Genomic DNA, 72089 nt, shown 5'->3' with positions numbered 1-72089 from the left:
TTCAACTGTCACCTAGTGTTGCCAATGTTCATTGAAATTACATATTTTAATTTTCTAGAATTTGAATAAATAATTTAATTGATAAAATTATATTCTCATCATTTTAGAATTATTTTGAATTCATTATAGTTAGCTGATTTTCTTCAATTAGACTTAATTATATAAAAATACTATAAATCATAAAAAAAATCAGTGAAATTTAAAATTCAGTTATTTAATATTTCATCCATGAGGTTTCTACAGTAATGTTTTACTTGTAAGCAAAGTTATTAATACTATTGCATAAATCAGAAGCCTTAAATAATATAAATTAGCCCTTATTACTATTATGTATTATGTTGTAAATTAAATCATGAACATAAAATTAAATGATATTTCTGAAATGTAGGGAGTGGATATGAAGACTTGCTCATTCTAGGATACCATAGTATTTTGAAAATCCCTTCCATTTTACAATAATAATAAGTATATTATTAATATCTTAAGACAAGATGATATATAGCATCTTGGAGTTAATTTCAATCAGTAATATCAGATATGTTACTATAAATGTGATACTTTTGTTGGTTTTACCATATCATGTATGCTTCCTTAGTGTTTTGAAAATGCCTTCCGTTTTACAATACTAATAGTAATATGTATGCATTATTATGTTCTTAATGTCGAAAGAGATGTGGAGATTAAAGGGCTATGCGACATAAACTCATAACATAAATATTATAGAGCTTGAAATAATGATTTTAGGTAGTATCAGTTTGAAGGTTATTATTGCTTCATATTCCTGGTATTATCTACTATTTAGAAAAAAAAACTCGACATCTATTTATATGTTTATTATCTCACATATATTTTCATATGGATCTCTTTCATGATCTTTCAAATTTCTATAGAATGAAAATTTTTTCATACAATTTTTGCTTTTAATTCTCATATAATTGTCATCAGAAGTTTCATATATGCACTTTGATCTCCCCCATAAATTTTCTCCTCATTTCCGATATCTTAATGAATAATCTGTAACAATTAATGTTTTTAGGGGACATATATTTTATTTTAATATATCATTTGATCGATAGTTCATAAATTTTCAGTTATATATTCCTTTTTCTTGGCAGCTAACCTTTCATAGTTAAGAGCCTATTGGATGACTTTGGTGCCTGCATTTTCTCCAATTGTATGGGACGCTTAATGTTTGTCTCAGCATTGCTTATATGTAAAATAAAAAAATTGTGATACTAAAGTTTAATGTTATTGAGTTTTTGTGAATATTATTTTTTATAAATTTTTCCATTAAAATATCTCAAGATCTGGAGATCACAAAATAGATTACTCAGCCTTTTTTTGATGAGTTTTCATCCGTATCACGAAATAAACTAGTGCCACCTATTTATCTTAATATTTTTTAAGTGCTTCATGAATACCCTATGAATAAGAATGTTTAAAGTTTGCCTTTATAAATGAGCAGTCACCTAAGTATAATATCATTATTTTCTGGTCATTATTTCTCACATATTTTGGAATTCATAGGTGTTCTCAATCAGCGACGCCTCGAAGGTGTTCTCAATCGGCGAAGCTTCCATTGCCTTTTGGCTGAGGTGTTCTCAATCGGCAAAGCCTCCTTGGAATGAGCTGAGGAGTTCTCAATCGGCGAAGCCTCCTTGGACTTAGCTGAGGAGTTCTCAATTGGCAAAGCCTCCAAGTACTAAGCTTAGGATTTCTCAATCGTCGAAGCCTCACAGCCAATCCTTGCTCTCTCATTATAATTTAAATTTTTCTAATATAATATATTTAAACTTATTACCAGTAACTCTAACTCATGTACACCATTTTTAGAAAAATGGCTAATTTGTTACGAATTTCTTAGTAAAATAGCTGATTTAGACTGTCGTTAATTATTCACATAGCACATTAGTAGTAATGAATATTAATTATACTAATGAATTTGAATGGGATATCAAATGTGAGATTCGCTTAGAAGCTAGATAACTAGATAAATAAATACCATTATAAATGTGACAACTTAATTGTTAATTCTATAAACGTTTAAATTTTATAAAATACGTGTATTTATTCCTTTTATAATGTATATATTTCACATAAATATATTCATTTATATCAAAATTAAATAATATTTAGGGTAACGTTTGAGGTAATGGGTAATTGTTTGAGATCAAGATGATTTCAAATGAAAACTATAAATAGGAAATGCAATACAAGAAGAAACATTCCTCTATGGCAATATTGTAAGAAGAGATCAGAGAAAAACACAATGTATTAGAATAATGGTGAAATCACATTTCTTTGGATATAAAACCCGCCCATAGAGGAATTTTAAGAAGGCTCATTTTTTAGGCATGCTCTCCCTTAGTGTTTGCCCGTCCTGATACCGGTACCGCATGACGGTATCAGAACGGATGTTGTATCGTATACCGAAAAGGGAATTTCTGGTATCCATTTTTGTGGTATCAGATATCGGTTGCTAAAGTGATGATATCCAATATCGATATCCGTCTTGAGGTCGTCATCCGCCTACGTCTCAAGGAGGAGGATGATGACATCAATATTCGATGTTGGATATCGAACTCCAATATCCAACATCGAAAACCTCTCTTTCGTGTATTTCTTGTATTTTTTATTCAAAATTTTGAATCGAAAATACACGAAAATGAGCTAGAGACTCAGAGAGGGTTTGACGCCTTGTCAGAAGGTGGATGGCGGATGGCTGCATTGGTAGACAGCGGCATCAACAGACGACGGCGAAGGCAGAATCGGCGGACGCGGGTAAGTTCTTCTTCGCCCTTCAATTTTTTTCTTCTTCTGCTGCTATTTCTCATATTCTGCATGACTGCTTCATCCACCAATTCTCATTTCTCAATTCTCATCTAAGCCATTCTTCATCCGCCAATTCTAAATTATCATATGAGATCTTCATCTGCCAATTCTCAATTCTTCTTCCGCTATTTCTCATATCTCCTTCCTGTTCATGCAATTTTTGGAATTTCCATTCTGGTTACATGTATTCAAAGAATTTTGTTTCAAATTGGAGTATCTGTATTCAGTAGCTTCAATTTATTTTTATCTTCCTCAATTTTAGTCTCTTAATGTCTCTTTTTTTCTCTCAATCTAACTCTCTCTCATTCTCACTCACTTTGTGATTCTTTCTCTCTTTCTTTCTCTTATTCTCCCTCTCTTCTCTCATTCTCTCTCACTCTCTGGTTCTTTCTCTCTTTTTATCTATAATTCTCTCTATTTCACATTCTCTCTCACTCTATGGTTCTTTCTGTCATTCACCCTCTCTCTCAATCTGTCACTCTCCCTTTCTCTCATTCCATTTCAGTGGCATTCTTTCTCTCATTCTCTCTCACTCTCTGATTCTTTATCTCTTTTTATCTCTAATTCTCTCTTTCTCTCATTCTCTCTAACTCTATGATTCATTCTCTCATTCACCCTCTCCCTGTCACTCTCCCTTTCTCTCATTCCATTTCAGTGGCATTCTTTCTCATTCTCCCTATCTTCTCTCATTCTTGACTAGATGTGCTATTAAGAATGTAGGAAACAAAAATTCACTTAAGAATGTCGGGATATTTCTCTATTCTTCCCGAATCCCATCTGCTCATTCATTCTAAGTTCCTCTATTCACTTCTGATCATTGCATAACCTTTCTTCTTGGACGTTAATCCAGGAACTTGATCCGATGTCGATGCTTTTTCTAGATTTCTCTATTTATTTATAGTGCCCAGTTTCTTTATCCCGTTATCTTCATTGTATCTCTTACTTTCTTTAGAGTTATAAGCGTAGTTCAGCATCTTGCGTTGATGTATTAAACAATCATTGCTTATCAAATTATGCCTCCAGAACCATGAACCCACGTGGAGGTAGTGCCCTACCCCAAGACAGATCTGGGTTAGGAGATAACTACCTTGAATATACGAACGCGGGAACATCTTGTGCCGTACAGAGTCACCCTCATTCGAACCATTCAGTCATCATTGGTTACTTTGAACACATTGGTGATGGATACTATGCATGCTTACTGTGTTGAGAGAAGAACCCCCACAATAAGAGAAAAGTGATAAAGCGGCACGCCGACAAGAGCACCAATGTATTTTGGAGACATTTCAAAGCTTGTCATCCTGCTCGTCAGGCAAAGCTCAAGGGCATGGTGTTGGAAGACCCTGATCAATAGCGTATATCAGAGAAAATGCAAACCAAATAGTAGGGAGAGCCAAGCTGATGATGGCCGATTAGAGGGCATACGCTAGACGAGATGAAGAATTTCATTGCACGGTTTATATGTTTGGCTGATTCACCGTAGATCATTGTTCAGAATGTCGCATTCAAAGAGATGTGGTGTTACGCGACACAACTCGAGTTGGATCCCCCTAGTGCAAAGGTCATGAAGCAGTGGACCATCCAAATGCATGGACACATGAAACAAGATGTGAAGAAGCAATGGGAGAACATGGACCGAGTGTCCCGTACTGTAGACGCATGGACTACGGAGAACAGTACTGGACTTCTAGGCATCACCGTTCATTGGGTGGACGATAAATGGGTGTACCAAGAGTGGGTACTTGCCATCCAAGAGACCGTCAACAGGCACAATGGGGACAACATGGTGTCCATCATTCTCCAGGTCCTAGAAGAATTCTGTCTACGGTCAAATTTCATCATTCAACATCAAACTTATCTTATTAATTAAATAAGTAATTTTACACGTGACCAGTATTTATGCAGGTTTACGCTGTGACTATTGACAATGCCTCGACAAATAATAAGATGTTTTCATTGATGGCGAAAAAGATAAAGAGCATCAACCCGATGTTTAGCGCCAGAAGGCACGCCCCATGCGTTGCACACATTCTGAACATTGTCGTGCAAGCGGCAATAAAAAGCTTCGGCATTCCTTCAGCCTACATTTTAGAGCTCGAAGAAGGTGACATGACCAGGACAACAGACCAGTACGATAGCGACAAGGACAACGATCTTGGAGATATATTCTCAACATCTGATGACAATGACGGAGCATGTTCACTGTTATGTTTGGGTGATGCAATTGCGAAGGTGCAGACACTAGTGCGTAGTATTCGGAGCTCTACGCAACGGAGAGAGGAGTATGCAAAGGCATGTGAAGACGACCCCAAAGTTGAGGACTCTAACATGGTAGTCTTGTACTTTCCGACCCGATGGATCACTTAAGCTATGTTATCCACCACCATGAAGAAACATGATGTCATTGATGAAGTGTTGAAGACTTTTGGCCAGAAGGGGAAGGTGACAAAGATGTCGAAGGACGAGTGGGAGTTGGTGAAATATTTTTGTCGCATCCTTGGATGGTTCGCCATATCCACCGATCATGTTTGCAAGGTAGTGATGTTGGCCATATGTGATGTATTATTTCTCATAGACACCTTCAAAGAATACATGGAGGAAGTAGTCCAGCAAATCGAAGAGGGCACTTTACTCACATGAGTACGACGGTTGCATGAAGGAGATCGTTCCAACATGGCGCAAGCATGTAAGACGATGCAACGCAAGCTAGCACAATATGCAGAAATATTGTGGGTGAATGAGGCAATCACAGGCATGACATTGATGGATCCATTCCACAAAGGGTCAATGCTCTGTCAGGGTGTCAAAGAAGCAACCATCGCATATGTATGGGTCCTTGTTACCGTGTGACTTCCCGAGGCATGGAGCGAGTGGGCACGCTGAATATGGGCACTCAAAAGGTAAAGAGTTGGACTCTTGGCTATAGAACATTATGCGAAAAGTCCAATCGGCACCTGCGTCAATGAGATCTGCATGGGATGAGTTCAACCATTACCTAATAGAGGTCGTGCCTAATGAGGGAGTGTTCACCCCACTATCTTGGTGGTCCAACACAAGAGCGAAACACTTCCCCACTATCTTGGTGGTCCTACTAAGCGCATGTTCTCGATGGGCAATGCTATGATCACGTACAAGAGATCACGTTTGTCGTCGAGAAGCATTGAAACACTCATCACTGTGAAGTGTTGGCTGCGTGTGGACAACAAGCGATGGTACACTGATGTGGAGATGGATTCAGATGGCAAGGATGGACAAGACGGGGTAGTCACATGTGCTCGAGGTGCACATCACCTACATTGACTACATTTTATGCATATTTTACGTAATCATCATTTTTTATTTGTTATCTTTCGCTATGCAGGTGATGACCAACTAAGCACAAACCTTTGATAGAGCTGTAGGGAAATTCTCAGGTGAAGGGTGTGTTTTGACAATTACATATTACAGAAGGCATCTTTTTAAAAAAACTTTGCAACAATTTCCTATTTATTACAATTTCCTATTTATTTCTTGATTTTTGTTAAAAATTTACATTAAACCAAATTAGTAAATTACATATTTCAAATTTGCACTTAAATAAATAATATAAATACTAGGTATATAAACCATGTTAAACCACCAAATAGTGGGGGTCAATTTTGTTAAAAATTTTGCAACATTCTCCTAAATTTTTTTTGAATTTTCCAACATTATAAACTTACACTTGCCCAATTAGTAATTTACATATTTCAAATTTACACTTAATTCAATAATATAAATATTAGGTATATAAACCATATCAGAGCACCAAATAGTGGGGGATAATTTTGTTTAAAAATCTGTAACATTTTCCTAAAAAAATGTTGAATTTTCCAACATTAAAAATTTACACCTACCAAAATAGTAAAATACATATTTCAACTTTGCACTTAATTCACAAATATAAATATTAGCTGTATAAACCATGTTAAAAAACCAAAAAATGGGGGTCAATTTTGTTTCAAAATTTTGAAACATTTTTCAAAAAAATTCTTTTGAATTTTCCAACATTATAAATTTACACTTACCCAATAAGTATACATATTTCACATTTGCACTTAATTCAATACTATAAATATTAAGTATATAAACCAATAGACCATTTTAAAGAACCAAGTATGCTTCTAGTTTCTTTTCAAATTTTGAGATAAATATTTTACATATTCCTTAGTCGGTTAGTCCCCATAAAAACTATAGGTTATATGTTGCTTGATTAAGGATCAAATTAATTGTTTATGTGGGCTTAATATATGAACTTTTGTTTTCGAAAAGTTCACTTATACAAATTTCGACAATATAAAGTCATAGGGGCATTTCTCTAATAATTGCCACAAGTAGCATTCATTGAAAAGTGCAAGTCATAAGAAGGATTTACATTAAAGACGGCTAGAGCAACTTTAAACCTTAAAATATTTTTAAAATCTAACATATGGGATTGCGACGGATTCGGAAAAAAATATCCAGAAATCAGTTACCGATATCCGGATAACGATAACCGATATCGGGCATTCGATATTCGTCGCGTCCCTATATCTACGGTATCTGTCACCGATATCCGTCTACCCTTCAGAGACAGATATCGATCGATATTCGATATCCGGCATCGTGCCGCTTTTCTTTCCAATATCGGATATCGGTTGTCTGATATTGGATATTAGACGGATATCGGTTGCGCTAAACCTACTCTCCCTTCAATGAGGTCCATGACTCTTACACACAATTATTTTTTATTTTTATATTTTTATTATATATTGAATTAAAATTCTGCAAACACATATTATTAAATAAGTAAAATGAAAATTAATGACTTTACTGTTGAAATGTGTGATTGGCCTACAAGCCAATCACACATTCAACGTCTCATTCCATATTCATTGATACAATATATTCATTATAATTTACATTTGATGCTTATTATTGAATTCTCTGAATACAATGATTAATAGTTTTTAAAACTGTGTTCTAAACATTCATATTTCAAAGATAATTTAGAGGGAAATCAAAATATTCATATCATAGGTGTTGTCTTGTTATACTCATATGATGAATATGGCTGATCTTTTGGCCATTATAGTAAAGCAGTTAAGGAATATAGTGGGCGCTCTTTAGGGAAAGAGTTCATTAAATTAATATGTGTGAACTTATGAATGATATTATACCTAGATTTAATCAGGTTGTTTCATGTTACAGTAGTGTAAATGGTTCTAGGACCTAAGACACCAAAGATGCATTGTAGATGGACAGGTATTCTTTTAATGTGACCAGATGCATCAATAAGTCCACAAAGGTGATTGTGTGTGCTAGGTGAGATTATTTGCCCTTGGTATTTGAGGAGATTGACTCAAGGAAGATGTCATAGTTAAATCCCTTCTAAGGTAGTGGAAATAACATAGAAGGTGTTCTCTGATAATCTCACCACACATCACTATTAACCGTGATGAGTGACTTGGGTTTGACGATTGATCGTACCCTAAATCATTCAAGAGTCTTATCTAGATGAGGGATTATATATACATGGGAGCCAATGATGGTCAAGGCTCTACGAGAGAGTTAACATACTCATTTATGTATTCTAGGGCACGGCCTTGCTTGACACCCCACAAACTAGCAACTTAACCAAATTATTAGGTTCAGTTGTCCTTAACTAATCAATGCATATGTGATATATCTAACTAATAATCTCCTCCCAATATCTAGAATGATACATGTCCCATTAAATTTATTAATTAGAGTGATTCATGGCCATAAAGGGTTTTCAAACGTTGGTGGATATACTCTAAGTTTTGTAACATTAATTAATTATTCGTGACAATACACATAGAAGGGGCGCCCTCATTTGATACCCATGCAAGTAAGTTTGAGTGACCCCCTATTTATTCTCTGCCTCTTCCTAGAGTGTTGCTTCTTGTGGAGATTGGATGGAGATGAAATCAGATTTCTGCACTCCCATTTTGCGATAAGAAGAGGAGATCCAACCTGTTAAGTATCTCATGGATATGTCTAGTGGCTGACATCTAACGCCTTGAAGATAATCACTCGTGAAACTAAGAAAGCATGGATCCGATCCATGCCAAGGTGAGGTTTTAGTTTTTGTATGTTCTTGGTTTTCAACTCCTTCTTTGATTGGATATTCTGCTTCATAATCAATTTTTAATCATGTTGATCAAGGCCCAAAATTCCCAGAATTAGATTAAAAATATAGTAAGTAATATGAAATTCAAATGAGTTATTGTTTATAGAAGTTACTCAAAAATAAACAGCAAATATTTTTTTCACAAATCATGATAAAATACATTTCTCTTGAATATACTTACAACCCATGTGATTAAATAAAATTTGGAGAATAGAACTTCCCTAAATATATCTATTTTACAAAAAATACTTGTATCACATTTTATGGTTGAGCGATTCTATGGCTATTATAAAGATGAGGTGAGGCAAATCAGCTCAACGTACTATTGGGTTGTTTCCCTGCTTGGCCTTTTATTGTCACCTGGAATCCAGTTCTTACCTTTTTAAAGTGGAATATTACAAGTCCAATAGAAGCTACTTTCTGATAACTTTCACAAAGGATAGTACCCCTCTTATTTCTTCAGGGATAGTAGAAGCTTATATAAGCTTATTTGACTTGTACACAGTGTTGGAATTATTTTGAATCACAGGGGAATTTAAAGAATAGTTTGATTCATGTGAGGATTAATCCAATGGATATCACCTGTATAGGGAAAACAATGACATCATCATGGAACAACAAAATTCATTCTTCACTTCTGCACAGTGTACATAAGGGGTTTGTTGAAACCTAAATTCTTAGACATCTTGTGTCTGGAGTATCCTAGATATTTGCTAGGCCAAAGAATTAAGTAATTGATATCAATAAAATGGTCTGATACAATCTGCTCCTGGGTCTATGAACGTCTCCCTGGGCACTCTGCTTCCTTCTCCCTCTCTATATTCTCGAACTTTCCTTATTACCGGGAAATCTGTGTTCTTCTCAAACAAGCTCTAGAAGTTTATTATTGTTGAAAATTATAAAAGGGAGTCGTATCACCTTGGTGTTAGAGCCAGCACCTCTACACCATGGAAGCTCGTCTTCACCAGCTCGAGCTCTAGTTCACGTGGCTTCTCCAAATACTGGAAGTTTAAGGCGCGACACCCCAACAAGCACCGGAGACGATACCATCACCCGCTGTGGCGACCTTCCATCTGCTAACGCAGGAGCCTCCGCATGTGAATCCCTCCCCTCCATTTGACTGGCAGTTCGCAGAATCCGTTCCTTAAGGACAAGTCTCATAGGACCCGTAACAACATTAATGGGCCGCTAATGGAAAGAGTGGTGGGCCCACACCAAATGTCCAGACGAGAGCGGGCCACGCCACAATACTTATTGAAAAAAACCTTCGAATCGAGCTATCTGGGCCTTCCAACACAGCTTTAATGGAGCTGCAACCCGCCAATCCAAAACTGCCATTTCAGACCACTCAATTACAGCTGGCTCAATCGGCTGAATCACGCTCGGCTCAGCTCGAGTAAGGCATGCCTAGGGATCCAGCCTGACAACAACATTATTTGAGGAGCGGGAGCTGGACGACACTTCACTCCACCCCCGCTACCCCCCCACGAGACTCGCCATACATGAAAGCAGGGCAACCAGACTGGACGGTCAAGCAGGTGCAACCATGCTGCCGTGCGAGCCCAACTGACACCATCGTGATAAACTCTCGGGTGAACCCTCCTATCCCAACGATGCAAACTTCTGCCATCACCAACCGCCTCCTCATCGACTTCCAGCAGTGGTGCCACACCATGTTTAGGACATACACGATCTTACGGATTCAAAGGAAGAGGAAGACTGGAACTATCGTGACCATTCCCGTCAGAAACGGACCTTTCGCCAACCACAAACCCCAACTAGAAATTCCGGGCGCCGTCGTTCGACAGACATTAGGACATTTTACGAAGGTGACCCGGTGCGCTAGTTGAGGCATGTGGAGCACTATTTCCGAGCGTACGCGGCCCAAGAGGCAGAGCGACTCCATATCGTGTCATCATACATGGAAGGCAAGGAGTCCGCCTGGTTTTGTTTCAAAGATGACCGAACCGAGTTCAATAGCTGGGATGACTTGAAAAGGCAGCTGAATTACTGGTTCGGATTACAACAAAGAGAAACCTGCCACCAATTGTTCAAGCTACCACATACAGGATCAATGGATGAAGTCATCTCCGCGTTTGTGGACCTCATGGGATACCTACCATAAGTATCAGAGGAGACTGCAATGCACACCTTATATGCAGCTTTGCATCCTGCACTTCAAATCAAAATCAGCCGACGAGAACCCCACTCCACGTAAGACCTGATTGACTGCGCCTTCAAGGCGGAGAATATGTTGTCACTACTCTAACCAGTGATGGCAAAATGAAGCACATCGGGGCCACGCTCAATCTCAGAACCCCCTTGGAATTGGCATGCCACCACTCTGTATGGAACATCGGAGACCGGGACAGTCAACTGACCTCATCGCCAATTCCGGCTCACTACCAAAGAATTTGCCAACAGAAAGGCTCAAGGCTTGTGTTTTCAATACAACGAAAAGTTCACACCAAGCCACGTCTGCCACAAAACTCTCAACTTCTCTATCATCATGAGCGCCGAAGATTCTACAGGATTATTAGTGGATGAAGATGACGATTCCAAGGTCGAACAGCCTCCTCCCAAGACACTTACCATGGAGATCAGGCGACTCCGACTGCAAGCAGTCACCAAAATGTCGTCGCCACACTCCCTTCAACTGCGGGGTACCCTCCAGGGTCAAGACGTCACCATCCTCATTGATTGAGGCACCTCGGACAACTTCATCAATGACACTCTTGCATACAGACTGGACTTGACGAGGTGACAACTTTGCCTTACTGAATCTGTTATTTCGATAGCCACGGTCTTAATGGGACTGCTGTCTAAATTCAGATTCAAGATTACTCGACTATAATTGATTGCTTCCCAGTGCCAAGATTACTTGATGCCATCTTGGAATTCTCGTGGCTGCGAGCCCTTGGTTGGACAACTACCCAGTGGGACCTATTGCTGCTGTGATTCCAAGTTGATAGAATATGGCAAATGCTGCGTGGAGATCTCAGCATGACCCAACTGTCAGCTGCACCTACAGATTTACGACTTACGAAGGCTCCCACCTGCGGAGCAGTTAGGTGCAAATTTTCTCTGACATTGTTGTCCCTTATGCAGCATGCAGGTGCCACAGACTTCTCAGAGCATTTTCGAATAGCCTTCCCTTCAGTCTTCCAACCTATCCTCACTCTACCGGCCCAACGTTCCTGCGATCATCAGATGACATTGCGGTCTGGATAAGGGCTGATCCACTATCGGCTGTATCAGTACTCCCATCTACAGAAGAATAAAGTCGAAAAGTTGGTGGAAGAACAACTTTTCATCGGCATTACTCAACCATGTCACACCCCGTATTCCAATCCTGCCCTGTTGGGAAATAAAAAGACAGGAGGTCGGCAATTTTGCGTGGACTACCGCACTCTCAACAATGTGATAGTGCCCAACCGTTTCCCAATTTCTGTCATTGATAAACTCTTGGAGGAACTCCACGGCACTAGAGTCTTCTCTAAGCTTGACCTCAAGTCTGGTTATCATCAAACCCGGATGCGATCAGAAGATATTGAGAAGATGACATTCCTCATGCACCTGGGTCATTAGGAATACTTGGTAATGCCATTCTGTCTTTGCAACGCCCCAGCCACCTTCCAGGCACTCATTAACACTATATGCCAACCATACATGCGCAAATTCGTTTTGGTCTCCTTCAATGACATACTCATTTACAGCCACTCGGAGATTGAGCATGAAGAACACTTGAAGAGGGTGTTACAAGTACTAGCTAACCACCAACTTTGTATCAATCTCAAAAAGTGCTTCTTCGGCTAATCGAAGCTCGAATACTTGAGGCAGCCACTGACGTAGGGAAAATGGAAGCGGTGCAAGCTTGGTTGACACCCTTAACCATCCGACAGCTACGAGGGTTTTTGGGTCTCGTAGGCTTTTGCTACCATTTCATTGCCGGTTATGTAGCGTTGGCTTGGCCCCTCACGTAACTACTCAATAAAGGCAACTTCAAGTGGTCGGATGACGCCCAACAAGCATTTGATAACCTGAAACGCGCCTTGTCCTCGGCATTGGTCCTTGCCCTCCCTGATTTCGGCCAGCTGTTCACGGCGGACACCGACGCCTGTGGGGTAGGCGTGGGTGCCGTGTTACTCCAACACAAACACCCAATTGCCTTCTTCAGCCAATCACTTCCTGTGACAACGAGAGCATGCTCCGCTTATGAACGGGAATTGATGGTCGTCGTCCTCGCCATGAAGAAATGGAGGCACTACCTAATGTTCCAGGCATTCATCATTCACACCGACCAGCGTAGCCTCAAGTATCTATTGGAGCAACGAGAAGTACAAAGGGATTACCACCACCTTCTCACCAAACTCGTAGGGTATCAGTTCTCCATCTAGTATAAGGCTGGCAGCTCTAACCAGGTAGTCGAGGCTCTCTCGCGCCAAGTAGCAGTCAAAGACCTCCACCTTGACGTGGTATCAGTATCCACATGGGGAGACGTGGCACAGGTCTGAAGCAAAGTGGCAATCGACCCAAAGCTCCCGAAAGTGGTCCAACAGTTGTGCCGAGCACCGGCAAGTCACGACCACTTCTCATTGGCCAACAACACATTATTACACAAAGGTTGCCTCGTAATTCTGACCGATTCTGAATTTATTCCTCCTATCTTGGCAGAAATTCATGACGGTGTACTCGAAGGCCACTAGGGTTTCCTAAAGATGTACAAGCGAGTAGCTCAGCAGTTCACCTCGAGCGGTATGCAGAGAGACATTAAGAAGCACATCAGCGCATGCTCTCAATGTCAATGGTTCAAATCATCCACTCTCTCTCCTGCCGGCCTCCTCCAACCTCTACTGATACTGCATCAGATCTGGGATGACATCTCCATAGATTTTATTGAAGGATTGCGCAAGTTAGGAAGCATGGACAGCATATTAGTAGTCGTCGATCGTCTCAGCAAATATAGCCACTTTATCAGGATGTGCCACCCTTTCTCGGCCCTAACTGTGGCTGACAAGTTTGAACTGTGGTCGACAACTGCATGGATTTCCCTGCACGATTATCTAGGATCGCGGTAGTCTCTTTTTGAGTACTTTCTAGAAGGAACTTCACACCCTACAAGGCACTCGACTGAAACACAGTTCAGCATACCACCCCGAGTCTGATGGGCAGAAAGAGGTTGTCAATCGATCACTCAAATCTTACCTCTGTTGTTTCGCATGCGACCAACTTAAGAAATGGAGCATGTGGCTTCATTGGGCAGAGCTTAGTTACAACATCTCCTACCACAACTCCATTAAAATGACTCTTTTTCAGGCGTTTTATGGCAGATAACCACCCGAGCTCACGTGCTACGGCAGCCTCGCAACTCTCGTGGACGACCTCGACTGCCTGTGGCAAGAACGCGACCAGATGTTAACTCTATTGCGCCATCACCTGGTGCACTCGCAAACCGTTATGAAAGCTACAGCGGATCACCACCGCCGCCCCGTTGAGTTCAACGAGGGAGACATGGTCTAGTAGAAAGCTGAAGCCATACCGCATGCAGTCACTAGCCCTCACTCTGCATGAGAAACTGGCAGTCAATTTTTTTGGGCCTTACAAGGTCACACAAAAGATCAGACCAGTGGCCTACCGCCTTGATTTACCAACTAGAGCCAAGATTCTGATCTGATCCACCAGCGCGCCTCTGTTCGGAGGAAGGAACGTCAACGGCCCAGCCTGGTAACATCGGCCCAGCCCACGTTCGATCCCATTTAAGGCTTCACTCATGAGAACAAAAGGGGACAAGAAGAAACTAACTGTGAGCACTTCCTCCCTACTCCCCTCCTAGCCTCTCCTCCTCTCCCTCTCCCTATCCCTCTCTGTGACATCCTCTCGTTCTCGCAAGTGGATGACACCAGTCTGCTCGCAGAACGCTCTCCTTAACCGGCAATCCTTCGCTTTCTCTCCCCTTACTATTCCCGTCTTCTCTTACATGGGGAACCCCCTCTTTCACCTTTTCTACTCTCCTTTGGACAACGATATCGAATTTGGATCAATTGCATTTCAATTTTGGAACATTGTAAAAGTTACGATCTCCGTTCGGGATCTTAACAGATTCCCCCAGTCTTCCATGTATAACAAATGAAACCAGCCGTGGGACCAACACAATCCATTCAACCCTGGCCTACGGGACTGACGCAAGAACATTAGTGGACAGTTCAACCCGCCAGGATCACAGCCTTTTGACCATCTGCCCAAGGCCTACAGGACCTCACGTATTGGGAAGGTCTTCTCGACTTTGAAGCAACCTGGGAATGGCCGACAAGCTGCACCACCAGTTTCCCGATTTCCAACTTGAGGACAAGCTGGTCGCATTGGGAGGGAGTCCTGATACAATCCGCTCCCGGGTCTATGAACGTCGCCCTCGGCCCATACATCAAGACGGTGATCCGACCCATAAGAGCCCAATACCGCAGCATTAAGAGGGCACCTTCGAGGACGACAGAGGCACCTTTGATCATCGTAAGTTCCTATGAACCATCCCTCTCATTAGCTTATCTCCCTTCTCTCTCGGCGTGCCCACTCCGTCGAGCACTCCGCTTCCTTCTCCCTCTCTATCTTCCCGAACTCTCCTCTCCTTACTACTGGAAAATAGATGTTCTTCTCAAACAAGCTCTAGAAGTTTATTATTGTTGATGTTTCTACAAGGGAGTCGTATCATGGTCTTAGACAGAAAGAACTTGATTGTATCACATATTTTGCTTGGCTTGATTTCAATGATTCTTTTTTTTTTGTTGGTCTTCAACCACTGGCCATTGGATGAATACATACAGTTTTATAACCCACAAATTCAATGTAAACCAAAATGAGGAAATTAAGAAAACAGTTACCTTTTTCAAAGAATGATCATGTAGAAAGAGAATCATATTTCTGGTGTATGATACATCAAAATGTAAAAACTCCAAAAAAAAAATTCAGGACCAACATTAATAAGAAAGGAGGAAGGCGGTGATGATATGGATTGTGAGATTAATTTGGTAATAATGTGCTGTCCAGTACTAGTCAAAACAGACCAGATCTCTATATATTTTAAGTAATAACCATTTCCAATTTTATCATCTACTTTCCATGAAATGTTTAAGTTGTATCACAAGTTTTGGATTTTTCAATCAGCAAGGATATTTTGGATGGCCATTTTCTCACATTTTTCCCTTTCTTTTATTTTTCAAATTTCAACTAGACTGAATGAGTGCCTGGTTCTTCGATCCCAAGCATGCGTGCTGGTCAACCTTTAGATTAAATGAATGCTTGATGATTCTCTTGGAAACCTCCACAAAACACACAGATGTCCTATTATTCTGATAAATGAATTCAAAATTCATATTACAGCAAAGACACTTCAGTAATGTGCAGCTTATAACTGATATAATTTATTGTAAGAGTAATGCTTAAAATTTCATTGAATAATGCTAAGCTTTAAGTAATATGATTTCTTGTAAGACCAATGGCAAAAACTTCAAGATACAATGTTAAAAATACAATGTATTATTTTTAGCTTGATTGCACTCCCTGATATAAAGAAGAAACCATAAAAATGTAAAATTACTGACATTAATTATTACAATGTTATATCATCACTAATTATAACGATTTATAGTGTCCATAAAGTTTAGAATATTAAAACTCTTTCGTTAAATAACATATAATATGTGTTTGATTTTAATGGCACGTCGAAGATACTTCAAAACATTTTTTAAAAAAATGGAGAATTGTTTGAGTTCTTAAGTTGTCTTCTTGACAAATCCAATTAACTACTAGCGTACTAGGTTTCTTAAGTTGAAAATGTTACTTTTAGTTGTTGGAAAATGTCTGTGTTAGTAAATATAGTTAAAGATTTGTCACTCTATTGTTATGTATTTAATAAATAGAGCCCAGATTTGAAATTCTTCAGCTATCCCTCCCACAAAGTATTGCAAAAATCCCCCCATGATCTTTCTTGCAAACCTCACCTATTCAATGTAAACATCAAACCTACATGAAAACTATAGGACAAGAAAAAATCTAACATTGGATAACGAAAAAGATTTAAGTTCTTAGTATCAGTTATTCTTAGAATACAATTCATGTATTAAAAAAAATTATTCTTGTATTGAACTTGGGCTCAATTTAGTAGCCGTTTTCAAAGATTATGAAATTCGAATATGGGAAAGTTTTGATTTTTCCTTTTATAGTTGGAGTTGGAGTTCAAGTTCAGCTGGCATTGACGAACAAGAATGGCCTCCGCTGCAGAAGAAGACGTCAAACTAGACAGATTCCTGCATTGGCTTCAGGTGATGCTCCAATCCTTCTTTTTTTTTTTCTGTTTTCAACATCTGGGTTAGTTCGTTGATCATCTCGCAGATAAATGGCGTCCAATTACGACGTTGTTCGATCAAGCGCTGCGGTTCTTCCAAGGGTTACGGCGTCTTCTCTTCTCCCTCTGTGGGAGACGAGTCGAACTCTGATGGTATCCAGACTTTGCTACGAGATTCACTCTATATCTTGAGACCTATAAATCATTTATAGCTGATTTGCAAATCATTTGAAGGTGTTCTGATGGTGGTGCCTCTCGATCTGGCCATTACTCCGATGAGGGTTCTGCAAGATGGGATGTTGGGTCCGCGCTGCGCTGAAATGTTCAAAGAGGGAGACGTGGACGACCGATTCTTGGTGATTCTCTTTCTCACCGTTGAACGCCTGCGACGGAATTCTCCGTGGAAGTCGTAAGTAGTATAAATTTCACCGAAGTTTATATTCAAAACGATCTCTATCGCAAATTTTTTTAAAATGGTATACAATTTTTTACATAATTTTCAACTCTAAGTGTGTTTGTCCCAAAATCTGGGAAAAGATTATTCCCGACGGAAAGTCCAGGCGTTACAAATTCATTATTTTGAGTTATCATCTGTTGATCTTTGTGTTTAAATACAGTTTATTTCATTTAAGAGTTCTGTAACTGGTACATAGGCATACTGTTAAATGATTAAAACTCTGGGAAAAGATGATTCTCAAGGAAGTCCAGAATTTACAAATTCATTACTTTTATGTGGGCTATTAGTTTCATTTGAGAACTCTGCAACAGGTACATAGACATGCTACCGCGCACTTTCACGAGCCCACTTTGGTTTTCTGAGGATGAGCTTTCTGAATTGAAGGGCACCTCGTTGTATAAGGCCACAATTTTACAGGTAGCATTGGCAGTCTCTTGCCTAACTAGATTCCAGTTTGTTCATCTATGTTCGTTTATTCTTATTTTTATGAAAAGAAAGAGGAAGATCATTGCAAATCGGTGATCAACCCAAATCTATGTTCTTTTATAGATGAGATCTGGATTTTGCAGAAGAAGAAGCTTCAGGCTCTTTTTGATGACAAGGTTAAAAGTCTGGTTCAGGAGATTCTGCATGATGACGGTGGATCTGAAAGGTTGGTCGACATTTTTGTTTTTTCATGTGCTTATATTAGTTTTAGAAAAATAGGGACGGATTTCAAACGAGAAACGGATACATCCTCAGTACTTACTCTGAGTTTTTTCAATGGTCTGAGGCCTGGTAAATCAACGTCAAAATGAACCACCAAATCTAACTAATACTTAGCCTCATATTCACAGTCAAAACAACCTTATTCAAGCTGGAATATAGATAAAATCTGTGCACCGAGCTTGTTTCACTTAAATGTCACCTTATATTAGTGGATGGTGGATCATTTTTTTTATTTTGAAGAAGAAGTGGATCATCTACAAAGTAGAAGGCATGATAATACAAGAGGCTGCAAGCAATGGAGTGGTGACATTGCCCGATGACAGCGTGACATCACAGTGATAATGTTGACTGACAATGCCAAGTAGATGAGAAACAGCTTAATTACTGATGGTGAATTGGACATGCATTCTTGTCATTGGCAGCAGTGGATAGAACTCTGCCCGGTGCTGTTGACATTGCAAGGGGTGGCACCAACTAGCAAGTTGCTTGACATTATATACTATTGCAAGGGGTGGCACCAACTAGCAAGTTACAGAAGAAGATAATGGAAATTTGTGATGCAATGGATTGGAACCTGGATGGTTTCTTGGCAGTATATACTATTGGGTTTGTTGGTGACTTGGGACGAGGTGGCATTTTCTAAAGAAAGATCATGGATGTACAAAATGTAGAAGTAGTGAAGCTGAAAAGGAGAAGTGACAGTTTTGATTGCGCTGTTGTATCAGTATATGGTCCAGTTAATGCCGCACTGCTAGAGACTGTATGGGAGGAGCTGAATGGAGTGGTCTACTCTTTTCATGGGATCCCATTGCTTTTTGGTTGGTTGTTAAATGTGTCACTAGAGATGGAGGATAGACCCATGGTGCTGGAGGGAAGGACCCAGGTTTGGCATCTTTTTGGTTTTCGATTTTGGGAGCAAGCTTGCAGGAAAATGGGGCCTACGAACTGCGTGCACGCTTCCACATGATGGTGCCTACCACGCTCTCTCGATTGGATATATTCCTATGCTCAGGTGGAACTATTGGAGAGGTTCCCTTTGCCCGATGTGCGAGCAGTTCCCAGACCATATTCAGGCCATTCCTCGATAGTATGATAGGGTCATGAAGCTAGAGAAGGTCAACATACTTTGAGATGGACATTCCATGGCTACAGAAGAAGGGTTGGTATTGTGGCGGTGATCCCAGTTTGGGTAGGGTGTGGCGTCGGTGTAATTGGCCAATAAATTGTAGGGCCGTGACAAGTTCTTATTGGTGTCAAGAAGCAAATCTGGGAAGGGAGGAACCGCAAGAGGAACACCTTCTCAAGAGTTTGATAGTTGGATGATCTGGAGGATAGTAGAAGGAGAAATGAGAGAACGGTAGGCATGTAAGGAGGTGGTGGTGGAAAACAAGAAGTTGGAGCAGAGATTACGGCAACTGTGGCTGGAAGAAAGGAATGCTGACACAATTTTTTCATTTGGTTGCCAATGGAGGCGGGAGATCGAGTCAAATTGCTTCAGGGCCATCTCTAGAAGAGGGGTCCAAACTGGTGGGGATGTATTGGTGGGGGGGTGATACGTCCTATGCATCAATAGGCAATGGAAAAATCCAACTGCATACCAGGAAATGGCTCTGCTGTCAAACTACTCCCTCGCTCTGGGTCTTCTACTTTCTTCCCCATGCTCCTCCAGCCCATGCTCTAGAGGAGGAATTGAAGGTAACTCCACCTGCACCCCCCCGCAGAACTCGCCACCTGTCGCGCTTTAAAATACCAGGAAAAAAACCTAACCCCCGTCCAGACCTCTTCTAGCCTTTAAATCGTTACTCTGGGCTTCTCCTCTTTCAAACTCAACCTCGTCTAATACTGGCCCGGTCTGATATTTTATTCTCAGTTATTGTTTCTTTACCCTTTTAGCTTCCGTTTTTGATACCCAATGCGAGGTAAGATCATATCAAGGGGAAACCAGTGTCACAGAGGAGCAGCGGACTGGTCTAGTGAGGTCTTCATCTTTGGACGAGGAGACAGAGGCTGTCAGAGGGTTAAATGGAGAAGGAACGATGTGTCCGAGCAGATTTCATGCATTCCTCTTCAGCTAGTTATGGGAGCTAGTCAGGGCAGAATGGCCTCTGATCATATCTTCATCTTTCCAAGTGACTAGGGGACATCCGCGTTGGTGATTTTCGGCCTATATCAATTTCGAACTTGATTTATCTCATCATAGCAAAGGTCTTTGCCAGCAACTTGAGGGGTATGATTGGATATCTACTTTGACATTTTCAGTTGGGCTTCATTTTCGTCAGGCAGTTAAAGAATGCCGCAGCAGTGATAGGCAAAATATCATACTATCCAAGGGGGGTCATTTGGTGCAGTTGCTATCAGTTCTTTCAGCAATTCTAATTTTCTACCTTTAGGGCTTTAGAATACTTATGGGGTAGAAAATCGCCTGGAAAGCTTGACGAGGAGGTTTTTTTGAGAGGATCCAGATATGGGAATCGGGGGGATGTCCTTTGTCTCCTAGGATGTAGCGTGCAGACCTGTGAATGGGGGGGGGAAGGGGATTGGAGGTTCGCCAATTACAAATCCATGAATTTGGCGCTGTTGGTAAAATGAGTGGAAAGAATTATGCAGTTTGTGAAGGATCTAGTCCTGAAAATCTTGACTGACAATTATAGCTCTGAGATGGATTGGGAGAGGTGTGCAGTTAGAGTTCGATGGGAGTATCTGATTTGGTATGGCATGAGACAAATCTTCCCCCATTCCCATGAGTTTTTTTGATGTCAAACTAGGAGATGGCTCCATTTTTAGATCTGGTTGGATGAGTGGTCAGCTAGAGGCACCCTACGGCTGCAGTTTCTAAGACTTTTTGCTATTGCACGCTATTAGCATCCCAGAGTTAGAAAATGTTGGGATGACTTTGTTGGAGCAGATTGTTGAAGAATTGATGGGCCTACAACTGGGCTCCTACATCCTAGATTTTCTCTAAAGATGGCAGATGGTGATGGGTACCAAGAAGAACAACATGATTCTTCCTGTCTGTCAATGAATATGATTTGTTGGCTGCACCAGAGGAAATTCATGCTGGTTTTCTTCGAAGATATCCTCATATACAGCAAGTCATTGGAGAACCATGTCAGCATCAACATTAAAAGATCTCCTCTTCCAAGATTAGCTGGAATACCTTGGGTCTTTGATCTCTTCTGTTGGAATTGTCATCGACATTGCCAAAATTGATACGGTTGAATCCTGGCCCTCTCTGCCTTTTCTGAACCAGCTAAGTGGTTTCTTGGGGCTGACTAGGTACTACCTGTTTGTGGCAGTTGAACCCAACTGCAAAAAGCAAATGCAATGCTTGCCTGGCCACAAGGGTACCATGTTTGTTGCACTCGCCCTCACTCTTTGTTATGCTCCGAATACTCCGAACGAATTGATAGAACTTAACAATGTCTCACAGCACACAATGTCTGAGAAAGGTAGAAGAAGATAGGGCGATAGAAGAAGGAGAGGAAAGTAGGCGGGATTGACGACGCCTCCGAGCAGACGGGGTTGACGACACCTGGACTCGGTCTGGGTGCCGTCCTCGAGCAGGGATGGTCGTCTGCAACGAGGAAGGTCAGATGGGCCTTCAAATTGGAGAGGTGTGCGAAGCACTTACCAAGGTCAAAAGCTACCGATCTCCCTTTGCCGATTAGTTGAAATAGGCTCCACTAATGGGCCCCCAACGTTGTCCTGGGCCAACATTCGTAGATGCGGTGACGGATCGCATCAGGACTCCCTCCCAGGGCAACCAGCTTGTGCTGAAAAGCCGGGAACTGTTGGCGGAGGCAGTTTGCGACTTTCCAAGTGGCTTCGAAGTTGGGTAGGCCGGCCCAATGCGTGAGGACTTGGAGTCCGTAAGCGGAGGGACGAAATGTTGAAATATGCGAGAAGGTGACTTGCCATTCTCGTTCTGCAGTTAGGCTTCGAGGCAGTGGTTGTACACGATCCGTCGCTCCCACCGCCTGCTTGAGCTGCGATACATGAAACACGGGATGGATATGAGCCTCGGCCGGCAAGTCAAGACGGTATGCCACTGCTCTAATGCGTTGGATGATTCAATACGGTCCGAAGTACTTGGGGGCCAATTTCTCATTCAAAACACGGGCAAGGGATCTCATGCGGTAGAGCTTCAGTCGGAGAAATACCAATTCTCCTGAGTTGAATTCCACCTCCGACGATGGCTGTCAGCTGAGCGCTTCAAAATGGCTTGTGCGTGTGATAAATGTTGGCGGAGTAAGGTCAGGATTTGATCCCGCTCTTGAAGAAGACGGTCTAAGTCGTCCAGCGGTGTAGTGGGGCTGCCATACCATAGAAGTGTCGGGGGCTCGCGCCCGTACACTGCCTTGAAGGGCGCCATCTCGATGGCTGCATGATATGATGTATTGTAGCTCAGCTCTGCCCAGTGCAACCACGAACTCCACTTTTTGGGGTGATCGGCTGCAAAACAACACAAATAAGCTTCTAACGAACGATTAACCACCTCAGTCTGTCTGTCGGTTTTCGGGTGATAAGCCGAGCTGTGCTGAAATTTGGTCCCTTGTAGTTTGTGTAGCTCGGTCCAGAAAGGGCTCAAGAATATGCTGCCGCGCTCCGAAACAATGGTGAGTGGCGTGCCGTGGAGCTTGACGATCTCAGTGGTGAACTTAGAAGCCACATCCTTGGCGGAGAAGGGATGACCCAAACCGATTAAGTGCGCATACTTGCTGAGGCGGTCGACCACAACGAATATGCAGTTCACTCCGCTGGACTTGGGAAGACCCTGCACGAAGTCCATGGAAATGTCTTCCCATATTTGTTGCGGCATCGGTAGTGGTTGTAAGAGCCCCACCGGGGACAGCGACGACATCTTGTACCGCTGGCACTGGGAACAACTGTTGACGTAAGACTTGATGTCGCTTTCATACCTCACCAGTAGAATTGCGATGCCACGCGCTTGTACGTCTTGAGGAATCCCCAATGGCCACCAATGACCCCGTCGTGAAGTTCCTTCATGATAAGCCCAATTCTCGGCGATCCGGCTGGTAACACTAGACGTCCGTCATGAAGTAACACTCAGTGTGACAATTTATACTTGCCCTGGCTGTTGGTGTCATTTTGTAACTTCTGAATAATGGCCTGTAGATATGGATCTCGATCCACCTCTTGGTGTAGGCTTCCAATGTCCCCCCATGGAGAGAGAGATACCGCGTGTACGGTCACGTCCGCGGTAGTCATTTGGCGAGATAACGCGTCGGCCACTTGATTCGAACTCCCTGTCTTGTATTGGATGGAAAAATGGTAACCCATCAGTTTTGAAAGCAAGTGATGATATTCACCTCGGATTTCTCGCTGCTCGAGCAAGTGTTTGAGGCTTCGCTGGTCTGTGCGGATGATAAATGCGAATCCCAAGAATCCGCATAGTTGACGCAGAGTTTGAGGGGGTGGCCACTCGCGGATGGCCTCAATTTTTCGTTGCGTCCGTGGCGACTCCTGCTGAGATCCAGTGGCCCAGATATTCCAGCCTCGACTGTGCGAAGGAGCATTTCTTGGCGTTGATGCCGAGATGATGTTCCATCAACAATTGTAGCACCCGTAGATGTGCCTCGTGCTCGCTCCTGTTGCGGCTGTAAATTAAGATGTCATCAAAGAAAACCAGGACGAACTTACTGAGGAAGGGCCGGAAGATCGCTTTCATCAAGGCCTGGAAGGTGGCTGGAGCGCTGCACAGGCCGAAAGGCATCACCAAGTATTCATAATGCCTTTGATTAGTGCGGATGGTGGTCTTCTCGTTGTCTTCTGTCTTCATGTGGATCTGAAGATAGCCCGACTTGAGGTTGAGCTTGGAGAAGATTGTCGTGCCGTGGAGTTCTTCCAGTAGCTCGTCCACCACCGGAATGGGAAAGCGATCCGGTACTGTGACGCCATTAAGGGCCCTGTAATCCACGCCAAAGCGCCATCCCCCCGTCTTTTTTTCCACGAGGAGAGCAGGACTGGAGAAAGGGCTGCGTGACGGTCTGATGATGCCCGCTGTCAACTGCTCATTCACCAGCTGTTCTAACTTGTTCTTCTGTCAATGGGGGCACCGTCTTACTGGTGACCCCCTTTTTCGTTTCAAAAAAAAAAAAAACTTGTTCTTCTGTAGATGGAATAACGGTATGGACGGCAGTGGATCGGTCCGGCTCCAGGACGCAACGTGATTTGATGATCGCAGGCTCGGTCGGGCGGTAGGGTCGTTGGCGCTTGGAAGAGAATCGGAAATTGCGTTCTGTAGGGCTCGCCGTCTGTCTCCGTCTGTCCCCTGCAAGATCATCGTCGAGGTTATGGCGAGTTTGTATAAGCCCATACCTATGGTTGAATTCCGCTTGCTGCTTGTTGAGGTCGCGGCTGCTTCAAGCCGCGTCTCGCTCGGATCTCCCTTCAGCCTGTGTCATACTCCATCGGCCTGAAATCGTAGTAGAAGCAGGTCCCATTGCGTGCACGTCCACCCTAGGGTGCGGAGCCAAGCGAACCCCAGGATGACATCGAGGCATAAGTCTTGGACTGGGTGAAAGGAGACGATTGCGGAATATGCTTGAATGTGGAGTTGCACGTTGGGACATAGCTGTCCCATGAGATAGCCTGCTGTCTCCATAGCGCACACAGTATGGGGTCATACTCTGTCGCCTCAGCCCCAGCTTGTGAGCCAGTCCGTCATCGATAAAATTGTAAGACGCCCCCAAGTCGATGAGGATGGTGAAGAGAATGCGGCGCAGACATGTTAGTGGCCGCTTGAATAGTGAGTTTTCTGAGCTCCCGTGGGCTATCTGTCATTGGACTTGCCTTGTCCTCGACCTCTGCTTCTTCATCCGACTGAATTCGTGTCGACTCCGCTGTATGCATCACGATGGAGACGTTCAGCGTCTTAAGACATACATGGCCCGGCGTAAACTTATCATTGCATTGGAAGCACAGGCCTTGCGCCTTCCGGGGTGGCAATTTCTCCGGCCGTTAGACAAATCTAGCAGGGTACTCGCGTTGGAGGGTTTCCTCTAGACACTCCCCCTAAGGGGTTTGGTGCTGTGAAGCTCCATGAATTGTCCCCCCCGCTCGTTGAATTCCACTGTTCCATCTTGATGTTGTCATCTCCAGTTGGTGATGTAGCTTCTCCGCCTTGAATGCACAGTCAATTAGTGCTTCAGTAGAGCGAGGCTCACGCCGATCAATTTCCACTTGGAGGGATGGTTTCAAGGCAGGGTATAAGGCGTGCATGGCAGTTTCTTCTGATATCTCAGGCAGGTACCCCATCAAATCTACGAAGGTGGAGACCACCTCATCCACAGAGCCCGTTTGATGTAGCTTGAACAGTTGATGGTACGCTTCTCGGGGCTGAAGCCCGAAACGATATGACAGTTGCCATTTGAAGTCGTCCCAGTTGACAAACCCTGCTCGATCATCCTTGAAGAAGAACCATGGCGACGTCTTGCCTTCCATGTATGAAGAAACGACTCTGAGTCTCTCGGCATCAGGGGCAGGGTACTCTCGGAAATAATGTTCCACGTGCTGCAGCCGACGCTCCAGATCCCTGCCCGTGAAGGACAGAGTTTCGGCAAACCTATGACGACAGGGGGACCGGTGTTGCCGAGTGGTCCGAGTCAGACTCTCCCGTGAAGGCCCGGTGGTCGTGCCGGGGCATTACGGCTGGCAACTGAGGTCCCTGCCGCGGCCCCCGGAGTGGAGACGTTCCCCTTGAACCAGGAGGTTCCCGATAGATTCCACGGGGAAAACGGTGCATGGGCATCCTCCCGTCGTCATCCCTGTGCCTTGGCCCGTACTCTTGAACTGCGAGGGGGGTGCGCGGTGAGTGCGGTATTCGTGGAACTCTGGGAAGTTCTTCGTCGGTGAGCCGGCCACATTCCCAGCTGAGTTCTGGTGGCCAGAAGCCCGTACCGTCCTTGGGGCTGGCAGGTCTGACCACGAAAGGAGCATATGAGCCGTCGATGGCGGAAATTTTGGAGGACCCACGGTGGTCTCGGTCTTCCGCAGGAGGGCCTCTGTCCACGGGCTGGCGGGCCGGGCCGCTCATAAGTGAGCCCACTTGCCTTCGCTCTCCTGTGAGTGGGCCTATTTGCTTGAGACGGGCCCGATGGCGGCGAGGGAGGGACGAGTCTGCCCAGGGGTCGTTAGCCAGCCCGTTTGGCCGATCAGGGTTCCCCGCGCGAGGTCCCGTAGGGTTTGCCGAGAAGATGTTGGCCTCGACCCTGGCGGCGCCGACAGCTTCTCCTTCAGTCAGCGACAGCGGCGGAACCGACGGCGGCGGCGGCGGCGGCACAGGCAGGGGCTCGCGTGGCAAGGGGGCTGCTTGCTCCAGCACTTGGGTCGGGAGTGGAGATCCCGATTGGGACGACTACGGCTCCTGCCTTGGTGTACGTTGGCCCGGTCGCTGCTCAAGCGCAAGGAGCAATCGATCGAACCATTCTTCCAAGTGCTGGATGCGAGCCTCCATCGTCTCCAGGAGACGGCTCTGATACCAATTTGTTAAGCTCCGAATACTCCGAACGAATTGATAGAACTTAACAATGTCTCACAGCACACAATGTCTGAGAAAGGCAGAAGAAGATAGGGCGATAGAAGGAGGAGAGGAAAGTAGGCGGGATTGACGACGCCTCCGAGCAGACGGGGTTGACGACACCTGGACTCGGTCTGGGTGCCGTCCTCGAGCAGGGATGGTCGTCTGCAACGAGGAAGGTCAGATGGGCCTTCAAATTGGAGAGGTGTGCGAAGCACTTACCAAGGTCAAAAGCTACCGATCTCCCTTTGCCGATTAGTTGAAATAGGCTCCACTAATGGGCCCCCAACGTTGGCCTGGGCCGACGTTCGTAGATGCGGTGACTGATCGCATCACTTTTTCAGACTTCATTGCATGTTTCATTATTGAGACTGAGGCCTTGGGCGTAGGAGTGAGCTGGATTCTCATACGCCCCCGATACGAACATCAGCGTTGAGCCAAAGGAGCCAGGCGGGAGGAGCCCAAACCCGCGTCCAAAGCTGCTGATGGGCCGGGTACCAGCGCACCGGAGGGGGCGGCCCAATCGGAGCCGGAAGCCTTGATTAAGGCAGGAAGATTGAGAGAAAGGGGGGTGTGCAGTCGGAAGGAGGAAGAGGACGGTCACTCTTGCTCGCTCGCTCTCTCTCGGGGGGATCGCGCACTGTCTTTTTCTCACGCTCCCTCTGTCTCTCTCTTTTGGGGTTGTCTATCTAAACATTCCTCGGATTCCTGCACCTCGTAGGGGAGGCCTGCCACTCCGGCAGTTCCTTGCTTGTTTAGATGAGGCGGAGTTGGAAGGAGCAGAACTTGTTTGAATGGGGGGTTGAAGTATTTTGGGCTTGAAGCTTTCTTTTTTACTCTGTTCCTTGTCTCCGGTTGAGTCGGGCCTACCAGATTCTTATGCCTTCTTCAGCTGCTCCCAGTCTACTAGAGCACACACCCACACTGCCTATGACAGGGAACCTCACACTATAGTCATGGAAGCCTGTCAGTGGTGGCATTTTTTATGTGCAGTTTAAAACGTCTGGTTGACCAAATTTAATGCTATGGTCTCTTGGAAAAGTTTTTCAATAACAGTTTGAAATTCTCTACAAGGCTGACACTAGATCCAGGCACCCAACCTTTGCAATGAGGAACACTTCGCCCCCAGCTTGTTCAGTCTCTGTAGTATGAGATTTTTTTGAGAAACACTTCTACTTCAGTTTCAAAAAGTGCTTCATGTTGTTCAAGGTTCCAGGTTGTTCACAGGTGAATGTGAAAGGTGTCTGAGTAACCTAGCTGCGTGATACACTTCCCTCTGGATAAAGTGTTTTCTATTGCTTTACCCTAATCTTTGGTTGTGTTGCTAATATTCTGTTCCAAATCATTGACGTCCAACGAACCTTTTGACCCATTTTTTTCTAAGTGACTCTTTCCAGACTTATTTTTTTACTCTGATGCAGTGGGCAAGGCATTCAGTTTGAAGACTTTCTCTGGTAAGTTCTGATCAAGTGCTGTTTTCATGTGTAACTTTCTATTTTTTAAAGTGTTCATGACTTCCTGATTTTTGAAGCATCTAAGTGCTGCACGAACGCATGTTGATCTCCCTTTTGAATAACATTATACTTTTTTTGGAGGCATCTCTGATGTTAGTCTCCTTTTTTCTGTTTGGCATACACTTTTATTTCTCTTTTTGATATACTAGAACTTTATGAGTTGCCCTTTAGATACATTTAAAACGGGTAAAATGGCTCATCACAACCATTGCTTATGAAATAGCTGACAGTTAAGATGCACTAAGCCCACTAGGGCCATTAGCGTCTTTCTACATTTCCTTGATGTTTCCTTTAAGTATGTAGCCCTCCTTGTTGGAGGGCAGGACATGAAGTACTGAGTTGTTTGTACCTAGTAGTCTCTGCTCCTCTCTCCCTCGACGGCGTCCACTCCGTTGAGCCCTCCGGCGACGACCACTCTGCCATCCTTCTGACCGCTCGTGACCCTTCGGCGACGTCCACTCCGCCAGGGTTCACCCCGTCCTCGATACATCCAGGCTGGGATCCTATCACTGACTCAGCCAACATTTCATATCCATTTGTCGTGGTTTTTGTTATGTACATAAAATCTTTCCCTTCTAGAAGAACTAGTGAAACAAAAGGTAGTGCATTTCATATAATTACATGTTTGAATTTGCTGAGCCGTGATCTGTTTGATTAAATTCATTCCGTACCCTGTCATGTATGTCTAAGTCATGCCATGGTTTGTATTGGATGGAATGCAGAGCCTAAGCCAAACATTGTAACCCATTGTTAAATTTTTTTTTTGGAAAGAAAAGTAGGGCAGACCACCCGGAAACCGGTGGTCCACCTATTCCATTAAAAATGCGAAGAATATGTACACATCATATACAGATATGGCCACTTAAGGCCTCCACTCTATCCCCTCAACCCCCAAAAAGATATTAGAGCCGCAACGTCTGAGATGACGTTTTCAACTGATGCCGTCCTCCCCTTGAACACCACATCATTTCGATGCATCCATATCGCCCAAAGTGTTGCTAGTATTTCCCCCATTCCGCTCTGCTCCGGTATCTACTAGTCGTGAGTGATGCCCAAAAATCGGTGTCTGAGGAAACATTCACCCCGGAGATCTGTTGCGATGTCCATACTCCCCTGGCAATAGGACGTGCGAAAAAAAGGTGTGAGCAGTCTTCATCGCCCCGCCACACAGAGTACACGAGACGGGCTCCGTCGGTGCCCATCGCCTGCTGTACACCCGTGTGACCAGTCTTCTCTTCAGCAACCAACCGAAAAGTTTCACCTTTTGGGGGAATTTTTGCTTCATTATGATATGGCATGTACTACCGATAGAGATGTCGTCCCTCGCTTCCCCTCAGATTTTCAAGTATGCGTCCTTTTACTGAGAAAGTCGGTCCCCGCCATACCCACCCATCCCGGGAGACTCCCGAGGGGCTGAGAGGTAGGATGGTCTCATGCATCCCCAACAACTCCACGAAACGATCCTCCGATAAAGTCCCAGAAAGGTTAGGGACCCAAGCTCCTTCCCAACATTCGCTGATGGCGACATTGGGGTTCCTTGCCAGCGCAAAAAGTCTTGGAAACTGCATCTTCAGGGGGCCGTGCCTTGTCCAGTTATCAGTCCAAAATCAGAATCCTCCCCGTCCCCCAACTTGGGGTCAAACAAATCCCGGATGTGATGAATGGTTTGACGCAGACTACGCCAAAAAGGGGATTCCCCCCTCTTGTGTGCCCACCCCCTCTCCCAATTCAACGGCGGATCATATACGTCTATTAACACCTTGAAGGCTAGCCCCTCCATCGATGACATCGTCAGTTCGACCCATTTAGCAAGCAATGCCAGGTTCATAGATTCCAAGTGGAGAATACCCAGTCGTCCCTGTTTCACGGGTCTACAGACCACATCCCAGACTAAGAGGGGTATCCCTCTGATACGATCATATACCCCAAAGGGCATCTTAGGAAGTTTAGTCCACTAGGGGCATTTTAGTCATTTGATGTTTAGGGTAGATTGCTTCCTTTTCTTATTAGGAGCCAAGCTTTGAACAATTCAAAGCTTGAGGGTGGGCTTGGAGCCAAGCTTTGAACAATTCAATTTGGTGTTATATATTCAATTGAAAAACTACGATATATTTTGTTTATTTCTGTAGCATTGTTGCCTATTTTCTGAATTGTGTGGACGTGTCCCAAAATTTTGATGAATTTTAATGATGGAAAAATTTAAGCTTCATTAGATGAGTTTAGCTTATTTATTACAATCATGTAATGGTTGGGGTAAATAAACATTTCTGACTCAAGATTTTGACATTATATGATTTTCCTTCATAGCTCTGTCATTGCTATGAATCTTAATAGCTTAAACTTGTGAAGGGGATAAAAGGAAAGTAGTGAAGAAGAGTTAGTCAGGTGAAGAAGCATGGGGCCTTGTGTCAGCCAGCTCCCAAAATCTCTAATCAGTGCATGCACCTTGTTAGTGAGAGGCCTCTCCTAGTGGGTCATGTTCTATAAACCCACTAGGCTCCCTCACTTATCACTAACTCATATTCTCCTCTCTCTCTCTCCTAGGGTATATATATCCCTCCTCATGTATATTCTAGTTAAGGAATTCATTCCTCTCCTTCCTCCAAGCCCTAGCATGGAGTTCAACATGGTATCAGAGCCAAGCTCTTGATCCCCATCTCTAGCCCTAAGCCTTTGTGCGGGCTTCTTCTTCTTCTTCTTCTTCTTCTTCTTCTTCGCGGGCATGGGGAAGCCACTCTCTTCTTCCGTCACGGCCCGGCCGGGGTCGCTATCCTGGTCGTTTATGTGGACGACATCCTGATCACCGGGTCGGACACTGCCGAAGCTTCACGCCTCAGCCGCTCCCTTGCCCGCGAGTTCGAGATCAAGGCCCTTGGTCAGCTCCGGTACTTCTTGGGGCTCGAGGTGGCCTACTCGGCTCGTGGTATCTTCATCAGCCAGCAGAAATATACGGTGGACCTGCTGACTTTGACGGGTATGACCGACTGTGCTCCTGTGAAGACCCCCATCGACCCCAACGTCAAGTTGGGCGCCGGGGGTGACTCTCCGCCGGTCAGCACCCATCAATATCAGCAGTTGGTGGGGAAACTTCTCTATCTGACCCACACGCGTCCCGACATCAGCTATGCAGTTAGCCTTCTCAGTCAGTTCATGCATGCTCCGCATGAGATTCATCGTCAGGCAGCTCACCGGGTGCTCGCGTACCTGAAGGGCTGTCCCGGGAAGGGTTTACTGTTAGTGAGAGGCCTCTCCTAGTGGGTCATGTTCTATAAACCCACTAGGCTCCCTCACTTATCACTAACTCATATTCTCTTCTCTCTCTCTCCTAGGGTATATATACCCCTCCTCATGTACATTCTAGTTAAGGAATTCATTTCCTCTCCTTCCTCCAAGCCCTAGCATGGAGTTCAACATGGTATCAGAGCCAAGCTCTTGATCCCCATCTCTAGCCCTAAGCCTGTGTGCGGGCTTCTTCTTCTTCTTCTTCTTCTTCTTCTTCTTCTTCTTCTTCTTCACCATCACCCTCTCAATCTTCTCCTTGCTCGCACGCAAGCAGCCGCCCGCGAGCAGCGCCCGCACGCAAGCAGGCGCCCGCGGCAGCAGCGCCGCGCAGCCGCCCGCGCCCGCAGCCGCCGCAGCAGCGCCCGCGAGCAAGCGCCGCCGCAAGCAGCGCCGCCGCGCAGCAACGCCCGCAGAAGCCGCCGCGCAGCAGCGCCGCGAGCAACCGCGCCGCCGCAGCGCCGCCGCCGCCGCCGCAGCCGCCCGCGAGCAGCGCCGCGAGCAGCGCCGCGAGCAGCGCCGCGCCGCAAGCAGCGCGCCGAGCAGCCGCCGCGAGCAGCGCCGCCAGCAGCGCCGCGAGCAGCGCCGCGCAGCCGCCGCCCGCGCCCGCCAGCAGCCGCCCGCGAGCAGCGCGCGAGCCGCGCAAGCGCCGCCGCCGCAGCAGCCGCCCGCAGCAGCGCGCCGCGCAGCGCCGCCCGCAAGCCGCCGCCCGCCGCAAGCATCTCCGTGTTCGGACCGTGTTCGGTTCTTCGTTCGCTGCGCTGCTGCTGTTTGCCGTCATGTCGACTACCTCCAGCATGGGCAGTGATCCGTCTGCATCCACAGCCCGGCGTCAACCCAAGCAGATTTCACGCGGCTGACTTTGCCCGGGAACTCCGTCGCCGAAAATCGGTGCTCCTCTCCTCCTCTCCGCCCGGATAACTGCCGTCTCAGTGCTCCGAACTTGATGTCGTGGCTGAAGTTCGTCGAGTACACTCTGCGCCGTCTGCTCCAGAAACATCTCACCCCAGCCCCTCCCGTCACGGACCGCATTTCCCGCCTGGAGTGCCGAGCAGCAGTACGTCCACTCCTGGCTCTTGACTCACACTCTCTCGGGAGGTCTATGACAAGTTCCTCCACTGACGACTCGCTGGAGATCTGGGAGCACGCGCCGCTGCTGCGGGCATGATGCTGATGACTGGAAGATCTTTACTTTGGCCGGCGGCGGGCGAGTGTACTCCGACATGGCACCATGTCCATTATGGACTATAGCCTTGCCACCAAGCCCTGTGGCGCGAGGTGGACTATTACATGCCGTGGGGATCCGACTGCGTCGACGCGCCATGCTCTCAAGCTCCGCTACATGTCATTTCTCGACAAGCTGAATCCGGAATATGCGGATGTCAGGCGCCGGGCTCTTCACTCCCAGACTCCTCTTCCGGACTTCGATGGTCTGGTTAAGGAGTTGACGGAGGTTGAAAGCAGCCTTCGTCGTCAACGTCCCCCGGAGCTCAGAGCCGACTGTAAAGGTATATACAGACGCTGACTATGCAGGCTCGACTGTGGACTACCGGTCTACCACCGGCCTTTGCATCTTTGTCTTCGGGGGCCTTGTGAGCTGGAAAAGCAGCAAGCAGGATCGTGTCTCCCGTTCGAGTGCAGAGGCGGAATACCGGGCACTTGCGGATGGGGCCTCTGAGGCTCAGTGGATTCACGGGGTGCTCCGCGAACTTCGCGTCGAGTACACCCGTCCGATCCACTTTTATTGTGACAACAAATCGGCTATTGCCTTGGCTCAAAATCCGGGCCAGACGGGTCGCATCAAGCACATGGAGATCAACCGCTACTTCTTCAAGGAGCGGATGGACGAGGGCTTGTTCGACTTGTCTTTCGTGCCGTCATCCGACCAGGCGGCCGATGTTCTCACGAAGGGATTATCAAATCCTCTCCTTGTTCGTGCTACCTCCAAGCTTGGCATGGATGACATCCATACCTCGCTTGCGGGGGGCTGTTAGTGAGAGGCCTCTCCTAGCGGGTCATGTTCTATAAACCCACTAGGCTCCCTCACTTATCACTAACTCATATTCTCTTCTCTTTCTCTCCTAGGGTATATATACCCCTCCTCATGTACATTCTAGTTAAGGAATTCATTCCTCTCCTTCCTCCAAGCCCTAGCATGGAGTTCAACACACCTAGGATTATTACTGAACTTATGAAGAATCCTCAGGGGAGAGGAAGCTCTGAGGAGAGAGAAAGATCCGAGGAGAGAGAAAGCTCCAAGGAGAGAGAAAGATTCGAGGAGAGAGAAAGATCCAAGGAGAGAGAAAGATCCGAGGAGAGAGAAAGCTCCGAGGAGAGAGAAAGTGTAGAAGAAAACAAAACACCTTACTTTAGGGTTCTCTTCAAGAAGGTACATATAGAGGGAACAACAGAAGAAAGAGAAAAGAAAGATATTGTGAGAGAAAAAGAAAAATAGAAACATATAGAGTATTCAACACTCCCCCTCAAACTCGTGAGTGGATGTTATCCATTCCCAGTTTGCCGCACAATTCTTGAAAACGCGGGGTAGACAGTCCTTTGGTGAAAATATATCAGCTCGTTGATGGGCAGACGGGGTGTAGGAAATACAAAAATGTCCCGACTCCATCTTCTCTTTTGTGAAATGACGATCAACTTCAACATGTTTAGTGCGGTTGTATTGCACTGGATCGTGGGCATTGCTGATAGCTGATTTATTATCACAAAAAAATTGAGTTGGTTGATGACACTGTAGCTTCAGTTCTGCAAGAAGATTAGTGAGCCATAACGCCTGGCAGAGACCTTGTGCCAGGGCACGAAACTCTGCTTCAGCACCAGAGCGAGAGACAACGGATTGTTTCTTACTGCGCCATGTAATAATATTGCCACCAATAAATGTACAGTAACCCGTCGTTGAGCCACGATCAACATGAGAACCAACATAATCGGCATCAGTATAGACGTCCAATTGGAGACCACCATTATGCTTGAATTGGGGACCAAGACTAATAGTACCCTTAAGATAGCGAAGTACACGGTTGGCAGCATGCATATGACTAGCTTTTGGAGAATGCATAAATTGACTTAAAACGCCCACGGCATAAGCGATGTCAGGGCGAGTGTGAGTTAGATATATCAGCTTACCAACCAATCTTTGATACTGTCCTTGGTCAACAACCTCCTCATGCTCCGCTAGAAATAGCCGGTGATTCACTTCAATAGGAGTGGTAAGGGGTTGGGAGTCCGCCTTTCCAAGCTCTTGAAGAAGGTCCGTAATATATTTCCTTTGGCAAAGGACGATTTCGGTCGTAGAGTATGCCACCTCAATGCCAAGAAAGTAGCAGAGGAGGCTAATGTCATCTACATACACGAGAAGTAGTGTGACTCCCCCAGACGAGGAATGACGATAGAAGAGGGTATGATCACCGTTGCACTGAGAATATCGAAAGAGTTTCATCGAGTGCGTAAAACGACCAAACCAAGCCCGAGGAGACTGCTTTAAGCCAAAGAGAGCTTTCTTGAGACAACACAAGGGGGGTGCGGAAGGAGCCGCATAGCCGGGAGGCAAGGCCATATAAACCTCTTGATGAAGATCATCATGAAGAAAGACATTCTTGACATCAAACTGCTAAAGAGACCAATCATGATGAGCCATGAGAGCAATAAGAAGACGAACAGTGTTCATCTTAGCAACGGGGGCAAATGTCTCTAGATAATTAGTACCAAACTGTTGTGTGTAGCCTTTAGCCACAAGACGAACCTTATACCGTTCGAGAGAGCCATCAGACTGGTACTTGACGGTATAGACCCACCGACAGCCAACCAAGTGCTTGCCCAAAGGCAAAGGAAGAAGATCTCAAGTTCGATTTTTTTCCAAGGCAGCCAATTCCTCTTCCATTGCATGACGCCACTTAGGTGAAGCCAAGGCGACAACCACCGTCTTCGGAATGGCAATCGAATCAAGACGGGTGAGAAGGGCTTGATAAGACGGGGAGAGGCGATGGAAGGAAACATAATTGGCCAAAGGGTAAAGGGAAATGGAGGTACAGGATCGATGGGCTTTCCGGAGAGCAATGGGAAGATCGTCACAGGCAGGGGAAGGGTTCGGGGCAGCCGCAGGTGGAGAGGGTAGAGGGGCCGGTGAAAGGGCATCGCAGGAGGGAGGAGAGGGTGGTGCAGCAAGGAGTGGTGTAGGTGTCGGGGCAGGGGCAAACAAGGGATGACGTCAACGATGATGGTAAATAGTCCAATCAAATTTTTGCGGAGGAGCGGAGAGCCAATGGAGGAGTAGCAAGGAGAGGAGACAAGGAGGAAGGTGTAAGTAGAATAAGGAAATCAAAGGACTCATCACATGAAGAGGAATGGGAAGGAGAGGACGACGAGCTAGGAAGGTAGAACGGAGTAGACTCGTCAAAGGTAACATCTTTGCTCACGAGGAGGCGATGAGTAGAAGGGTGATAGCATTTATATCTTTTTTGATGAGAAGAGTAACCCACAAAGACACAACAGAGCGCCTTAGCATCAAGTTTATCCCGAGAAATATGACGGTTAGCGATGTAGCAGGTGCACCCAAAGATACGTGGAATAAGATTAGTGCTCAAGGAAACTCTAGGATAGACCCGATGTAGGGCATCAAGAGGGGAAAGATGAGAAAGAACGCGAGAGGAAAGACGATTAATGAGGTGGACAGCGGTTAGCGAAGCTTCACCCCATAAATATTTGGGCATAATTCATATGAAGAAGGAGAGAGCGAGTGGTATCAAAGATGTGGCGAAATTTGCGTTCCACAAGACCATTCTGTTGAGGCAAGGACAGGACGTTTCATGGACGATACCATGAGAGGTGAAGAATGTGGAAATGGTGGAGTTAATAATGGTGGAGTTAATATAATCACGAGCATTATCGGAGCGGAAGCGTCTGAGAGACGTACCAAATTGATTAAGGATGAGGGCATGGAACGAAATGATAGTTGCAGAAAGATCTGATTTATTTTTGAGGAGATAACCCCATGTAAAGCGGGTGGAATCATCCACAAATATCACTAACCAATGGGCGCTAGAAGTACTAGAGATGGGGGCTGGCCCCCAGATATCGCTGTGGATTAGGGAGAAAGGCGAAGATGAACGCGACGAGGGGTCAGAAGGAGGATACTTTGCCCGAGTATGTTTAGCTAACCGACATGGTTCGCAACCAAACCCATCCACAGGACATCCATGAAACAAACGAGGGAACATTAGTTTCAAAGTAGAGAAAGAAGGATGTCCCAAGTGACGATGAAGAAGCCAAAGAGGGACCTGGGCCGCAATGGAGAGAGCCGCACCAACAGCAGGGACTGAAGGAGAAATATGTGGAGAGTGGTGAAGGATGTAGAGACCACCGCGTTCCTCAGCAAGTGTAGTCGTCTGCCCCGACACCTTATCACGATAAAAGCAAGTATTAGGGTTGAAAAATAAGTCTTGGCCAAGATTTTGAACAAGGTGACAAAGGGAAACAAAGCTAAGGGCAAGGCGGGGACATGGAGAACATGTTTGAGGATAAGATGGGAAGAGAGTTGGACACTCCCAACACTGGCCACAGGTAGGAGTTGTCCAGATGCAGGACGAACTTTATGAGAGCTAGGAGAGGGGGTGTAGGTGAGAAAACACTTTGAGGGGGGAGTCATGTGAGCGGTGGCACCTGAGTCAACGATCCATTGCATATGAGAAGAGGAAGAGGAAAAATGTGTACCTTGATGAACCAGTGAAGTAGAGCCAACCAATTTAGACTGAAGTAGTTGCCGGAGTTCGTCAATTTCATCGCGCTTGAGTTGATCTCCCATAGAAGATGACGCAGCCTTAGTACACGAACAATGTAGGAACACGACTTGAGTCCACAAGCCTTGCTCTACTTGAAGGAGCTAAGTCCTTAATCCATAGAACTAGCCTCTCCAACCCTTGAATCCACAAGGGGTTGTACTTGAATCCACAAGCACACAAGCACTCTCTAACAAAGAGAACACTCAGAGGGGAGAAACAATAGTTTCAACAAGACAATAGATTTCAATAATGCCTCAGTCAGGGGTACATGGGGGCCTTATGTAGGCCACAAGGAGTGCAGGGTCGTCCATAATGACTGTACCCATGACAAGACAAGTCAAAACATTGAGAAAAATAAATCTAACACGCTAAATCAGAGGATAAGCAGCCTGTCAGGCCTGAGCAGAGATATCTAGCAGATTCTAGGGCCTGTAGAAGCTGTCAGGAGATATTTGTGTGGCTGAAGAAGATCCTGATGTGACAAAACAGAAGATATGCAGATCTGACAAGTTAGAGCAAAGATCCTGGCAGAAGAAGAATCTGGTAGAGGATTCTGTCAGAAGATCTTGTCAGAGGATATCCTGTCAGAGATAATCTTGTCAGAAGATCTTGTCAGGGAAAATCCTGTCAGAAGATCTTGTCAGAGAAAATCTTGTCAGAGGATTTTGAGGGGCTCTAGATATATTTCTGCAGATTTTGTCAGCTCTAGAAGAATCTCCTTCTTGGGCCACGACTTGCTAATGGGCTTCAGAAAATGGGCTTATGGGGTACATCAGAAGATGTGTTGGCGGTAATCGGTAGCGATGTAGAAGAAGCCGTGGATGGTCCCGTGAAGGCAGGGGTATTGATCGGAGGCACCGAAGTGGTCTCCAATTGACTTTGGTGAGCATTTTTTTTTAGTAACTTGTAGCATGTATCCTTAGTATGACCTCTTTTCTTGCAATAATTGCGGAAAAGAGAAGAATCTCCATGGGAGCCGTGGCCTGTACTCATCGACTTCTGGGTTGCGGGAATCATGTGAGGTTGCAGCACTAGGGAAGAGGATGTATGAGGCTGCCCACCCTGAGTAGGTGTAGGTTGTGAGTTCCCCAGCAGCTGCACAGTCATTGTGTGTCTCCTCCATCTGAACGGCAAGAACGGCCTCCTTCAAGGTAGGAACCTTTTCCCGATGAATAAGCTTGCTGCGTAGAGACTCGTACTCGGGGTTCAGCCTCATGAGAAATTTGAAGACTCGGAGTTGGAGAACATACCCACGATCAACCGAGTTGGGGTCAGGAGGCATGTAGTGGTTCAACTCAGCCCAAAGAGATGTCACTTCCAGGCTATAAGCTCGAACAGATCTAGGGCCCTGGACTAAATTAGTGGAGCGAGTCACGAGTTCATAAATAATGGCCAAGTTGTTTCGCTTAGAGTGAGATTCTTGAGCAGCATCCCATATCTCCTTGGCTGAGTCTAGAGATAAGAATTCCGCAGCACATGATGGACTGATACTGACGAGAAGCCACCGATGAACCACACCCTCAACATTAAGCCAATGGTCATAGTGCAAGGCTGTGGGAAGCGGCGGCTCTTCCAAAAGATGCTTCATAAGTTTCCCTTTCAAAGTAATTCGAACATACTGACGCCATTGAAGAAGCTTCAACCCAGTGAATCAAAATTCAGAAGGTATACGAGACAATGAATAGTGCCAAGAACGCAATTCGGATGAATGAGGAGACAGCCCCGGTGGCAAAGAGGCAGCGGAGGTAGTAGAATGATTAGACGCCATGTTGTCGACGGAGATCCGACAAGATTATAGAAGCAAGGAGATACTCTGACTTGGAGAAATAAAGATGGCACTGATAACGCCGAGTGACGCTGACGGCGAATGAAGATCAAGGAACGCCAAATGGAAGGCCAAGGAATGATAGTCGAGAAACGTTGGCCGGTTGAGCTTGAATCTGCAGGAATGTCGACACACGAAAAATGTCGAACAGGTGGTAGGCGATGAGAACACGCCGAGCAATGAAGGCCAAGGAATGAAGGCCGAGAAACATCAGCCGATTGAGCTTGAATCTGCAGGAATGTTGACTCAGGACAAATGTCGAACAGGTGGTAGGTGATGAGAACACGCCGAGCAGGTCGAGCTTGAATGCCGAAGGTTCCTTGTTGGTGTTAGGTCGAGTTTGAACACCAGATAGGTAGAGCTTGAAGGTCGAGCTCGACGGCAATAGATCGAGCGGTAGATGGAGGTAGATGGCTAGATGGCTCCGAGGAGAAGGCTCTGATACCATAAAGAATCCTCAGGGGAGAGGAAGCTCCACGGAGAGAGAAAGATCCGAGGAGAGAGAAAGCTCGGAGGAGAGAGAAAGATCCAAGGAGGGAGAAAGCTCTGAGGAGAGAGAATGCTCCGAGGAGAGAGAAAGTGTAGAAGAAAACAAAACACCTTACTTTAGGGTTCTCTTCAAGAAGGTACATATAGAGGGAACAACAGAAGAGAGAGAAAAAAGAGAAGAAAGATATTGAGAGAGAAAAAGAAAAATAGAAACATATAGAGTATTCAACAGTTGGGGTAAATAAACATTTCTGACTCAAGATTTTGACATTATATGATGTTTCTTCATAGCTCTGTCATTGCTATGAGTCTTAAGAGCTTAAACTTATGAAGGGGATAAAAGGAAAGTAGTGAACAAGAGTTAGTCAGGTGAAGAAGCATGGGACCTTGTGTCAGCCAGCTCCCAAAATCTCTAATCAGTGCATGCACCAAGGATTATTTACTGAACCTGCTGCTAGATTGCAAGATAGATATGGATCTCAGCCGATAACACATTAAATTCCACACTCCTTTGTTTGCCTTACAATTATTATTGAATTGATAAATTTCCATTAAAATATTGTTCTTTGTGTCATTCTTGGCTACTCACAGAGTTTTGTGGTAATGAATCAAATATTCCTTTGACCTTAGCATGCTGTGAAGCACTTCAAGTTTTTGTATGGAATTTGGCTTATATATTCTAAATGTAAATTGCCAGGGCTAACTCGGTCTTCTGGACCCGAGCTTTAAACATTCCATTTCCCCATACTTATGTGTTTCCTTCGTCTGATGGAGATGCCAATTCATCAAGCGATACAAGCAATCAAAAAGTTCCATCATCTCACACTAATGATAAAACTTCCATTGGCAGCATGGATGTGAAAATCAAGGTGAAAAATGCAAGTTTCAGTCATTAAAACCAGTTTTCCTTTTAAATTGGCAAAAAAATTGAACAACTGATGCATTTTTTGAGGTTTAGCCCATACCTGCAGAAGGAAGGGAAATGTCCAATGAAGAATCTAGTTGGTTAAATGGTGAGACTGTCTGGGTCGAAGGTCTTATTCCTGGCATAGATTTCTGCAACCATGGTAAGCACAGATTCATTGTCTTTAAATTTGTGTTTTCTTTGGTGAGCAGGGTTCTCTCCTTAAATTTCTAAATTCAATGTATGACGTAGTTCTTTCATATTATTGAAGAATAATTTTCCTCCTCTTCCTTGCTTTTATCAATATAACTGAGTGGTTGTCACTGACTGATCCACCTGACCGGTCTTGTAACCCAATATAAGGGCTTTGGAGCCCATTCAAATAAAAGATTCTTCCTTCGCTGATTCCACCACCAAGCCTTTAAAGCTTCTCATTCTCGTTGGAGGATAGTAACAAATGATCATTTAGGGTATTTTTTTTCTGCTGAAATTAATTTCAAACCCTTTCAACCTAGTTGAGTCTAAGGGTATCCGTATCTTTTGCTCTAACTTTCACATCACCTTCACTAGTTCTGGTTGTCAATCCATGTTTTTGATACAAACACATATCAATAGCTGGCCCAAATATTTCACGGGTAGTTTCCCAATTGGCATCCCCAAGGCTCTTGAACATTGGGCCTCCTTTGGCAATATCTCAAACCAGACAAAGGCTGACTTGGTGTGGTTAATGTGTAGTCCTGCAACATCAAAGCCTAGGTCCAAAAGTTTGGATAGATTCTTGGCCTCCTGAAAAAGGCGGTATTGTCTGCATATTGTAGTACAGGCCTTGTTAGGAAACTATTGGGCTGAAATCCCATCAACTGGGGCGGTTGGAGTAAGCCTCCATCATTGTGCTTCTGGCAATGTCATCTGCTGCCAAGATGAAGGGTACTGGTAGAGGGCATCTCTGTCTGACACCTCATTGTAGCTAAATCCATATCCCTTTGGAACGCCCATTCACCTGCATCAAAAACAAGAGGGATGCAGTACATCTCTTAATCCACCCCACCCCACCCATTATGCTGCAATGATGTTGATGCGATCCCTATTAGAGTTTACGAAAGGAGAAAACGTCAAAGACAGAAAAAGAGTGTCAGTGTCCTAGAGAGGGGCACTGGTCCAGGTGGTGCTGACCTGGCAGAATAACTGCCAGTTCTTGACTGGTAGTTTAGGGAAGGAATAAAGGATACTATAAATGAAGGAGGCTTGCGGGGAGGAAGGGATCTTCTTCATCAGACTTCTTGGGGCATACAGGAGCTGGGAGGGCGAAGCTGCATTTGGCTTGAACGTCCGAGTGAGTTTGGTATACCGGGGAGTTTGGCGACAGAGACGAGAGGGACATCTGCTTGAAAGATCGAGTAGAGCGAATACCATACTGTAAGTAACTCATTTCCATTCCGAATTTTCTACCAATGTGATACAAGAACTTATCAGATGTCTATAGGAACTTCCAATCAAGGCAGTTGTAAGCTTTTTGAAATCCACCTTACACATAAACCCCTTGACCTTTGTCCTTTACAATGCTGTTAAGACTTCTGTTCGTACAACTGTGCCATCAACCAGTTGTCTTGGAATAAAGGGAGATAGGGATGGTCCCACGTAGTCACCATTCACCTCCCTAAACCAGTTGGTTAAACCTTGGCTGTGATAAGATATATAGAGTTGCACAATGCTGTAGGCCAAAAATCCCCCACTCTGGTGGCTCCTCGACATTTTTGTGCTTCATGTTCCTCTATATGGATAGGGAAACATCATTATACTTGACTTTGGCTTTTATCCCCTTCTACTGTCTTTCGCTGACTCCCAGTTCAGCGGGCAGGACCTGGCACCCTGTTCCATTCCTCCTTATCTCCTATCTTCCAGTGGGCAGGACCTGGACTAGTATCAGCACACTAGTGTAGCAGGTACCATTAGAACTCCGAAGTTGAGCGTGCTTGGGCGAGAGCAGTACCAGGATGGGTGACCGCCTGGGAAGTCTTCGTTGGTGACCACAGTTCAAAATTTAAAAAAATATTTTCCAGTATCTCTTTTCTTCTATATATTCAAACTATATACATAGGGGATTACTATATTGTATATTTTTTGTGTCCTAGTTATCAAGTTAGAGTTCGAGTTGTAGTGGGTACTGATCCAACAACTTTGTACAGGTTGAACCAATAATGGGCTATCATTTTTTCTTTTCTTTCTTTCAATTGGCTTGTCTCTTTATATCAGATCTCTGCTTCCTCTCCTTTACTCTCAACATTCTCAACGTATGATGGCTGCAAGAATTGGTATACTCCGCTTCCATCTTCATTGATGTGTTGTTGCTTGATTCTTTATTGGACTCCTAACATGCTATGAAATCATCCAGATCCAGGTGTGACTGGTATAACCCAGGATTTACATCATCTTGTTATTTTATATCTGTGGTTTAAATTGATGGGAGATCTCCTAAGTTTCCTCGGTGGCACTTTCTTTCTCTACAACTCAGGGAGAGCTCCTTGGTTTCCTTGTTTGTCCCAAAACATGTTGTAGCCTTGTCTCTGTCATCCGAGCCCTCTGGAGGCCTCCTCGGTTGATCTAAGTTGTCCAAGCAAAGGCATATGCTGTTTATCTCTCTTATTATTGTAACTATCACATTGCTTCTCTTTTAATCCTTCTATCTTTGTTCTATTTCTTTGAAAAATATTTATGAGCATGAAACCACCATCAAGATTCTCCCAACTCCAATAATCTCCATTGCCGAGTACAAAAAAAATGTCTTTGAACTTCCCAAAATCCTATGGGTATAAGTTGTGATATTATGTAGCATGTGACTCTCACTTGTTACACATTACTTGATGTTATATGACCATAGTAAGCTGTGTATCGGGCCACGAGTGCCAGGACTCAATACACATGTATATATCTATCCCTTGTGTTTATGAAAAAATACTGCTTTTATTGTTTCTCAAGATTGTGTCTCGCTCCTCTTCCTTCGGTGCCTTGGAGGTATCTGTTAGGAAACCCCCAGTGTTGCTTCACTACTCGCAAGGAAGCTGAAGCGACAAGGGGGTGCACCTAATATAAAGGAGGGGAAGCCCTGAGTTAGGGCACAGAGAAAGTATTTTGTAAGGAGGACTCCTCTGGAGAGGGCGGACCAGGGATTGCAGTCTGTATTGCGTGAACTTGGTGTTTTTGTTCTTTTGTGTTGGATTGTTGTTTCTCCCTTTCGTAGTTCTCCTTCTACATTGGCAACCTCTAACACTGGTATCAGAGCCGGTGACGGTGCTATGGACGCTCCTCCTGCTGAACCACCACACATGTTGGCTTCCGAGGGTTCCGATTTAGATGACCTCACTCGTGAGCTGCGGTCGTTCCGCAACCTCAACCTGGATGTAACAACCCTGGCGACCCAGCGAGCGGCGATGCAACCTCTCCAGTCCTTGCCACAAGACATGGCGGTGCTAAGCCACACCGTCTCCCAACTCGCAATCACGGTAGCTGCTATGCAGCGCACACAGGAACCATTGGTCGCGGGTACGTGTACCCTCCCCCTTGTAGTCCACCTCTTCCAGCATCTCTTCCTCCTCAGACACCTCCCCGTCCATCCACCAACCCCATTCCGCAGTCCAACACATGCCCACCGTGGTATCCCCCTTTTCCAGATCCCAACCACCTTCCCCGCGTGAATGGGTCCACCTCCCACTTCGACCCTCCTCGGTCCTGATACGACCCTGCCACGGACGTATCAAAGGTCAAAGCTCCGTCGGTCAACTAAGCATGGGGGGTCAACATAAAAGGCTATAAATACAGCCTCCAGGAGGTAGAAGCGTATCTTGAAAATCAGTTACAGTAAGCGGGCTGGAGAGCGGGAGAGTCCCAAATCCAGAGAGGAGGAAGCGTTGCAGGCGGCCTTCCTAGGTTCCGTCTTCTTGTTTTCCTTTTCCCTTCTTGAACATTCTCTATTCAGATCTCGAACTCTTGGCATTGATTTGAATCCAGAGATCCGTGCGTTGATCTTTTTCGGAACTTCTATCGTTCTCGAATCTACATTCTGATCGGGAGCGTATCAGTGGTATCAGAGCTCAGATTCTTTCTTGATCTTGAAGTTAACACCTCGATGGAGCAAGGTCCCAGGGCCGACCAAGGGACGATAGACTTTCAACGTCGCACCGCCAACATATTGGAGCATGTGATGGAGCAAATAGCTTCCATAAATCTGCGCCTGGAGGAATTCAAACAATCCGCCTCAACTAGTGAACGAGGAAATCGTCATCAAAATGTTCAACCAGATCCGCAGCCAATCTACACCAGGTTAGACCAGAATTTTCAACTTAAACGTGGAGATTTGCCCTTTTTCCAAGGGGAAAATGCGGAGGGCTGGATAGCTTGTGTGGATCGCTTCTTTTTCTTACATCCGGTAGACGATAAGGATAAATTGCATTTGGTATCATTACATCTAGATAATGCTGCTCAAAATTGGTTCATCTACACAGAGAAAGAATTAGGATTTCGCGATTGGGATCATTTCAAGATTCTATTTGCAAATCGCTACGGAATATCTTACAACAAACTATATTTGGAGTTATTTGATGTGCGACAAACAGGATCTGGTATTGAGTACAGAGATGAATTTGAACGGATTCTGTCCCGACTGCCCAAAATAGCTACCGAAACTAAGGAGTACGCCTATCTGCATGGATTGAAGCCAGAAATCCGTACGGAAGTGCGGAAATGCAGGCCTTTTGGGTTGCAAGAGATGATGGATATTTCAGTTCAAGTTGAAATTGATTTGGGAGTTCTATACACAGCGTGGCAAAATTCTCCAGTTTATCATCAGTTTCAACAGTATGCTGGATCTTCGAGTGCACAGAATGCTACAAATTATCCTGAGAACCCACCAAGAACTCAGAACCCAGCAAGGAGTTATGCGACAAGGACACATACTCAACATACTAATTTGGCGCAACCTGCTCCTATCCAAGCCAGACCACAAAGGAAGAGAAATCTACGTCTCACAGATGCTGAGTTCCAATTGCGAAAAGAGAAAGGGCTTTGTTTTCACTGTAATGATAAGTTCTTACCTGGGCATAGATGCAAAAAAGGTTTGAACCTCATCTTAGTATTAGACAGGACTGAATTCGCAGATGAATCGGAGGGTGAAGCTGATCTAATGCAAACGGACGAAGCGCCAATTACCGAGGGGTCGGCATTTTCTGCACAGTCAACAGCATTTATATCTCAAGGACCGTCACCAAATCATACTATCAAACTGTGGGGGCATGTCGCAGGGTTACCTGTGAGAATTTTAATAGACAGCGGAGTTTCACACAATTTCATCACCCCTGAGGTCATATCAGAAGCAGCACTACAAATCTTTGCAGGAGCACGATTCGATGTATTATTAGCAAATGGAACTATGCAATCATCAATGGGAGCATGTCTCAATGTACCAATCTACATGCAGGGTATATATATTATTCAAGACTTATATCCATTACCAATGGGGACCATTGACGTGGTGTTAGGCGCTCATTGGCTGAGGACGCTTGAGTGGTTCCTAAGCAATTACAATCTGAGAACTTTAAAAATCTTATGGCAAGGAAATGTGCATCAGCTCAAGACGGACCATTATTTCTTATCAGCATCAACACCGGCACACCCCAGTGCTCAAGATATAATCAATAGCAAGAGACAATTTCGAGCTCTCTACGTGGCATGTGATCCCAGGCAACCCAAGGTGTTTCCAGAATCTGTACTGAAAAGGCGTTTCACCAGGTCCAGGATGCAACTCCTTATCAAGTGGAAGAACTTACCGAATTTCGAAGCAACTTGGGAGGAAGCTGACGTCATAGCAAAACAATTCCCAACCTTCCAAATTGAGGACAATTTGGATCTACAGGAAGGGAGTATTGATACGACCCTGCCACGGACGTATCAAAGGTCAAAGCTCCGTCGGTCAACTAAGCATGGGGGGTCAACATAAAAGGCTATAAATACAGCCTCCAGGAGGTAGAAGCGTATCTTGAAAATCAGTTACAGTAAGCGGGCTGGAGAGCGGGAGAGTCCCAAATCCAGAGAGGAGGAAGCGTTGCAGGCGGCCTTCCTAGTTTCCGTCTTCTTGTTTTCCTTTTCCCTTCTTGAACATTCTCTATTCAGATCTCGAACTCTTGGCATTGATTTGAATCCAGAGATCCGTGCGTTGATCTTTTTCGGAACTTCTATCGTTCTCGAATCTACATTCTGATCGGAAGCGTATCAGGCCCTCACCCCCCGGTTTTCTTCCCAGCCTTTCCTCTCCCGCACCCTAAAAACCCCAGACTTCAACCCTTCCGACTTCCCATCCGTACCCTAAACTCCCCACCTGGACATCCCAAACCTACCCACAACAATCGATTTCCCAGTGGCCCATTCTTGAAGCCCCCACAACTGTGGCCCCCGACGAGGGCCCCCGTTTTTCACGATGCCTGGAAATGCCTACCTTTGCGGGCGCCGATCCGAAAGAGTGGCTTTATCGGGTGGAGATCTATTTCAACATGTATGCCGTTCCATATGAAGAGAAGGTAATAGCACCTGGGACCCTCTTTGAAGGCGATGCCCTCGCCTGGTACCAGTGTCTCCTCAGTCTACGCCCTATTAGGGACTGACCAAGCCACAAATCCCGGCTACTGGAATGGTTCGCGGGAAATCAGGACGGAACGGCACGTCAGCGTTTCTTTGACGTAAAGATGACCTCCACTGTTTACGACTACAGAAAAGAATTCATCCGGTCGGCTGCAAATCTCCATGGTGTCTCTGAAGACATTATGATTGACTGTTTTATCAAAGGTTTATTCCCAGACATACAAGCGGAGATTGACATTGCTGAGTGTCATGATCTCCTCTCAACAATGTTGAAGGCCCAACGTGTGGAACACAAAAAGCGTCTGCTGACAAAATCTAGCTTGCCCCCAGCAAGCCGCCACTCACCAATTATGAGCCCTTCCCCAGCCAAAATGGGCTCCCCTAATTCTTATCGTGGGGTCAACCCATGGAAGTCAGTGGAATCCTCACCTCCTCAGCGAACTGGCACCTTTGTGTCCCCGTCAAAAGGCCCCCGCCCCCGCAAGATCAATTTGACAGTCGAGCAAATCCAAGACCGCAAAGCCAGACGTTTATGCTTCTCCTGCAATGACAAATACTCTCCGGGACATCGATGTAACAAAGAGCTGCATGTCTTGGTGCTGAATGATAATTTAGAACGGCCGACTGACGACGAAGATGATCAAGACCTGATCCCCATGGACGAGACTGTCGAACCAGTTAAACTTGTCGAGGTCTCCTTAAACTCGGTGGTCGGGCTGACCTCCCCTGGCACCATTTAAATCGGAGGGCAGATCCAACATCAAGCAGTCACAGTGCTAATTGATTGTAGCGCAAGCCATAATTTTATATCCTCCGATGTGGTGGAAGCATTGACTCTTTCTATTTCAGATTCTTCTAAATATGGCATCACACTGGGCAACGGGCACAAGGTACCCCGACAAGGTATTTTCAAATATGTACCGTTGACAATTCAAGAGTTACGAGTAGTTGACCATTTCTTACCCCTTCCAATGGGGAATGTTGATGTCATATTGGGTATGCAATGGTTGACAACTATGGGCAAGACAGTGGTCGAGTGGAACACATTACGCATGACTTTTCAAAGGGACGGCCACAATATCACCTTGCAGGGCGACCCCAGTTTGAACCGTTCAGGCATTTCGTTCAAGGCCATGCATAAGGAAATCCAACAAGAGAATGAGCTCTGTGTCGCCCTGTTCCAAGTGTATATTCAAGATCCACGTTCATCACAACGGGTGGATGGGGACCTCCTGTCCGAGTTCAGGAACCAATTCCCAGCAGTATTTGAAGCTCCTACATCCCTACCTCCAGTACGAAGTATCGACCACACCATCTGTCTAGAACCGGGGACAAAACCTGTATCAACGAAACCCTACCATTACCCACATGCCATGAAGACTGAAATTGAGAAATTGGTGGGCGAGATGTGTGCAGCAGGAATTATCCAGCCGTCACTTAGCCATATGCCAGCCCGGCGCTCCTCGTGAAGAAAAAAGATGGAGGGTGGCGTTTTTGCATGGACTATCGTACATTGAATCGCCTCACGATTAGAAACAAATTTCCCATACCAGTGGTTGAAGAACTCCTCGATGAATTACATGGGGTGGTGATCTTCTCCAAACTTGATTTACGGCCAGGTTATCATCAGATTCAGATGCATAGTGATGACGTAGCTAAGACAGCATTCCGCACTCATGAAGGCCACTACAAATTCCTTGTCATGCCATTTGGCCTTAAAAATGCTCCAGCCACATTCCAGTCACTGATGGGTCAAATTTTCCGTCCCTACCTCGGGCGTTTTATTTTAGTATTTTTTGATGATATCTTAATTTACAGCCGTTCAGCTGATAACCCCTAGAAGCACCTATATCTGGTGTTTCAGAAACTGAGAGAGCACAGCTTGCACATCAACACCAGGAAATGCACGTTTGGAGGGACATGTCTTGAATACTTTGGACGTTGGATATGGCAGGTGGGAGTCTCCGCAGATGAACACAAGATTATCACTATGCAAAGCTGTCCGACCCCACAGGATGCCGATGAGCTTAAGTCCTTGGGACTTGCGGGCTATTATCGTCGGTTTGTGGCGGGTTACGGCATCATTGCTCGACCCCTCACAAAGCTACTCAAAAAAGGTTCATTCCGATGGGACAAGGTGGCAGACAAGGCATTCCACCAGCTCAAACCGGCAATGTCCTCCACTCGTGTATTGGCTTTACCTGACTTCACGGCAACTTTCGTGGTAGAGACGGATGCATCCAATATGGGAGTGGGTGCAGTGTTGATGCAGCAGGGTCGACCGGTAGCGTATTTCAGTCAAGCACTCTCAGATCATCACAGAGCTAAGGGTGCCTATGAACGAGAACTTGTGGCCGTAGTCCTCGCAGTTATCAGATGGAGGCACTACTTGCTGGGGCGTAAATTTGTGGTGCGTACGGATCAGTATAGCCTCAAACATCTACTGGAACAACAGTAGATCCTTCCTCCGTATCATAGGCTCCTCGTGAAACTGCTGGGTTATGACTTAACTCTTTTTCAAAACCTATAATTAAGGGCGTGACAATGATTCAGTATCGGGATGGGGCAAGGCAGCGGATGCTCTCTCACGAAAACCGGTAGTCTGCATGGAAGTGTATCAATTGTCACTCACTCAACCGACCACTCTGGATATCGCTCAAATACGTGAAGACGTTAACAAGGATCCTCACCTTTCCAAAATCATGAAGGCAATCAAGGTGCAACAAGCGGCTGATTCCCATTGGCATGTATGGCAAAGACTTCTGACATATAAAGGCCGGGTGGTGATTCTGGCATCATCAGAGATGGTTCATCGCATACTCCATGAGGTACATGATGGACCGATGGGTGGCCACGAAGGATTCCTAAAAACCTACAAGCGGGCGACACAGGTAACTTATTGGAAAGGCATGAAGAAGTAAATCAAAGAGTACACCCAGAAATGTTATATCTGCCAATGCTTTAAGGCATCCCACCTGGCACCAGCAGGACTTCTCCAACCATTGTCGACTCCTGAACGAATTTGGGAAGACATCACATTGGATTTTGTGGAAGGCCTTCCCAAATCTCAGCGTTACGACAGCATACTAGTAGTGGTCGACCGGCTCAGCAAAGCAGCTCACTTCCTTCCCTTGGCCCACCCTTTTTCAGCAGCTGAGGTAGCCCAAGTATTCATAAAGGAAATTGTGTGTTTACACGGATTCCCACGGTCCATTGTGTCTGATTGTGACAAAATCTTCATGAGCCGATTCTGGAAAGACTTATTTCAGCTACAAGGAACTGTTCTACACCCCAGCAACTCATACCATCCTCAAATAGATTGACAGTCAGAAATAGTTAATCGTTCCTTGGAGTGTTATCTTTGTTGTTTTGTAGGTGACAAGCCCAAACAATGGAGTAAGTGGATCGGGTGGGCAGAGTATTGCTATAATACCTCGTACCACTCTTCCATCCGCACAACACCATTCAATGCTGTATACGGGAGAGACCCGCCTACTCTCCTACATTATGATCAAGCATCCTCACCGGTCTCTTCATTAGATCAGCAACTGCAAGAGTGTGATCAAGCACTCAAACTACTGAAGCATCACCTTGATCAAGCCCAAGTCAGGATGAAACAGCAAGCGGACAAGAAACGTCGAGACGTGCAGTTCTTCCCAGGTGATTGGGTTTATGTCCGAGTCAGACCCTACCGCATGAAGTCCTTGGCGAGGCGTCCAAATGAGAAACTGGCACCTCGGTTCTATGGCCCATACCAGATCCTCAAGCAAGTAGGACCGGTTGCATATTGCCTGGATTTTCCCCCGAATTGTCAAGTTCACCCCACTTTTCATGTCAGTCAACTCCGCAAGGCTCTCAATCCAGGTGAACTGGCCAAGCTTATTCCGCTAATGATTCAAGACGACTTGGAACAAGTGGTGCGACCAGCAGAAGTAATCTCTTCACGTCTCACCCAACAAGGCATAGAACTCCTAATCAAATGGGAGGGGTTACCCGAGACTGACGCCACATGGGAGCTGAAGGAGCGGCTGAACAAGACCTTCCCAAGTTTCAACCTTGAGGACAAGGTTGCTCTTCAAGGGGAGAGCAGTGTTAGGAAACCCCCTGTGTCGCTTCACTACTCGCGTTGGAAGCTGAAGCGACAAGGGGTTGCACCTTATATAAAGGAGGGGAAGCCCTGAGTTAGGGCATGGAGAAAGTATTTTGTAAGGAGGACCCTTCTGGAGAGGGCGGACCTGGGATCGCAGTCTGTGTTGCGTGAACTTGGTGTTTTGTTCTTTTGTGTTGGATTGTTGCTTCTCCCTTTCGTAGTTCTCCTTCTACATCGGCAACCTCTAACAGTATCTTGCCATGGTACAATAGTCTCAAAAATACCGGGAAGTCTATGTCGATTCTATGCTTCTTGGCCGTACAGTTTACTTTGCATCCCCTATTTCTCTTAGCACCAGAGAGCCACTTGACATAAACAGACGGTCAGATGGAAATAGGGCCCAAAGACTGACAGGAGAGTTTCTGCAAAAATGACCTTAAGCCACGGTCAAAATACCCTTTTCTGCTATAGATTGTTTGAGAATATTCCTTCACAAATACACCCGGCCAAGCTGTGAATAACAGGGTCGCAATAGTTGTACACAAGCCAGAGATACTAGAAAACAGACATAAAGGCGTTCGACAGGAGGGGCCATATCAGCAGTAATCAGCGAAGCAGACGATAGGAAAATGAAGAGTGGAGAGTGCAATCAGCAACAGATTTAATGGGAGATGATTCTAGAATGAGGTTGAAGTGAGTAGAGAGAGCTCCGAGGAACGAATGGTGATGAATACTTGGTAATCACTTGCTAGAAGGGAGAGTTTGATGATGGAGATGCAGGGGCGAGAAACGCAAGATTGGTAGGAGAGTAACAAGACCAAGTAAGAAAAAAGAGTGTAGCTTCAAGCAAAAACTTCCCGTTTCCCTCAATATTTAACCTACATTTCAAAAGGTAACAGGGGAGTCTGGAGCATTATGTAGATAGGACAGGCCTTACCTACTGATAAGGCACATAAAAGCAGATATGTAGGCTGGGTGTATGATATGTCCTACATCACATTCGTTGTCGGACGCATACACACCTATCCCTTTTTGGTCTTTGTCTCCTCCAGGTGTATATATGTCTTAAGCTGCTGTTCATCTGCCGTTTGTAAATTATTCCCCATCATTTACCACCTCTGGATGCCCCAGCCCAACTATCTCCTTGGGTCTTCCTTTCCTTGTACTGGGCCCACCTGCCTTTTGAGGTGCTGAGGTGGAGACCGCTCTGCCAAAAGGACCTTGTACTTACCCTTTGAGCCTATTAGCTAGGCGGCTTGATTCCCTCTGTTGCCTCTACTTCAAGAATCACCACATTGGGGTCCCCAGTTGCCTAGCTGGTTGCGATAATGTCTTGAAGATGCCTGAATGGCCTGACTAGCACCTCCAACCACTGTCATATCCTATAGCCGATTGTAACTCCTCTGGGATCAATGACGTATGTAGCCCATTGAGGCTGCTCTTTCCAATGCCGCCTCCTCTTCTATCACCTAAGGCAATCTCACTTCATTCACTTTGACCCTCTATGTCCAGCCGTAACAAGTTATGTATGCCGCCATGGAGGCTTCGCTTAAGAAAAAGGTGCTTGCACCCAGCCCCCACACTTCCACCTTCCTCAGAGCTGGGATGCATGCCCATAACCCATGGAGGACATCCTCCAGGCCAGGATCCCGTGACCACGTCTCTTATCAAGCAACCCCTTAGAATGTTAGTTTTTGACTCTGACGCCGCCCCTATTTCTGGGCTGCTCCTCTACGCACCTTATGGACTTGACCCTGATGCCTCCGCTACCGAACCACACTGGTCTTTGCTCCCCAATCTATTTGCAGGCAGATGTAACATCAGTGTCCCGCTCCTCTGCATTTATGACGCATCATTGGGTCCTGGCAATGCCCTGCATGACAACCTTGCGAAAGGGACCTGACACGCATGTTTCCCCCCCATAGGTTTGTTTTTCTTTAGGTCTTGGAGGTCTGGTCTTCCTGGACTCAATCTTCACCCAGCCTTGGTTCTATGAGTTTTGCTTCCACGTCTCCAACCCTCTCCAATATTTCCTTGTTGACCCTAGCTAGGTGAGCTCTCTATATATTTTACGTCTTGATCCTTGTCCATGTGTGTTTTCTGTCTCCCACTTTATGAGCTATGAAAAGGGTTTATGGGGCCTCCGACCCTACCTGTCTCGGCCTCCAACATAGACGTATGAGACCATGGTCCAGCAGGGAGGCCATCGCATCTGTCCTGATGGTGCATCACCTGACTCAATGGGAGACAATCTGCCCTTGGGATGACCGATCTCCATTGCCGTTCCGTGCTGACTCCTCTCGGCCTGACCATCAGGCATGGAAGAGTAGCCAGAGGGTAGTTCATGGCGAGCATTGTTGCTCCAAAAAATTTGTCCAATTAAGTCCTCCTTGTTCGTTAATCCTGTCCTTGATTCCCAGTCCAGGACGCCCTATCTACCTTTTGATTGGCAGTATGGCCCGACCCTGATCTGCCTCCATATGAACCCCATGCCTCGATCTGGATCAGACTCCCGTGGTGGAGGGGGTCTGTAGGGTGGGGGGGATGTTGTGTGGCGTGGGGTCGTAAGGCAGGAAAGCAAACAGAAATTTATATTGAGGCTCCAACCTCATGTCTATTATACACATCGATTGTTCTCCAAGAGCTTCCCAAGAAGAAAGAAATGGAAGGCCGATAGAGAGACGACACATGCATTTTAATTCAGCACGTGTGGTAAAACTAATCACGGCGGGGGAATTAGCTGATCTATTCTGGGTCATTATGAGAAAGGGGTTGTGGGAGCAACCAAGAGGCTGGTTTAACAGGATTAAGTCTGCCATCCAGAGGGGAGATCTCCACTGAAGATCTTCATGCATCCATTTTATTTCCTTTCTATTCTTGTGATCCTCTTCCTCTCCATTGTCTTTCTTGATCCTCACCACTGATCTTGCATCCTCCAAAAGTTCAAGTGGTCTGCTTGATACAACATTGTCATCATTTACCGTTTCACATTCTTATTGGTACCCATTTGTATAAGTCTGACACCCTATAGGCTATCTTGATTAACAGGTACCAGCCTCCTTGCTTTGAAGAAGCTGTCAATCTAGTACTCAGAAATTAAATTTTTGCTTAAATCTCTCCAGTGATATACGGACCTCAGAAACAACAGATTTTGGGTCTAAGACTCGCAGACGGTCTAAACTTGGGGCCTCAACAGAGACCTTCATTCTCAGCTTGAGATTTTCCAATGTTTCTACTGGTGTACCCATAATTTTGTTATATTGCATAAATGTTGTTTTACCATTAGAAATCATACAGAGATAGATGTTCACCTGATGGGAAGTAAAATTGTTTCCATAGTCATGGATCTATGAATCTGATATACTGATTAAACTGACTCCGTTATGTGGCTGTATATAGAGCCCTTTTAACAGTCTATAAAACTACCTTTACTTCTCTATCTGATTCTACCCTTGATCTGTCAGGCTTCTCAGGTGAGAGCAAAATCCACTTGGTGCTGATGTCAGACAAGAGTTCTGTTGTTCATCAAGTTTGTGTTTCAGTATTTTATTTTTGATAAATTACTTTTATTCATAGTGGAAGCTGTTTGTTAAACTACTTTCAACATATTTACTTAGTTGTACTAATTTCAGGAAGAGTTAATCAACATCAATGTTCAAGTCTGAAATCGATTCAACTTAGATCGAAATGATGGGAATCTGTGAAAAAGTGAATCCTTGACACTCCAACTTTATCCATGATTGGAGGTTAAAAATATGATGTCACAATTATAAGAATCCTTGAGTTCCTATCAAGGAAAGGATGGGAAGGGATAGAGAAGACACCCGAATGATCATCAGGAGAGAAAAAGGAAATGCTGGGATGGGGACTTCATCGTGAGGAGGGGAGAGGCCCTGTCAGAATGTATGTCGCTAAGGAAAGAATCACCGCACTGAGGACACAGAGAAGAACTAAATTTCTTTAAACCTTTTTGTCCACCCTCCTGACGGTAGGGTGCCTTGTTTAAAGGGAAACACTAGCTTTCTCTGTCTATTGCTTGCATAATTCACTCACACTGTTCCCAGTATTTATCAAGTGACTGCTGTTTGGGTTTCTCATACAACTCCACGCAAGTATTGAGGCTTGAATACCAAGTTAATGAACCCTCTCCGCCGACAATATCACACAATAGAATCAGCCAGACTGTAGGGAGAATAATGTGTCACAGCAAGAGATGTTGAGTTGCTCTTGAATGAGAATGTGGGTATGGCGAAAGAGAGAGAGGGAGAGAGAGAATGATCTCTGAGTATGATAGAAAACGAACTGAAATGAGACGATAGTGATGCGCAGGAGAACCCGAATCGGTGACTGCCCTTTGCCAAGACGATGAGAGCTGGATCAGCTCCCTCCTTCATCGAGAGAATTTCTCTTATAACCAACCTTGAAAAAGACCCCTTCCCTTCTATCGAGATTCCCTTTTATTCTTCCTTTGCGTCTCCCGCCGTCATGCTGTTGGGCGTCCACAGTCCAGACTGGCATGTGACTCGACATCCTTCTTCTTTTGCTTTGGTAAGTCTTTAACAGTTTCACCACCTGTGATGCTCTCAGTCTTATTGGAGCTCATAAACAAACTGAATGTCATCATTTCATTTTGATGGAATGCTGTCTGCAAGTGCAGAAAATGGGTTGTATTATTCATGGATCAGGGAATTTTCATTATATCAATACTTTTTTGTGGTAGAATTATGTAGAGATCTCAGTGGATTTATTTTTCCTTACCTCCTGTCCATAAAATTCACGGTGTTTGGATTAGCTACTGTAAAGATTCTGTTCATATTATTGACATTTTCGTCCTAGGTTTGGAGGTTTCAACCACATGGGAAGTTGATGAGTCAGGGTGTGTGAGCGGGGTTCCTCTTTCAATGTATCTGGTGTCAGGTATTATGTTTCTTCAGTGTGAAATTCTAATGCTAAATACAACTATTTTTGCCAATTATAAACTTTCTCATTGTGTAAAACCTTATTCTCCACTTTCGTCATCAGTCTAACAACCTTGTGAACTTAAGGATTAGAGCATATCACCTTAGAGGAGATAACATTTAGAAGGAAGGCATAGTCTTACTTATTAGGTTGAGCTCAATTAGGTTCCAATGTGATATGTTCTTTGTAAGAACTTGTCACAGTCATTACAAGAGAAGGAAAGCACACCAGGATGCACATGCAAGTGCTCACACATGTGAATCAGTTTGAAGAGGAGCAAACCACGGCAGAGAAGAATCAACCGTAATTTATTGCGAGTCACACCAGAATTGGGAATGGAAATGATGGAGCGCCGGAGCCGCAAATACTCCATCTGCGGCCGGAGAGGATCTCATTCACCTAGGGTGAATTATCCTACTATCTTTTCCGTCCATTTTCTAGCATTCTCAGTGGCAGATCCTCAGAGAATTTCTGATACCATCCCCATCCTATCTAGGGTAGTCAGGTCATGTTAGTCCACAAAAGGGTATTTTATTCATTTGGCACTGATGTATTTCTTTCAAAGAGGGTAGCCCTTCCTTAAGGAGGGTAGCCCAAAAGAATCAAGAGACATGTCTGGCTCTACAGCAAAGTCCGTCCCGCCGCTATATTTCTTATGACTTTTATCCAACATTCCCTGTCTCTATGTCAACAACCATTCTGGTTTCTTCTCCCTTCTCGTTCTCTCCCCAATTGGAACTTGTGGCTTCGTATTGATTTATTGGATATTTTGTAACTGTTTTGGAATTCAGTAAATGTGATTCTTCTTGGTAAATTCTATTTATTGATACCAAGCTTAGTGTATCACTATGCTTCTGGGTTTTATTAACTGTATAATACCCAGAAAATCTCATATTCTGGCACAAATATAACAGAAAAAATGAATAAAAATTATGCTGGTCCGTGAAATGGAAGGGCTATTAATTTGATTACCCTATGAGGAAAACTTTTGAACATTTTGATTGTTAAGTCTACAAAAACGGCCATGTGGGTTTAGTAAAGTAGGGGGAAACGACCATCCTTTCAGGACCAATCACTTGGTTTATTTTTTGTAGACAAGCTCAGGTCATCATCTACATAAATGTGGCGATATTTCGATTCATGATGTTTCCAGCAGTGTTCCGCATTGATGCAGTTTCTTTGGAGTCATTATTGACCAAGGATTTGGGTCATTTTTTATACTCAGTATCAAAAAATTTCAACACAGTATACTCCTTGGCTTGCAGAAGTATACATTGAATCTGATTCAAGATTCTAGTCTTTTTGGTCCCAAACCAGCCATATCTACCATGAGTGGTCTCTGAAGGTTCTAATTTGACAGGTTTATAGTTTCTATTTCCAGTCAATTGGGGGGTTGATCACTGATTTCGGGTGATCTTCCCTCTTTTTCTTCATAACAATTGGCAGTCACTTAGCAAGTTAAACTTACCTCAGGTTGGCATGACCAAATGTTTCTTTTTCCATAGTGTTATGAGTCAGTTCTTAGCTGCCCCTTATACAAGCCATGTTGCTGCTCTCATTTGATTCTCACCATTTGAACACCTAGGCTGTAGATTAGTTTATAGGATTTACAGTCATCTTTATGTCAATGGGTACCCTGATGCTGTTACAATCCTGGATCGAGTTGAACAAGGGGTCAGATGAGAAATTTGCAAGATATTGCTGTTATGAGAAATTCTTCAAGGAATGAAGATCCAAATCACAACTGACAAAGAGGACATAGGAACAATGAAAGCAACAGAGATGAAGTCAAATCAATGGTGCTTGCAGTGTGATAGTGAGATAAGTGCACCCGCTGCGTCGGAGTCAAATGGAGAAGGAGCTGCAGTTCTATCCCAGGTCAGAGGAGACATCCATGCATGTCGTGCACGAAGCACTTCTTGCTAAAGTGTGGTGTAAGGCAACGGGTTTGTATAAGCTCATCACTGCCATGTTGCCACGACGTCCCAAACCCTTGTAATTTGATAAGATCCAATCATTTCTATCAAGAAAATGGAGACAGTAGTCTGTAATTGGAATAAACCATTCGGAATCATCAAGAAGACAACTGCAGAAACGTCCGGAAGAAAGTTGATGATGTAGAATAACGAAGGCAATACATCACTATTCAATATTGTAATCCAATGTGACAGAATAAAAAGGTGATGACAATAAGAGAAGTAAGAAAGATGATAAGGAGGAAGATCGAATCTGTTCTCCCTCTCCTCTGGATCAAGGAAGCTCTCCCAAAATCCAATCTACTGAAATGTCAGTCAAATTCTCTAGTACCCCCTTTAATTGGGGCTTACCTTCAGGATTTAAGTCTTACTGGTGTCCATCAGGGCCACTATTGGATCCAGGCAGTGTCATGGTATGCTTGCTCTGACATGAACAAGGGAAGTTCCTATCATAACTCCTCCTGGCAAAATATGCTGCACTCTAGTGTCAGGTCGATAACCCTAGTATACTCATATTTATGCTGGGTTGGTGAAGGCTGTTTGGTGATGTGCAATTGCCAAGGCCGCACACTTTTTTGTTCTCTCTACTAACCATCTCATTCTCTCGCTCCCTGTATCTTCTCTCTCTGCCTTGAATTCATTGGAGCTGCTCTAAGAGGCTAGCTCCTTGCAGCATTTTCAAAAAACTTTGCTTCTGGTTCATTTTCAGATTTCAGTATCTAAAAACTTGGTATCAGAGTAGATGATCCAAGAGCTCTCTGATATGATCCACCTCCGAGTCTACGTTCGGAGGAAGGTACGACAACCGCCCAGCCCAGCAACGTCGGCGCAGCACATGGTCGCTCCCATTTAAGCCCTTGCTCGTGAGCGTAGTGGGCAAGAAGAAGAATTCTCCTGTGAGCCTCCCTTTCCCCTATCTCCCTCTAGCCCTCTTTCCGTCTCTCTTCCTCTCCCTCTCCCTCTCCGTGAACACCTTCTCATTCTCGCAGGTGGGCATTGCCAGTCTGCTCGCGGGACGCTCTCTCCTTACCATTCCTGTTCTTCTCTTACTCCCCGGGAACATCTCTTCCTCTCTACTCATCCTTGGACATCAAATCTGTTGAACTTGAGTCTACTGAGTTACAATAAGAATTACATTGGGCAAGATCCGGTCTCCAATCGGGACTGTATCACTCTCAAAGGAGAGAAAAAGTAGCTAAGACCATCAAGAAAAGTTTAATACTCAGCCAGTAGATATCAAGGGGTGGATTATCTACCTACATTTGAGGAAGCTATTATCTGCATCATTGAGAGGAACAAAAATGATGGGGCCGATGATTGAAGAATTTCCCTAAAACATGTCCTCCATGCTTCTATCAGAAAGCAGATCATGCTCACCCAACAACAACTGAAGATGGGAAATCAACCCAATGAGAAGCACCCATTGAGACCCTACACATGTTGTGCAAGTCAAGTCAAGACCTCCTCTTTCAGCCCAAAAATGGCAGACCCAGGCCCATTCAAAGATGGATTCCGTTGTTGATCATGCAGGACATAAAAGGTGGCAGGGAATGACTGTGAGTGTGTGACAAAACATGTTATAACTCTTATCTTACCCTTCCTTCTCTCAACCCTTTAGCGCAGCCCTAACCCAGGCCCTATCCCTTTCTCTCAGTTCTTGGACCTAACGGGATGACACCTCTTTAGGCATGGTGTCTCTCTCCCTCTGAATCTCTTCTCTCATTTTTCTACTTCTGTTGGAACTTGCTGTTGAATCAAGGAATTTGATTTCAAATTGGAGGTTGACAATGTTGGGGCTCCTTTTTTTTGAAAGAAAAGTAGGGCAGACCACCCGGAAACCGGTGGTCCACCTATTCCATTAAAAATGCGAAGAATATGTACACATCATATACAGATATGGCCACTTAAGGCCTCCACTCTATCCCCTCGACCCCCAAAAAGATATTAGAGCCGCAACGTCTGAGATGACGTTTTCAACTGATGCCGTCCTCCCCTTGAACACCACATCATTTCGATGCATCCATATCGCCCAAAGTGTTGCTAGTATTTCCCCCATTCCGCTCTGCTCCGGTATCTACCAGTCGTGAGTGATGCCCAAAAATCGGTGTCTGAGGAAACATTCACCCCGGAGATCTGTTGCGATGTCCATACTCCCCTGGCAATAGGACGTGCGAAAAAAAGGTGTGAGCAGTCTTCATCGCCCCGCCACACAGAGTACACGAGACGGGCTCCGTCGGTGCCCATCGCCTGCTGTACACCCGTGTGACCAGTCTTCTCTTCAGCAACCAACCGAAAAGTTTCACCTTTTGGGGGAATTTTTGCTTCATTATGATATGGCATGTACTACCGATAGAGATGTCGTCCCTCGCTTCCCCTCAGATTTTCAAGTATGCGTCCTTTTACTGAGAAAGTCGGTCCCCGCCATACCCACCCATCCCGGGAGACTCCCGAGGGGCTGAGAGGTAGGATGGTCTCATGCATCCCCAACAACTCCACGAAACGATCCTCCGATAAAGTCCCAGAAAGGTTAGGGACCCAAGCTCCTTCCCAACATTCGCTGATGGCGACATTGGGGTTCCTTGCCAGCGCAAAAAGTCTTGGAAACTGCATCTTCAGGGGGCCGTGCCTTGTCCAGTTATCAGTCCAAAATCAGAATCCTCCCCGTCCCCCAACTTGGGGTCAAACAAATCCCGGATGTGATGAATGGTTTGACGCAGACTACGCCAAAAAGGGGATTCCCCCCTCTTGTGTGCCCACCCCCTCTCCCAATTCAACGGCGGATCATATACGTCTATTAACACCTTGAAGGCTTATGACTCCCTCGATTGGAGAACGTTGGGGTTGCTACTATCATCTTTTCCAAGGATGTCCCAATGGGTTTCCAAAGTTCAAGATACTTCTATTCCGGGAGAAGATGCAAGGGGCTGGATTTTTTATGCACAACTCTTTAAGATTGAGGGAAAAACCGACAGCTTCAAACAGTAGATCAGAGAAATAATTTGGAAAGCAAAGCGCTTGTGTGGCTCTGGTGGGTCCTCCATCCAGGATTTTCTAGTGTTCATCTCAAGGTTGGGGTGATTTTTAAAAACAATACAACAGTGAGCCTTTGGGGATGACTGTAGGAGTTTAAGAAAATTACAACAATTGCAGTATAATGGTCGACATTTAGGATGCTTATGTTGACCATAGATGATAGGCCTGATGTGGAATTAAAAGGAGCCTTATCATGGGCATCAAGGCAGATATTAAGATGGAGCTCAAGCTTCACAAACCTGTGGGCTTTGTCAACATCATAGATATGGGACATGACTTAAATTAGGTTTTCCTAGGGGCTGTGAACTTCGAGCACTCACCGGGCAGGTCGGACTGAGGAGCAATTGGGGCTAGGGCTTTTCTTAATTTTCAGTGAGACTCGATCAATCTACTTTGAATACAAGCACTCTGTCTGTGGGGGCATGAGAAATGAAACCTCTAGCTACAGCACTACTAAACCCTGCAGAACCAAGCACTATCTAACCCTCATAGAGGCTGAAGTTCAAGATTGACAAGCCACGGGTTTTTTCCTGAGATAGGTTCCTTCATTTCACCTTAATGTTAAGGTGTATTTCGCTGGCACGGTAATGACATGCCACCCATGGCCCAGGCAGGATAAGGTCAGGTGGGAGCAGCCCAGGTGGGCACAATCCCCAGCAGCAGGAACCCATGTGGGAACAGTCCAGGTGGGAACAGTTGAGGAAGGGCTAGTCCATGTGGGAACAACTCAGGTGGGCACGAGGGCTGTTATTGGCAGGACTGGTCCAATTGGGAGAGACCCAGGCATGGCAATCGGACTGTAAGAGGAGCATAGGGATAAGAAATATAAATTTCTTTTAGTAAATCAGAGAGTGGGGTCTCTTGGCCAATATTTGATGGTGGCTCCTCTGGGGCATCCAAGTATGGCCCTTGACATGTCCCTTTCCTTCTCTCTATACCTTGTTTTTTCTGCGTTGATCTCATTGGGGATGATCTATGAATCTTCTTCCGTGCAGTAGTTTAGAACTATTTTTGCTCATGGTTGCATTCTGTATTTCATTATCTACCGGAAACAGTTTATTGAGGACATTCAAAGTTCCTTCCCTCTGTTGAAATATGGAACATAATATCATATGAACTAAAGATAGTCTAATTTAGTGATACATCTACTTTGGTGGACAAAAATGAACAAAAATAAACTTCCAAATTAAAATAAGTTACCAGGGAAACAGAAATGAAAACAAAAGAAACTAAAATACAATGAAAAATCATGTATATTTTTAAATTACATGAGTTTATCCAAGACTTAATCCAAATTACAAAGGAAAACAAAATATATTAAAATATAATTAAAAGTCAGAGATATCCAAGACTTAAGTTCAATTTCAATTCAACTGTTTCGTTTACATTTGCTTTGTGAGGAATGATGTTACTTTCTAAATATTCATTCTCTGGGTGCATCTCTTTTCAAATGTTTCAAAGTTGCCCCAAATTTCTCAACAACAGAAATCCAGAAATTGGGGGATATGGAAAAGGAGATATGCATCAGTTACGGAAACAAAGGAAATGAGGTAATATTTTGTACATTTACATGGTTTAGAATTTTTATCCTACATGATCTTGTTTTTTAATCAAGATGCTCGGATACTAAGCATTCCTTCGATGCGTGTACACCCTTTTATCGTTTATTCAATTCTTTTGTTTTGATCAAAGGCAAGATATCCTCTCCTGATCATATGGAAGTCAAAATGGAGTGGCAAACTTAATGTTAAGTTCCAAGATGTTTTTTTACTAGGGCAAGCACTTTGATAACTTATCATTCAGAAGTTAATTGTCAATATCTAATAGGCACTTCAATAATGTATCATTGTCATTTTCACTGTCACTGATCAAAATGGCAAGAGAGCCAAGAATTGCCAGAGACTCTGACAGAAGAAAATGTTTGGCAATAGTGCATGAAAGGGGGGAGAGATGGCTTAGTGGAGTGCTTCCTCGCATTTTCAGTCTGACGGCTGCATCGATAACAAGTTGGCTCAGAGAATCCCAATGGGAATCTATCTTGGATCAAGAAGGCAAGGTACTGACAGGGAAGAAAGAAAAACGTGAGCAAGAAGGGAGAGATGAGGACGATGAATAGCTTTTTGGATGGAGCAATCTTGATGCTCCTGTCAAACTGGATGGGCCTCCAAGACTTCAAGAAAATATCAAGATATCATTGATGCTTGACATATGACATGATAGGGGAAATATATGGTTTATTGGATTACTTTCTGACATTTCCAGCGTGACAGCTGCATCAATAGAAAGTAGGCTAATGGACTCCCGATTAGACATCTATCTCAGATCAACAAGGTAGACAAGATACAGGGAAGAGAGACAAGAAGTGAGGAAGGCGAGAGAAAAGAGGACAGTCAAGCCTGATGCAGACCTAAGACTCCAAGAGAAGTTCAAGACGTCATTCTGATACAATTCTGATTAGAGTAGGAGAAAGGAGGACGCGTCAAGGAGAAAAAAGGAACTTCAATGTATTGGAAAGGGTCACAGGCCCAGGTGGCGCTGACCTGGCAGAATAAGTTATTGACTGGTAGTTTAGATAGGAAATAAAGAAGACTATAAATAAAGTAGAAGGCAGCACGGAGGGGATTCGGCTTCAGATTTTCTTGGAGCGCACGTGGGCTTGGAGAGCGGAGCTGCATTCGGCGTAGACGTCCGAGCAGGTTCTTGGCCACCATGAAGGCTGGAGATGGAGATGAGGGGGAAATTCTGCTTGAAAGATTTGAGTAGACTGAATCCCATACTGTAAGTGTCATATTTCAATTCTTGAATTTCTACCAATTATGATACAAGAATGTATCACATTCATGTTCAACATATAAAAATAATAGTATATTTATAACTATTGACGGATATGGTTTCCCACCAAATGTTAAAGGGACTCTTATGAAGCCTGTTTGGGCCTTCTATGATAAACCCTCAGCAGGATTCTATCATTGGCTTTGTGCAGTCTGCACTGGCTGATACGTGGGACAATTTTTGGATACGATATAGCCAATCAATAATACCTTGAGCAGATGACTATTTAAGGATGTCAGTGAAAAAATATATATAATTTCGATCCTGGGATGTAACTTAGGAAGGTTTTGATCTCATGCCACCAAGGAGAAAATGCTGTCAAATTTTCTTTCGTGAGGTTTAGTACGGCTTGCTTGTTCTAACTGAGTATTGCTTTTCTCCACTTGGTCTACCAACTTCATCACCCATGGGGACATTTGCTTCCACTCTATACCATCATTTATGCCTTCCTAAACTTCATGAAAAATATTAAGGATGTGTTGATTCTGTGAGCTGCTTAGTCTTAATCAGAATTATAAAAAGTCAATGAACAATATGCGAATGAAGAAATAAGAATGAAAGAAAAGTCAAAGAAACTTAGGTGCGAGTTTACGAGCGGGAGCACATGGGAGAAGAAGCGAGTTTAATGAGTGGGAGAGAAGGCGCGACTTTAGGTGCGCTAGCAAAAGGGGCGAAGCGAAAGGTTCTGAAATGACTTTGGTTAACTGACTTTCAGATAAAGAAGGTTCTGCAATCACCTTCTTTCTTTTCTTACTCACTTTCTTCATTCGTTGTTCATTTACTTTGTAACTTTTGTTCTTTTATTCGCTCCTGCTCGTAAACTCGCGCCTTCATTCTGTTCCCGCTCGTAAACTTTGCGAGTGAAGAAGACATTTCCAACAATCAACTTCCCGCTGATTTTTTATGTCCCGTTTGACGATTCTGCTAGTGTAGAAAGTCCAAAACTCCAAAACTCCAGAACTCCAGAACTCCAAAACTCTATTGTTTGTAGCTCTGGAACACTTTCGAATTCTGGTGGTGTTCTCAATTGGCGAAGCCTCACTCCAGAACTTGCTAGCTCCATTCCTTGCTTTTTCGATTGCAATTGGCGAAGGCCTCACCCGGGAGAGCTTGGCTTGCTAAATTGTTTACTGGCTTTTCTGATCTCAATCGGCGAAGGCCTCACAACCGGCGCTGTGTTCACAATTCCCAGCGTTTGATTTTGCAAAGTTTGTGATCCTAACTCCGAAGCTGATTGGCAAGCTGTTGAGCTCTATGAAATTTGACATTATTGATTCAGGAATAAGATGTGTACCTTTTATCTTTCACATGCTTCTCTGTATTTTATCTTCATTAAAATCCTTTAATTTTCATTTTCTCAGGAATTACTCTATTTATATGGATTCATCCTCCAAAATAATCCGGATGATTATCTCATGGTACTGAGCATCTCACTATAAAATATATACAAAACATTGGTCTGATTCATTAAATCAAAATTTAGTTTTGTGTCTTATTAGTTTCTATTCTATTTATGTATCATATAGGTTCACTATCCTCTGGATGCACTTCAGAATGCCCCTTTTTCTGATGTCAAGGCACAACTTCTTGAAATGCAGGTGTTTTTATTATCTGTCCATAAAACTTGTAGTTATCATCTACATATTTTGATCTGCATTTCATAGCAAATTATAACCAAACTTCCTATATGGCCTGTGTACTTTTAATTCTGAATATTGTGTTGAGGCTTATTTTTTTGCAGAAAGCTGATCTGAGGTGTCTCTTACCCAGAAATTTGCTTGGTCACGGATTTACAGCTGGAGAAGACAGCAAAAAACTTGAGGAAAAAGTAAGTGTGAATTATAGTGGTTATAGCTGGAGTGGACAACGCAAGGCTCCATCGTACTCTTGTAAGCTAATTTTTCCTGAGGATTTCTTGGCATCTTTGCGGACTATATCACTTCAAGAGCATGAAATTAGTAAGGTTTCAGCACTATTGAATGAGGTATTTTCCATCTTATTTTCAAATATTTTTTCTGTTTGGGGCATCGGAATTCTCTGATAGACTTCTGGAAGTTTATGGGGAACACAAGGAGAGAGGGATCCTAAGAACATCCAGTTACGGAATGTTCTTGCCTCACAATAGTCTTTGTAGCTTGATAGTGAAAGAACTTCCCAAATGTCACTTATCAATCAATACTCCAGATACATAGCCTATGAGTTCAAGAAACAGTAAGACCAGTTCCCAACTATGGTTTAGTGGGCCACCATATGGCTAAATTGGCCCCTTGATTGACCATTTGGGCTGCCTTTAGTAGGCCCTTACTTGAACTCTGTCATGATACACAATGATACACTGTTTTTCGTAGTTCGTTACCTTTAAATTTTCATATAGAACATAATGAGACCTTCATTAGCAGTGTCTTAAATTTATAAAATTTATCTCCTAACAGTTTTTTTGTGTATCCTCAGCTTACTGATTCAGATGAGGAGCGTCAACCATCCAGTGATGATGTGAAAGCTGCAGTCTGGGAGGCTGCTGGGGATTTGGGGGCCTTTCAGCTTCTTGTTGATCTCTTATATCATAGGTACTCTGTGCTATAAATATTCAACCTTATCTTTTCAACTCTTCAGTTGTTTTGTGACCTTACTTTTAGGCTTTCATTCCTTTTTATGCTTTTCTCTCTTCTATATCGGAAATTATCCAAAGTTTTTGAAATTCTGTGATCCCGATTCACAGTCAGATGAGTTGAGGTTCAAATTAGGATCCGAAGGACAAAGGTGCCCAAAGGCTTTTTGTGCATCCATATGCTTAGCTAATGCAATATGTTATCAGTTTCACAAGTTAAGATCTGATATCATGCTGTTCCACAAGCTTTAAAATTGATAACTGAACTTCTCATCCTCTTTTGTGCATTTTTTTCGAAAAGAACCAATTTTTTACATTTTTTAATGATGAACAAGGAAAACGAATTTTCTTCTGAATGTGAGTGTTGAAGCATCTCAAATATTTTCTTAACTCATAAGTTATATGAATGAAACAATAATTTAAAACATCTTGGCTGGCCAGGATTTCTGTGGATTATTTATATTGGAGTTTTGTTTGAAGGTTAATGGAACTTGAGGAAAGCTCTGGAACTGAAGAAAGTGATCTAAGGTTGCTTGAGCGCTTGTCTCAATCAGAAGACTTTGAAGATCCCAGGTATGCATGTTTTCTGAGTACATCCACATTTCGTTGTCATCTGCTATTGTAACAAATCAGCTATACTACATCTATCCTGATTACATTCACATTCATTGTTGGGTATTAAATATAATAATAGTCTTTTTTGTCTTTTTTTCTTGACAAAAGCTGCTCAGGCCTTGAACAACACTACAAGAAGATGAACATGAATGCATGGTCCAGTATTATTTATCGACGGGGACAGAAATTCCTTGCGGCGCGTTTTTTGAAGGAGGCAGAGTACTTATTGGAGATGTGTTCCAAAGATGCATCTTGAGTGGAAGGTATAAGTTCAAGTTTTTTTCTGATGTACCAAGTCACCCTCTTTTGTTTACATGCAGAGCAATCTATCATTTGCCTTTCTTTGTTGTGGAAAGAGCATATACTCTAGACATAAGAAAGAAAACTCTACTAAACCTTTGGATATAATGTTTGAAAATCTGTTTTCATCAAACCTTGGAAGTTTGTCATGGCATTATTGAGGCGAAAGGGCATAACCAATAGCTCAGAGTGCCATACGTCCATCCAAAAGGCCGTCTTCTTCACATACTTGGGCCGCATGCGTATCTTATGGTGGTGTGACTTAAGGTCAAGTTGGGTAAAGATTTCTGCACCTTGGAATTCATTAATAGGTATTCAACTAAGACAATAGGAAATTTATTGATGAATGTGGCTTTCTTTTCATTGGAAATGTATTCAACTCAGTGTGTGAAAGTCCAGAAAAAATTGCCACCCCCATCTTTCTTTTCACTGGGAGAACTAGACTGGAGTAAAGGGCTTGTCAAGTTTTGGATCAGTCCTATTTGCTGTCGGTAGATGCTTAAAGTTTGTATTTGTGTGACTAGAGGAAATGGTACAATCACATGGTGATGGGAGGCCCCCCCAAGGCCTAGGATAATGTCTTGGTCCACCTCACATGGTGGTGACATGCCCTTGAATTTGGTAAGACTCCTTAAAGTTCTTGCTGTAGTTCCTTCACTTACTTCCCACGTGGTCCGTGATTCAATGGCTAGATATAGCACTAGAGCAGGTCAAGGATACTTATGATACATTTGGATCTCCACTTCTTCAACTCTCCGTGAAAATCTTGAAGATCTTCTCACTTTGAAGACACTCTCTTTCGTTGAGTAAAGAAGAGAGCAAAGTGGAAAAAGGGGGCTCCCAATTCTAGCTGGCCTAGGTGTTTCAAATGAGCGTCCCTTCTTTATTTATATTTTCCTTAAGTTGTTTTCAAAAAACTCATTAAGTAAAATATATTCACTAATGCTCTTATGATATTATGTGTGTGACCCTCGAAGCTCATGTATCATTCTAATTAATAATTTTAGTAACCCAATAATAATTGTTGGTCAACCTTATTAATTAACTATATCAACATGTAGATTAATTAATTACAAATCAATTTAACCCAATCGATTAGTCAAGTTTCCTGCCCTTGGGTGTCAAGCTGCACCACGTGTTTCAATTAGACTTGTTTCAATTACATGTTTAAAGACTTGTTTTCATTTTATTATGATGTCATCATAATTCACTAGGTCATTGCATGTATTAATGGACTTGATTATAAACAGTAGACATGCATAATAATGAAGGAATATTTCATTCAATAAACTTAAATAAAAATATAGAAGTGTGATTGGTTTGACAATTACATAATATCCATTAGTATTGGCAATTGGAAGCTTCAAATTACATTTAAACACACATTTTCTTACATTTTGGATGTTCAATTGTCAAGGATGGAATATCAGTACTTATGATGTGGTCTAATAGTCCTACTTTTATGTGATTTGGCGTTCAACCTATAAATTATGATGATTTATGAAATCTTTAAAGAAAGGTTTCTAACTAGATGAAGGCTTAAGTTGCCAATGAACCACAACATGAAAATTTATCAAGTGTGTTTATACCTTGATCGTGTGACCTATCTTGTCCTTTTTTTGATTACCAACCCCTTCGCCTCTTGCATAGATTAATCGCCACTACTATTTGTATTTGTAATTTCAATACAGGTGAAACTCTTACCATATGAATACCAGTTTTCAATATCAACCAATTAGTTTAAATTTGTGCAAAATTTGATGGTACCTTGTTATGTATACTACTACAACATGCAATATAAACAAAATTAACTAAATAGAAATGTATCCTGTAACTTGTATCCACTCAAATCCAAAGACAAAACCCATGTAATACTTTTCAAAAGGGATGATAAGGGATGCATCAAAAGAGTAAACAACAATGGTGGTGATGGTGGCAAAATTGCAAGCAGTGTCATCGGGTGATGTCAACGTAGTCTGGCAAGCAATGACAATGAGTAGTGGCATGCACATGATCTTCCCTTAGATACCAAAGTAATCAGAATGTGTTACTTTAGTAAAATTTATATTTAAGCTTATGTGTCTTTCATAAAAAAACTAGTTATGCAAATGGTTGAAGGGCTGCCCTTCAAGTAGAGGAGAGTTGGGTTCTAAACCCAGTAATATAAAATATGAATTTTTATTCAATTTCTGAACTCTTTTTTTGGTTTAGTTATTGTCTTGATTTGCTGCAAATCAGTTCCCATCTTTCGGTAAGCCCATGAACCCCTGAACTGACAGCATCGGTTCAGTCTGGTTTTAACAAAGTTTATGTAAGGAATGAGGAACCCTAGATACAATGCATTCATATATACACATATGATACTTATAATAAAGTCCATGAATACATGGTATGAATAAGTGAGTTTTGATGATGTCATAATATGGAGATCACTAGCCTCAAAACGTGTGTGTTAAAAATATTAATATTAAAACACTACTCTAGTCCCACTCATATGATATATATACCTATCACATCTATTATTATGGAAACATTACTAATAGATAGAGGGTGCTATTTGAAGAAATAGTTCTGCAATTGAATCCATATGGATCCCTCAATGTTATACTTGAATGTTATATTTATTCATTTCGTAGTTTTTTGTAAGTGGTATTTAGACCTAAGACACCAAAGACATCCTTTGGATGGAAGGTTCTGTTTTCACTATGACCAATATATTTTTAATCTTAAATTCCAAAGGCAACATAAAATTCACAAAGGTGGTGGAATCTTTAATATATGATATTTTTCTGGTAGTATAATGGGAGAAATCTCAAGGCAGACAATATAATGAAATCCTTGGGTAAGATGGTAGACTATTAAATAAGACTTCTCCAATGATTTTAGAACCCATCAATGTTAACTTGGATACTCACTAGAGTTTGCAGTCATCCTAGGAGTGTCAAATAATCAAGGGACTATACTTACATGACAACAAATGATAGTTAGGTTTTATGAAAGTAGATATTCTATTTCGCACGTTCTAGAGCACGTAGTGTAGCGTGGGACCCCACAAGCTAGCCCCTCAACCTGTCCATTCTTCAAGATTGATCCCTCATTAATTCATTTTTATGTTGATACAGATCATTAATTAGGTTACAAAGTAAATTTAATTGGTCCATCAGAGTTTAAAAACGACACTACTACATGGGCCTATAGGGTTACATAAAAAATTTTATAGGACGTTAGAAGATTGAGTTAAATTAAAATTTAAAACATAAATTTATGTAATTATATTTGGCTATGTTCCCTCATAAGTGTCATCCCTCCTTGTCATATCAAATTCGTGAAATAGTGATGTTAGATTAATGATAGAATTGAGATGAAGAGGATAAGAAATTTCATGGAAAGCTGTAGATACATTTAGAGGCCAAATACTTGAACAGGTCATCACAACTTGCTTGAGGAATCAAGAAACCATGGATTTGATTACCTTTGAAAGATGATTTGATTATTCCCTTTTAAAGATCATTGAGATTCAAGGTTATTTGATTTTCTCCTTGAAAGAAATCATGAACGGTTTTTTACGATTCCATTTTTTTGTAACATAAATTCTATATGTAAAATTTGATCATTACCTTAGGCCCCAAGAAGGCTTTGTTTATTTAATGAACTATCTTGAATATCAATCATCTTGGACAAAGGTATCTAGAAGATGAAGGCCTTGAAATAGACAATACCTGATTCATTCACAAAAAAATATAATACACTTGCTCAAAATTCATGCTTAAATCACATAAAATCTCAATTGATTCCTGTTCATTCTTAAATATTTCAAACTTTTAAGATAACATATTCCACTTTATATCACCTTATTAAAGTATTAATATCCTTTATCTCAACTTCACTACTAATTTTTCCCTTGATTTAACATATTTGCTAAAAATATGGGGTAATTAAATATACTACCAATATTGTAGTTAAGGTGTGTTTTGCTTACCTTTGGGGTTTTATTGAGATAAATGACATGATATTTTTTATGCTTTTCAAATTCAGGGTACTGGAAATAATATCTTGTGCATTTCCAATCACTATAATAAACTCTCCCCAATAATGAGTTGACCATTCAGGCTAAATGAAACCTTTGGCCTTTCTTATCAACAAAACACTCTAGAAAATTGAGTATTTAGATAAATTTGTTTTAAAAATTTACAGCTGGTTGGTTCTAGACATTAATGAGAA

The 72089-nt window shown here is 43.9% G+C and overlaps 2 protein-coding genes across 9 annotated transcripts; both read left to right on the top strand.

Moving 5' to 3' along the window:
- Nucleotides 1-17174: 17174 nt before the first annotated feature.
- On the top strand, nucleotides 17175-67916 carry LOC144710114 (SET domain-containing protein). Of its 8 annotated transcripts, none has more exons than XM_078583782.1 (16): nucleotides 17175-17298; nucleotides 17369-17474; nucleotides 17556-17730; nucleotides 18090-18195; nucleotides 18348-18430; nucleotides 28447-28479; nucleotides 40622-40793; nucleotides 40883-40991; nucleotides 56382-56462; nucleotides 62999-63063; nucleotides 65707-65763; nucleotides 65872-65943; nucleotides 66087-66329; nucleotides 66797-66912; nucleotides 67434-67526; nucleotides 67677-67916. In XM_078583782.1, the coding sequence occupies exons 1-16, from the start codon at nucleotides 17242-17244 to the stop codon at nucleotides 67822-67824; spliced, it is 1716 nt and encodes a 571-aa protein (XP_078439908.1). In that variant the 5' UTR covers nucleotides 17175-17241; the 3' UTR covers nucleotides 67825-67916. The 8 variants fall into 8 exon arrangements, 7 of the variants coding, with proteins under 7 accessions (XP_078439908.1, XP_078439907.1, XP_078439911.1 ...); XM_078583781.1 differs by having other exon boundaries at nucleotides 62975-63063; XR_013583216.1 differs by lacking the exon at nucleotides 67677-67916 and having other exon boundaries at nucleotides 62975-63063; nucleotides 66087-66234; nucleotides 67434-67466.
- On the top strand, nucleotides 47560-54019 carry LOC144710546 (uncharacterized). Its single transcript, XM_078584354.1, has 2 exons — nucleotides 47560-48147; nucleotides 48208-54019. Exons 1-2 carry the CDS (start codon nucleotides 47560-47562, stop codon nucleotides 48922-48924), a joined length of 1305 nt encoding a protein of 434 aa, XP_078440480.1. The 3' UTR covers nucleotides 48925-54019.
- Nucleotides 67917-72089: the final 4173 nt, after the last annotated feature.

Source organism: Wolffia australiana, chromosome 12 (genome assembly GCF_029677425.1).
Source record: "Wolffia australiana isolate 7733 chromosome 12, ASM2967742v1".
Classification (NCBI taxonomy): Eukaryota; Viridiplantae; Streptophyta; class Magnoliopsida; order Alismatales; family Araceae; genus Wolffia; species Wolffia australiana.
The sequence above is the reverse complement of the archived record's forward strand: the minus strand, read 5'-3'. Positions and strand labels throughout refer to the sequence as shown.

Coding starts and splice junctions, on each gene's coding strand:
- LOC144710114 (XM_078583781.1), top strand. CDS start 17,242: ATGGCCTCCGCTGCAGAAGAAGACGTCAAACTAGACAGATTCCTGCAT. Junction 17,299..17,368: donor GATTCCTGCATTGGCTTCAG/GTGATGCTCCAA, acceptor ATCATCTCGCAG/ATAAATGGCGTCCAATTACG. Junction 17,731..18,089: donor CGGAATTCTCCGTGGAAGTC/GTAAGTAGTATA, acceptor ACTCTGCAACAG/GTACATAGACATGCTACCGC.
- LOC144710546 (XM_078584354.1), top strand. CDS start 47,560: ATGACCTCCACTGTTTACGACTACAGAAAAGAATTCATCCGGTCGGCT. Junction 48,148..48,207: donor AACCAGTTAAACTTGTCGAG/GTCTCCTTAAAC, acceptor ATCGGAGGGCAG/ATCCAACATCAAGCAGTCAC.